This window comes from Bos indicus x Bos taurus, chromosome 6 (assembly GCF_003369695.1).
Source record: "Bos indicus x Bos taurus breed Angus x Brahman F1 hybrid chromosome 6, Bos_hybrid_MaternalHap_v2.0, whole genome shotgun sequence".
In the NCBI taxonomy this organism is placed as follows: domain Eukaryota; kingdom Metazoa; phylum Chordata; class Mammalia; order Artiodactyla; family Bovidae; genus Bos; species Bos indicus x Bos taurus.
In genome coordinates, this window is record NC_040081.1 from 2,686,117 (window position 1) to 2,758,205 (window position 72,089).

The following is a 72,089-nucleotide window of genomic DNA, read 5'->3' on the forward strand; positions in this document are numbered from 1 at the left end:
AGAGGCTCTTTAGTTCTTCTTCACTTTCTACCATAAGGGTGGTGTCATCTGCATATCTGAGGTTATTGGTATTTCTCCCAGCAATCTTGATTCCAGCTTGTGCTTCATCCAGCCTGGCATTTTGCATGATGTACTCTGCATATAAATTAAATAAACAAGGTGACAAAATACAGTCTTACCGTACTCCTTTCCTAATTTGGAACCAGTCTATTGTTCCATGTCCAGTTCTAATTGTTGCTTCTTGACCTGTATACACCTTTCTCAGGAGACAGATAAGGTGCTCTTGAATTCCCATCTCTAAGAATTTTCCACAATTTGTTGTGATCCACAGTCAAAGGCTTTGGCCTAGTCAATAAAGGAGGAGTAGATGTTTTTCTGGAACTCTCTTGCTTTTTCAATGATCCAACAGATGTTGGCAATTTGATCTCTGGTTCCTCTGCCTTTTCTAAATCCAATTTGAACATCTGAAGTTCTCAGTTCATGTACTATTGAAGTCTGGCTTGGAGAATTTTGAGCATTACTTTGTTAATGTGTGAGATGAGTACAACTGTTTGAACATTCTTTGGCATAGCCTTTCTTTGGGATTGGAATGAAAACTGACCTTTTCCAGTACTGTGGCCACTGCTGAGTTTTCCAAATTTGCTGGCATATTGATTGCAGCACTTTTACAGCATCATCTTTTAGTATTTGAAATAGCTCAACTGGAATTCCATCACCTCCACTAGCTTTGTTCATAGTGATGCTTCCTAAGGTCCACTTGACTTCAAACTCTAGGATGTCTGACTCTAGGTGAGTGATCACACCATGATGGTTTTCTGGGTCATTAAGCTCTTTTTTGTACAGTTCTTCTGTGTATTCTTGCCACCTCTTCAAATATTTTCTGCTTCTCTTATGTCCATACCATTTCTGTCCTTTATTGTGCCCATCTTTGTATGAAATGTTCCTTGGTACCTCTAAACTTTTTGAAGAGATCTCTAGTCTTTCCCATTCTATTGTTTTCCTCTCTTTCCACTGATCACTGAGGAAGGCTTTCTTATCTCTCCTTGCTATTCTTTGGAACTCTGCATTCTGAGGGATATATCTTTCCTTTTCTCCTTTGCTTTTCACTTCTCTTCTTTTCTCAGCTATTTGTAAGGCCTCCTCAGACAACCATTTTGCCTTTTTTGCAGATCCAGAATTACAATTCTCTGCTGATCCTGATCCATCTTTGGTGAAGAACTATCAGTCATTTCTTTCAGATCAACATCAATATGATATCTACTTTCTTTGATTCCTGGTTCTCTTTAAAATTCCAGTTCATTTGCCATGCTCATTGTAAAGCCTTCTTTACTCTCTATTGTTTTCTGTTTAGTATTACTTTGGTTTATCTGTCTTCTGTAGTGCATGCCTGTGCTACAATACAGTTCTCTACTAAAATACTTATCCCTTGTTTTCAACTTGTCTTTTCTACTAAAGTGTTAGCTAGTTAAGGGCAGGGCCTGTGTTTAAATCACCTTTCTATTTGCCCAGTTCATGATGTAAGCATGGGCACACTAGTAAGTAAATGATCACTGAGTGAACAAATAGGTGTCTGGATTGTTCCTAAACCTAGGCTTCTGGTCTTGACCTTTCTATTCAATTCCCCTCAAAGGACTATGGGTATTTTTCAATTGTCCAGTTTTTCCTCAAATTCAATATCACAAACTCATTATCTTGTTCCAAGTCCTTCATGTTTATTAGTAATGCCAACTTCTTGCCAGTTTTCTCAGTTAGACAGTTTAGAGTACTTTGATTCTTCTGATGCTTGGGATTTCCTTTACTCTATTTCATTGACTGTATCGTTCATTAAGACTTTCAACACTCAATTCCTGGAAAAACTCAAGACTTTTTTGGCTAACTGGAGGATCCCTCTGACCCAAATTTGTTCTCTGCTTAAAATTATACTGCATAGATCCTCAAGATCATTGTCACTGAAGCATCATTTTATTCATATCCATGTATTAGTCTATTTTTCATGGAATTTTGTGCACTAAACATGTATATGACACATGCCATTCTTTTGTATAAAACCTTAATTAAAAATATTCATATGAACTAAATGAGATACTTGAGTCTTGACTGTCTGGATCACAACAAACTGTGTAAAATTCTTAAAGAGATGGGAGTGCCAGACCACATTACTTGCCTCATGAGAAACCTGCATGCAGCTAAAGAAGCATCAGTTAGAACCAGACATGGAACAATGGCCTGGTTCAAAATTGGGAAAGGAGAACTTCAAGGCTGTATATTGTCACCCTGCTTATTTAACTGACATGCAGAGCACATCATGCAAAATGCCTGGCTGGATGAATCACAAGCTGGAATCAAGATTGCCAGGAGAAATATCAAGAACCTCAGATATGCAGATGACACCACCCTAAATGGCAGAAAGCAAAGAGGAACTAAAGAGCCTCTTGATGAAGGTGAAAGAGGAGAGTGAAAAAGCTGGCTTAAGAGTCAGCATTCAAAAAACTAAGATCATGGCACCCAGTTCTATCACTTCATAGCAAATAAATGGGGAAAAATCGGAAACAGCAACAGATTTTATTTTATTGGGCTCCAAAATCACTGCAGATGGTGACTACAGCCATGAAATTAAAAGATGCTTATTCCTTGGAAGAAAAGCTATGAGGAAACTTGACAGCATATTAAAAAGCAGAGACATCAATCACTCTGCCCACAAAGGTCCATATAGTCAAAGCTATGGTTTTTCCAGTAGTCATGTATGGATGTGAGAGTTGGACCATAAAAGAAGGCTGAGAGGGGAAGAATTGATAGCTTTTGAACTCTGGTGCTGGAGAAGACTCTTGAGAGTCTCTAGGACTGCCAGGAGATCAAACCAGTCAATCCTAAAGGAAATCAACCCAGAATTTTCATTGGAAGGACTGATGCTGAAGCTGAAGCTTCAATACTCTGGCTACCTGATGTGAAGAGCTGACTTACTGGAAAAGACCCTGATGCTGGCAAAGACTAAGTGCAGAGGAGAAAGGGGAGACAGTGATGACATGATTTAAGGATGGTATCACTGACTCAATGGACATGAGTTTGAGCAAACTCCAGAAGATAGTGAAGGACAGGGAAGCCTGGCCTGCTGGAGTCTATGTGGTTGCAAAGAGCTTAGGCACGACTGAGCAACTGAACAACAACAAAATTGAGATAGTATTTTTACCTCCATTTTATAGATAAGGAAAATGAAATTTAGTTATGTCAGACTTTCCTTCCCAAATCAGTTACACCAACATGGCAATGGTAGAGCTAAGATTCAAGCACAGGTCAATTCAGCTGGACATACTGAGCTTAATTTGTGCTTAATCACTGTTTTAGCAAGTAGTACCTCAACTTTAAATTCCTGCTTCTACTTGGAAGACTTCTACGATACATCATGTCAGTCTTTAACTTTCTATCACTGCTGAACTAGCAAATTCTATTCCACATTTCAAATATCTCTATCTCCTGTGCATTGACCTTTTTATTTCAACTAAATGGTAAACTCCTTAAAACTAGCGACAATGTATTACTCTTGTAATTTCTATGAAGGTCTGGCACTGTGGACGGCACATAATGAAACTGCGTGAATACTGATAGTGTCTTAGGCAGTCCTTGGCACATACGCACGCTTACTAAATGGTCACAATGATTACTATTTATTATTATCTGAGGGGCTAAAGCCTCAAACTGAAGTTCTAACAGGAAAACAAGAAAATTCTTACCTCTTCTTCAATCCTAAGAACTTCTTGCTTGCCTCCCTTAAGACCTAGAATAATGGTTTCTCAGGCCATTACTCATTTCACCCCCATTCCACCCTTTCTACGAAAGTGTCAACTAAAACACCAACAGGCAGCAACATGTTTCCCCCACGATTAGCGCTCTTTAAGTTGGGAGCGCTTTGGAGAAAACGAACAAACAAAAATATGAGTTGTAATTTTGGGGATGGATGGTCATTGTGTTTGTTGCCTGTCCACTGCTGTTGGTTCAAAGTGCTGGTTCAAAGCTTCCTGACTCAAGTTTCCAATCTGCAGGGCCTCGCCCCATCAGGCGTCTTCCAGTCCTGCCATCCCTCCTTCCCATCTCAGCCTCCGTGTAACTGCCCCAGATCTAGCAGCGGGAATGTCTCTCCATCTGGCCTCTCACAATGAGCAGCGTTTCCCAGGACGCAGGGAAATCAGCGGCTTTAGGACCGCTCGGCTCCGCGTGCAAAGGCCTCCGGATCGCCCCGCCCCAGGGATCGCCGTTGCGTCCCGTTACGTCACACGCTTCCCGGAAGTGCCGCTGCGTTTGCAGCGGGGGCGCGTCTCCGGACGGCCCCGCGTGTGGTTATCGGAGCGGCGCGTGAAGCGGGCCTGTGCTTCGTTTCCGCGGCCGCTGTCGGCGAGGTGGTGAGCCTCCCGGCGCGAGCGTCCTAAGTTTGCGCCATGGAGGTGGTGGAGGCCTCCGCCGCTCAGCTGCAGACACTGAAATTCGGTGGCGCCGGCGTCGGAATTGGCCAGGAGGTGGCCGCGCCGGCCCCGGGCCCCGCTCCGGTCGCAGCGCCGCCGGCAGACCAGGGGGCCCCGGAGTCTGCGGGCGAACCGTCGCCTCAACTCCTGCCGCCGTCGCTCCCGGGGCCGCCTCTGGAAGGGAGCGGCCTGGAGACGTCGGACTCGGACTCCGACTCAGATTCGGACTCGGACAGGTCGTGCCCCCGGCGGCCGGGCACGTGGGGATGGCTCTGGTAGCGGGAGGCCGGGGCCAAGGAGGCAGGAGGGCGCAGGAGCCGGGGCGCGTCCCTTGCCGCGTCTGCAGTGTCCCCGGGAGGGAGCAAGGCTGTCGGGGCCCCACCTCTAAGGCTGGCGGTCCGAGAGCCCTCTGTGGACAGTTTGTCGTTTGCAGTTAGAACGTAGAAAACCTGAGAGTGGGGGCTTATTCCGGTGACCACTCGACGTGGTATGGCCTTGGGGGTTATAATTTAAGGTTTGTGGCAAATCTTTTTCTCAAGTTTAGTGTGTACTCTTGCTGGTTGAACCAGATAAATGGGGCATCAGATAAAGGATTTTTGTTTCTTTTCAGATTGACTCCTGACAGTTTTGGTAGTAGAATTTCTCTGGTGATGAATTTTTCAGGAAAGTGATTCAACTATTACTACGTGCTTTGCGTAGCTTTTGAGGCTTCTCCAGCCCTACCTCCTGTCTTTTATATAGGAAAGTTCTGTGGTGGGAGGAGAGTTCACTGAACCACGCTGAATCTTGTCTGCAAGTGTATGAGTGTGTTTTATGCCATGCTGTGTCGGTGAACAATATACACACGATGCTTGCCTTACATTCTGGTGAGAGGGACGAAAAATGAAGTAAAAAAAAAAAAAGTGAGTTGTTGAAAATTACAAGGAAGGACCAAGCAAGGCACTTGTTGTAGAACCCAACCAGGTAGGACCCTCAGGCCATGTTAATTTTCATTCTAACTGCTAGAGAAATTTGAAGAATTTTAAGCAGATGATTTTCATGCTCAAGTTAGCATTTTAATGGTTTACTCTGTGGAGAAGGAACTGAACTGTGTGTTCAAGAGTGAAAGCAGAGTGGTTGGCTTAGTGTGAAAGCAATGGGAAAGACGTTGTATTAGTCCACCGTGTGACGGTGTTTGGATTGAATATTTTGAAACTTTCCCGATTTGGATCGCCAATAGATGTGGCCTATGAAGAGGGGCATCAAACTGGGTGTATGGCGGTGCTGTTTACGGAGATGGGGAGAAACCTTTCTGGGATGGGGGCTGTAAACCAATAGGAATGTTAAATTTAGACAGTTAATTTGAGGTTTCACTGTCAACAAATTGAAGATGTCAGGGAAGCAGTAGGAGGACAATTCAGGTATGGAAATGTAAATTTGAACATCAGATTACAGGTAAAACTTACTTTAAACTTTTTTTTGGATATGTATTTTTAAATTTATTTACTTTTAATTGAAGGACAATTGCTTTAAAATGTTGTGTTGGCTGGTTTCCGCGGTACATTGACGTGAATCAGTCACAGGTATACGTTTGTCCCCTCCCTCTTGAACCTCCCTCCCACCCTATCCCACCCTACTTCAAACATTTTATTGTGGACATTTTCGGACTCAGAGTAATATAATGACTGTACACATAGCCATCACCAAGTTTCACAGTTTCCATTATTTCCTAGCTTTATTTAGTTATTTTTGGCTGTGTTGTGCATGCATGGCTTTCCTCTAGTTAGGCGAGGTTGGGGCGGGGGGCGCTGCTTGATTGTGGTAGGTGGGCTTCTCATTGTGGTGGCCTCCTTGTGGAGCGTGGACTCTAGGTGTGCAAACTAAGTAGTTGTGGTACACTGGGCTTAGTTGCTCCACAGCATGTGGAATCCTCCTGGACAGGGGATTGAACTCATGTCCCCTTCATTGGCAGGTGGATTCCCCATCACTGGAGCACCAGGGAAGTCCCCTTAACTTTGTTTTACCTAACATTTCTAACTTGATAGTTTTAAAACAAGTGTCAGACAGCATGCCACCTTTCCTGTAAATTCTTTACTGTGCATTTCTGATAAAATATTTTTTACATAACAACCATGTCATTATCAGCTGTAGTAGAATGAACCCTAATTCCTTAACATCAGCTAGTAGCACTCTATATTTAGATTTTTCTAGTGGAATAGGAGTCATGTTTACCAATTTCATCATTGACTGAGCATGCAATACTTTGATACAGTTCCAAGGTTTCTACCTCTAGTGACTGGATTCAGGACTAAACAGTGAAATACAAGAGAAACTGAAAGAGAAAAACAGAATTAGTAGGGAGAATGCACTGTTTTTAACTTGTGAGTTTGTAGGTCATTAATTTGGCAGCTATTAAGAGTTTAGGGGTGGAGCTTAGGGATATCAAGACTGAAAATTTAGCAGTTATCTGCACATTGGTAATGATTGAACTCATTGGAGGTTATACATGGAAAGAGTACCGGAGAGAAGAGATGAGTATGGGACTTGTAGAAACAGCACATAAAAGGAGCTGAAGGGGGTACCAGTGAACAGTTCAAGCTAAGAGGATAGTTTTTGGCTCTGAGAATTGTTGTGGAAGTCAAGGGCTAAAGGGGTTTTCAGAGAGCGGAGTGTTCAGCATGGATGGTAACTTGGAAAAGTTTCCAAATTGAAGACTGAGAAGCAAGTCTCTTTGCTTAATTGATCTGATCCTTGGTGACTAATAAGACAGGTGCCTGGCCCAGAATTCTCTTTGGTCAGTGATTTGTCACGTGCTTCAGACTGATGCATCACATAAGAGACAGTTGTAAAAAGAGGGTTTGGGTTAGAGCAGGGTTTGTGATCAGTTGATTAGAGTGCTTTCCAAACACTATAGTCAATTTCAAAATGCTAGCCTTTGAATTATACCAGCAATGATAAACATCTAGTAACGCAGATATTTTCTAGTTGAATAATCATATTTTAATACCATTGTAATAATGCTTTTGTATCGTTTTCAACTTTTTCTTCTCTATAGTGAAACAGATTCCGATAGTTCAAGCTCCTCCTCTTCCTCATCATCGTCTTCATCGTCTTCCTCTCGTATGTCCCTTCCTCCAGTTCTGTCAGATGGAGAAGATGACTTACTAGTTGAGAAGGAAAATAAGAATTTTCCTCTTAAAACAAAAGATGAGTTACTTCTTAGTGTAAGTACTTAGATTTGTTACTAAACTTAATTTATATGTTCTGAAATATTTTATGATACTGTTATCATTTCATTTGGCCTGTATCTGCTCCATGAATTTGAAGACCACTCTCAACTTTTACTGGTCATACTTGTGCCATGCCTTGGCTTTCTTAAGTGAAAGAAAGAATTGATTCTGAATAATTTTTCAGGTTTGTTTCTAATGCTAACTTTTGATAATGTGCTGGGCATCTAGTTTAGCTTGCTGCCTTTCATTCTTATCTTCCCTAAAGATTGTAAGATGTACAATTGTTTTTTTGGAAGGGGTCCAAAACTCAGAGAAACTTTAGTTCAGTAGCAGTTGAAACTGTTTTTTTAATCAATTGCATTTGGAGAAATAGAAAGTAAAATTAGATCGGTTGCACTTTTGAGGATTTCTGTTTACTGGAAGTTTTTGGAGCGTTATCATTATTACAGTTGGAGAAAACTTGTTTATTGTGGATAGATATTTATTGGCATTTGAATGCATGGTTATTTCCTCTTAGACTGTATGCTGTTCCTAGGAGGTTAATGATAGTCTTGTTGAAGCCTTATGGTATAAGAGGAAAGTCTTCTTAGAATTTCACAGTATGGGCTGTATTGCCATATGGTTTTTTTTTTTTTACAACTCCCACGTGTACTTTTAATTATTGTTAATGTTTTTAAGAAATTTAGTGGTCCCTAATTATAGTTATAAAACGCTTAAACCAGTGAAGTAGTAAAGCAAAATTTGAGAGAAATTTTTAAAGCCTAGAGACATTCAGGAACCTTTTCATGACCATACTGGATCAATTATTTCCTTTTTCTCTACTTGTAATAAGGAATTTTCTATCTCAGTTATGCCTTGTGTATTGAGGGAACCCTGGAATTTGTGTGTGAATTCATCAGTGATTTATGTTTTCATACTGCCGACCTTAATCTCAGTGGTTTTTTACACAGAGGCTCTCCCAACTTATGATTATTTTCTGAAGTTATTGGCAGATTTGTTTGGTCTTGTCCCTGTATCTTAATCACTTTTCTACTTAAATCTCTCTTAGAATATAAGAATCAACAAATAAAGGATCATAGTACTTTGGTGTGTACACGTGTTTCATTTTCTTATTTATCCTACTGGATCTGAAATTCTTCCCTTGGGAATTCTTGAAATTTAATGCAAAATCTTAGTCAATTTATTTAGGTATTTTTCTGGATAGAGTGCCCATATTTTCATCAGAAAGTCAAAAAGAGTCTGTGTCCACATTTTTGAAGACTGGTTCATAGCTGATCTTTGTGGCTCATGTAGTGCCCAGCAGAGTGCTTTTCAGATATCGGGCTGTCAGTCAAGAGTAATACGTGACTTGTGGAATGGGTGAGTGAGTGGGCATGTGACATTCACTCATGTTTAAACTATTACAACACGCCTGCCATGTGCCAGAAACAAGACCCATCTGGTTTCTATTCTAAATACACCTACTGGAGAGGCAGACAGTAAATGACGGGGAGAAGTGCTGGAAGTGCTGTTGAATTGTGTGAATGTATGCTTAGCTCATATCAAAATTCCTTTTTTTGCTGGGGAAAATATATTAGTTTTTAAAACTTGAAATAGTGAGAGGGTGTCTTCCTTTTTGTGCTAGTTCTGAAGGATCTTTGGGAAGGATGGAAGGGGCAATCGTAGCCTTTTTTTTTCTTTTAAATTTTGAATTCTTAACTAGCTCCTCATACTATTTTATATTCTTAGGATTAGAAAGCAAATGTACTAGAAGTTCCTACTCCTACATATGGTTTTGGAGATATGTAGAGGAATGAGTTCCCTGGTCTGCTGTAAATCTTTTAGGGCTGTAGAAGAGTATATGAGGACTCTTTTGGGACTTGCGCTCTCAAGGTCAAGGGAAGAGAATGACTTGGCCCTGAATTTCAAGAATGGTGTGGCTTCAAGTACTCATTGTCTTTAGGATCTACTCTTTGTTATTAAGAAGATGTTTCTGCACGTGGCTGGTGGCTGGGCCTCTGATACTCCTGAATGAACGTCATGGACAGAACTTGGATTGGTTTACTGGGAGCCTGGTTCATGGGTCTGAACAAATAATTGAAGCTAGTGAGATGGGTATTCTGATTGCCTGGACATGAATTGCATGGTCACTCGTATACTCTCATGTGGAGAGTGTATAGGAAAGTGTAAATGAGAGAAAGCGAATGGGAGAGTGTGAGGGTGGGAGTGTATGTGATAAGTGACAGAAAGGGAGTGCGAAAGGGTGTGAATTTTGAAGAGTATGGGTAGTATCAGCCACATACAAACCACAAGGGATGTGTTCATGGGAAGGGGAGGCTTAGAACATGGCAGCTGTTGTTCAGTCAGTGATAACATTTATCTTCTGTGGAGGGAACGAGGGAAATACGTGGAAGCAGTTAATCACATATGACATAGGTTGGACTCTTGGAGCTGCAACAGAGACCAGATTACATTAGGAGAAGGAGATTTACTGTAAACTTCCTTGGCTAGGAAAGCCACTGGGAACCAAGGTAGCTATTGAGGATGGCTGTGCTGTTTCTTTTATGTGCTTCCTGGCATTCTCAAAGCTCTGAGTGTCATTTTATTTGCTGACTCACTTCTGTTTGCCTGTAGATTCAATCATTTTACCTCTAGCTTGCACTTGGGTTTCTTGTTCCTGGCTCTGTAGAAAATTTGATATGTTCTCCTCTCACTTTCTCCATGAACTGGCTATTCATGCCATATTCTTTGCTGACTTTTGAGACAGTCCTATTACTTAGCTTTGAATTTGTCTTTTTTCAGATGACAGTTCATGCTTCCTGGGACGAGCCCCCTCCTTTGTTACATAAAGTAGCTCTACTGCTGCTGCTAAGTCGCTTTAGTCGTGTCCGATTCTGTGGGACCCCATAGACTGCAGCCCACCAGGCTCCGCCATCTCTGGGATTCTCCAGGCAAGAACGCTGGAGTGGGTTGCCATTTCCTTCTCCAGTGCATGAAAGTGAAAAGTAGCTCTAGCTGGTATTGAATGTGCCTTTGTAGGTCTACTGGTGTGTATCTTCTCAGGCAGCAGGGCTGTGCAGTGGAACTGTTTGCTGTGTGTAGTCTTCTGATTTCCTAATGAAATTCTGAAGAAAACCAGTGAAATCTCCTGTGTTGTCTTTGCAAAAAGGTGTGCATAAATTCAAATGGATCAAATATTTAGTACCAGTTTCAGAGTTTGTGATACATCTGTGAGATCTTTAGAACAAAGACCAGCTTTACTGGTGTTATGGCCTGACTCTTCATAAAGTTTCTTATATTCTGGACTGTTTCCTATTGTTGAGGCATTTGTTGTCGTTCAGATGCTAAGTCACGTCCCACTCTTTGTGACCTGTGGACTGTAGCACGCTAGGCTTCCTTGTCCTTCTCTATCTCCCAGAATTTGCTCAAATTCATAGTTGGTGATGTTATCTAACCATCTCATCCTCTTTTGCCCGCTTCTCCTCCTGCCCTCAGTCTTTCCCAGCATCAGGGTCTTTTTCAGTGAGCCAGCTCTTCTCATCAGGTGGCCAAAATATTGGAGCTTCAGCATCAGTCCTTCCGGTGAATATTCAGGGTTGATTTTCTTTAGGATTCACTGTTTTCATCTCCTTGGCGTCTTAAGAGACTTTGAAGAGTTCTGCAGAATCACAGTTCGAAACCATCAAATAATTCTTTGCCGCTCAGTCTTCCTTATGGTCCAACTCTCACATCCATACATGACTACTGGAAAAACCATAGCTTTGACTATATGGACCTTTGTCAGTGAAGTGATGTCTCTGCTTTTTAATATGCTGTGGAGGTTCCTCATAGCTTTTATTCCAAGGAACAAGCGTCTTTTAGCTGCACTCATCATTTGCAGTGATTTTGGAACCCCGCAAAATAAAATTTGTCATTGTTTCCAGTTTTTCCCTATTTGCCATGAAGTGAGGGGATCAGATGCCATGATCTTTGGTTTTTGAATACTGAGATTTAAGCCAGCTTTTTCACTCTCCTTTTTCATTCATCAAGAGGCTCTTTAATTCCTCTTTGCTTTCTGCCATTAAAGTGGTATCATCTGCATATCTGAGGTTGTTAATATTTCTCCAGGCAATCTTAATTCCAGCTTGTGATTCATCCAGCCTATATTTCACATAATGTAAGTAGGGTGACACCATACAAACTTGACATACTACTTTCCCAATATTGAACCAGTCTGTTGTTCCATGTTTGGTTCTAACTGTTGTTTCTTGATCTATATACAGTTTTCTCAGGAGACAAGTAAGTTGGTCTGGTATTCCTATCTCTTTTAAGAATTTTCCAGTTTGTTGTGATCCACACAGTCCAAGGCTTTAGCGTAGTCAGTGAAGCAGAAATATATTTTTTTCTCATATTCCCTTGCTTTTTCCATGATCCAAGGAATGTTGGCAATTTGGTGTTTGATTCCTCTGCCTTTTCTAAAACCAGGTTGTACATCTGAAAGTTCTCAAGTACTGTTGAAGCCTAGCTTGAAGGATTTGGAGCGTTATCTTACTAGCATGTGAAATGGGCACAACTGGTACTTTGAATGTTCTTTGGCATTGCCTTTCTTTGAAATTGAAATGGAAACTGACCATTTCCAGTCCTGGGGTCACTGCTAAGTTTTCCAAATTTGTTGACATACTGAGTGTAGCATTTTAACAGTATCATCTTTTAGGATTTTAAATAGCTCAATTGGGATTCCATAACCTCCAGTAGCTTTGTAGTGATGCTTCCTAAGGCCCACTTGACTTCACACTCCCAAGTGTCTGGCTCTAGGTGATTGACCACACCATCGTGGTTATCCAGGTCATTAAGACCCTTGTGTATAGTTCTTCTATGTATTCTTGCCACTTCTTTTTAATATCTTCTGCTTCTCTTAGGTCTGTACTGTTTTTGTCCTTTCTTGTGCCCATGTTTGCATGAAATGTTCTCTTTTTATCTCCAAATTTCCTGAAGAGATTGATAGTCTTTCCCATTCTGTTGTTTTCTTCTTTGTTTTCATTGTTCATTTAAAAAGGCTTTCTTATCTCTCCTTACTGTGCTCTGGAACTCTGCATTCGGTGGGGTATATCTTTCCTCATCTCACATCTCTTCTTTTCTCAGCTATTTTTAAGTCCTCCTCAGACAACCATTTTGCCTTTATTTATCTTGAGGATGAGTTTGGTTACCACCTCCTGTACAATATTATGAACCTAGTTTGCCCATAATTCTCCAGGCACTCTGTCTACCAGAGCTAATCCCTTGAATCTATTTGTCACCTCCACTGTATAATCATACAGGATTTGATGATTTAGGTCATATCTGAATGGTCTAGTGGTTTTCCCTACTTTCTTCAATTTAAGCCTGAATTTTTCAATAAAGAGGTCATGATCTGAGCCACACTGAGCTCCAGGTCTTGTTTTGCTGGCTGTATAGAGCTTCTCCATCTTCGGCTGTGAAGAGTGTAATCAGTCTCATGTCAGTATTGACCATGTAATGATGTCCATGTGTAGAGTCGTCTTTTGTGTTGTTGGAAGTGAGTATTTGCTATGACCAGTGTGTTCTCTTGGCAAAACTCTGTTACCTTTTGTTTAGGCATGCTGAGCTTAACTTTTACCTCTTTAGTCTGTTTGTTAAGCAGGAATGTTGCCTTCCTGGATCTAACTTTTTAAATCGTTTCTATTGTTGGACAGTTAGATCCTGATGATCTACCTACTAACTATTGCAGATCTATATTTGTAAGTATGTGGGAACTAAAGTGAAGTGACCTCAAGATTGTCCTTTTGGAGTTAAACAGAGCTGCAGCGGTCCTTTGGGATGACAAGATGTTGTTATAACCTGATTTAAAAAAGTTGAGAGGAAGAGGAGGAAAGAGGGATTGGTCAGCCATAGACACATTGGAAAGGAGAGTAGTTGTAATCATCTCTTTACTTAGTGCAGGAATGCAGTATAGGACTTAAAGTTAACCAAGGGGAATCATTCTTTTAAAACATAAACACTTGAAAGCGGAGAAGATTTATATATAATCTATACAATAAATGTAAAGCAGCACACATATTACAGTTTTGGAACTACATTTAAACCACATAGGGTTTATGAAGTGTTTCAATGAATTGGAAAATTAGATTCTTTTTGAAGAATTTTCTCTCAGTTCTCAGTTGAGAATGTCCTCAACTCTTCTTTCAAATAAATTAGATGTGATGAAGATTTAGAATCATAAGGACATTTATAGGATTGTGACATTTCTAAGTCTTAATCAGAAGTTAATTGTATAAATTAGTGCCCATTGTTTTCTCTTCTGAAAACCTGAAGTTACATATTTAAAAATTATGATTGCAGTGTTTATGGGGATAAAACATGAATAATACTGCATTAGAGATAATGTGTATTTATGTGTGTAATATAGCATGACCAAGAAAAACATTTAAGTACTTGTAGGTAACTCTTGGTAAATTTACTTTCATAATTTAGAGACTGCCTATATTATATATTATATGGAGTATACAGTAGGCAATATAATTATGCAGTGTAATTAGGTTGGCACTTTGTGTAGTTGTAATTAGGGTGAGTACAGTTTTTCTGATTGTGACAGTGAAGACCCGTATCATGAAACTTCCTAATGTGAGGATCTGGAAATACCTAGGCCACCTGAAGTGATCAGAAGTTACAGTGGATTATTTCAGTTTTTTTTACTTCTCACAGTCTTGAAATTGTCTTGCACCTTGTTCTACTCTTAATATCGTTGATTGACTACGGTGTTTTCAGGGCCTAACTTGATTTAAAAGTTTTGTCCTAAAAGTGTAGACCTTATTTAGCTTCAGCTTTTGTTGAGTCTAGTATATGTGGAATTATCATATCGTACCTTAAGACTGTTGATGACACTTTTTAATATTATTCTCAAAATGCCTGATATTTAAATGGCTTATATACTTGAAAGGAGGTAGGTTTTCAGTAATATTTGGTGCTTTTTAAAAACAGTGCTCACATTTTTTTAAAAATTAAAATTTTGTACTGCATTGCACAGTTACTTCAGTAAGCTTCTATGAAGCACAACTGATCCTGGATAAATACTAATTTATTCAGTAGAGTACCCATATGTGTCTTCTGTATATACATGTATATGATCATTATTACAGAAAAACATTCTATTAGGTTCCCTGACCCCTGTAGATTTTAATGAGTGAGTTGTGGCTGTTTTAGAGGATAAAGACCAATGTCTGTAAAGAAGACTCCAGCTTGGCTGGAGACACAGTTGGCTGCCACGTGCAGTCCTCTGCTCCTGGCTAACAGGAGAGAGTGGTGGGATAGTTTTGTTCCACTTTCCTCAGTTTTTAAAGTTCTCCCCAAACTGGCATCAAATGGGTTAGTTGCCATTTGGAATGTTTGATTTCTTTCTCACTATTTGCTGCCCTTTTTCTGTGTTTGTGAGTGAAAACCCAAAACAAGGTTCTTTAGATAATTTTACCTGAAAAGATCATGAATTACTGATTTTTCCCCCTCCCCCAGTGATAAGCCTTCCTTGAGCTAGGGAAGTCAGGGCCATTGTAAGATATTGTTGTTTTTTCAGAGGGCCATTTCTGACTGATTAGCTCCTTCCATTTTTCTGATGAAAGTCTTAGACACCATTTTTTGACTGGCGTATCTACAGTTTAATTTTTAATAGGATGAATTTTAATGTTAGATGCTACACATTTGAATATTTTGTTTAACTGAGCAATGATAGACTGTTGTTGATCTTTCACAGTTACTTGAGATGTGGTTGGGACCTTGCATTTCTTTAATGCCATAGCTGAAGAGCATAACATCTGTTCTTCAGAATCAGAGTAACTTTATTCAAGTCTGTTATGTAATTTCTGTATTAATATTCTGTCTTTTTGATTGCATGCTGTTAAACATTTTTAAAAATTGTACTATTAATCACTTGTATGAATTGTTGAGAACTTTTTTTTTTTTTGCTTAGTTTCTCACTACTTATAGATAGATAAGAAAACTGATAACCCAAAAATGACTTTCCTGATGCAGTGAGTGAGGAAGAGCAGATTCAGATCTGGCATCAGATGGAGTCTAGTCAGCTCTGTTTTTCAGTTCCTGCTTAGGACTTTTTCACAGCACTGGAATTTGATCATTTGAACTTCCCGATTATTTGGTTTTTGAGTAATGAGCATAATTTGTAATGGTGAAAGATGATTCTGTCATCTAATTTAAGCTTTCCTACATTATTGTAAGAAACCCTCTGTTGCCCTTTAATAAAGCCTTTGATTTGGATCTGTAGATGCGCCAGAAGTAGAGGATTGGATTTCATTAGTATGTTGACTTTTAGCATTTTGCTGAATGCTATGCCTATTTTTGGTGACTCAGTGGTAGAGAATCTGCCTGCCAATGCAGGAGATGTGGATTCAGTCCCTGGGTCAGGAAAATCCCCCAGAGTGGGAAATGGCAACCCACTCCAGCATTCTTGCCTGGAAAATCCCATGGACAGTGGAATCTGGTGGCTTAGAGTCCATGGGGTCACAAAGAGTCAGACACAACTTAGCAACTAAGCACGCATGAAAGCATAGATATTTATATTTAGCTGCAGATTGTATATATCCAAAATAAGTTGTTAGTTTCTTTTTAATTTTGGAAAGTAGCAAATAACAATAATGATAAAGATTGATCACACACCTTCATTTCCCAGGTATTCAGGTTAACGTCAAGACCTAATATGGTGCATACTGTTAGAATGTGGTCCTAAAATTATACTTGTATTAATGGCTAAAAATAGATGGTCCGCTTATACTTGGGTATATATTTAGTAATGGAGGGCTCTTTGGATGTATGAGAGTGTAAAGCAGTGCTATCCAGCCAGTCCTCCTGCAGTGATGGACATGTCCTATTATATTAACCCTGTCTTTATACCACAGCAACAGAACACTTGAATGTGGCTAGTGCTCCTGAAGACTGCATTGTAAATTTTATTTAATTTTAATTAATTAAATTTAAATAATCAAATTAATTAACATCTTGTATTAGATAAGCAGAGTAGGAGTCTTTCCTACTCACTCATTAATCTTTCTATGAGGGTCATAGGTAAACCAGGCTCATGTTTGAATCTTCCTAACTAGCTGTAAATAGGTTTCTAACTTTTTGTTTTCATGAGACTCGGTTTTGTTTATATGATAAAGGGCCTGGATTTCCCTCATCATGTCTGCCCTCAGCCTTTTGGTTTGTCGTTGTTACGTGTCTCATCTCTGACTCTATATACTCTCCACTGGCAAGGCACTAGTGTCATTTACTGTGTGTTTTGGTCCCTTTCTTTTGTTCTTTGTCACTGGAGTGTGCTTCTCCTCGTCTCTATCACACATACACATCCTTTCTCCACTTGTGGAAAACAAAGTTTTGGTTTTTATTTGAAGGAGGTTATGAGACTAAGCAGATTGAATTTTGTACCAGGGCAACTGCTGTATTAGTTACTCTCCTGGCTACAATAATACTTGCTGCTGCAAACCTGAGGTATCTGTGTGTCAGTTCTGTGCAGTGAAGCTTAATTGGAAGCCACCCTTTTTTACTTTCTTTTTGAGAAGGCTGGGTTGAGATCCTTTTCATTCCTTGAGGATTCTCTCTTGAATTTTAAGAATTGTAGTTTCATTATCTGATTCGTGCTTTGCCTGAAAAACTCCAATTTAAATTTTTTGTTTGTTTATTTGTTTTTAGCTTGGGTTGTTGAGCTAAGTCAATTCATGTAATAAATATATACTAAATACCTTTGTGATATATACTAAATATCATTTAGTATATACTATTTACTTTGTGATAGTCATTGTTCTTACCATAGTAAGAAGCAAGGCAGACCTCGTCCTAGTTTTTGTTGGATTTGTTGTCTAGTTTGGGACATAGATTTTAAGCCGGTAAAAGAATAGTATATTAGACATTAATATATTCACAAGAAAACAAAACCACAGGTTAATTTGATAAAGACTGACTAGGCTTGGTGGTGGTGCAGTTCTTCAGCTTAATGGTTAGGGAAGTTAACATAACTTGAGACATCTATCTACATGTTGAGACAGGATTTTATGTTGACGGTGTGACATTGCAGTCCGAGAAGCTTTCCATTTGAACCTTCTAAAATTATGCCTTCAAACCTGTCAAAAATCTTCATGGAAAGCACATCCCTTGGATGAATTGTTGAGGGAGTTTGGGAGATTTTTGCCCCCTTTATCTTTTATCCCTTGTTTCCTAGCATGCTTATTTGAAAAGGACAAATATCTCTTTTCTCCATTGATTCCATTTCCAGAATATCTGCCATTTCCAAAGCAAATATACTGGTTGGCTTAACTAGACTTTCAAAAGCAAATTCCAAAACAGGCTGTTAACCTGGAATTGTAATAGGCTGATTCCATTTATCTCTTAAGTTATATGTACTATACATACCTTTTGTGTTTTGTAGAGCATTTGTGATAAGAGACTTCATGCATATCGCTCTTATAGGTAGAGTCTTTTACCATCAAGAAGCAGTTGAATGCCTTCATTGGCCTTCTGTAGGAATCACAGAAAACTGTATATATTTCCACATTTCAGAGTCCTGGGGTCAGTGAGCTGGAATTAGAAGTATTATATCTGTATTCTAAGTTTGGTTCTATGTGAGATCAGAAATCCTTCCCATTAGTAGGCAAAACTTGCTGTTTTATTAATACATAGGTTGAAAATGGGGTAGTAACAGTTCAGGGAGCCTGCCAGCCTGTATTTTGAACACAGGTGTAAGTCCCCACCTCCCTGCAAATAGTCTGGCTTTATTTACCTTGCCTTGTCTCTTATGCTGGCTGTCTCACAGACATCCTTGAAGCAGGATGTCAGGACTCTGTCAGACCCTGTATAGTTTGACATGCTCAACTCAGAGTGATTTATGTGATAATAATCTCAAAAGATGATGAAAAGGCATTTGGTAAAGTTTAACAGTCATCATGTCTCACTTAAAAAAGAGACACAAAAATAGGAATATATGTATACCTTTCTTAACCTTATTAAAAAAAAAATCCCAATCAAAATTCATTCTTATGCTTGACATTTGAAACATTCCTGATAGAGATACAAGCCCACAATCATCACACTTGCTTGACATTTGTATTGTAGTCATACCAACCATAGTTATTTGAACAGTTCAAAATACAATGTGCTAATATTGAAAAGTAGGAGAACTTATTTTTTTGAAAATATGATAATAGAGTGACTACACAAGAAAAGCACTAGACATGAATTTCAGCATGATATTGTGTTCATGTAATTTTATTTTTTGATAAGAGTACTTTATTTATTATTAATTTTTTAATTGAAGGATAATTGCTTTACAGAATTTTGTTGTTTTCTGTCAAGCATCAGCATGAATCACCCATAGTTATACATATGTCCCCTCCCTCTTGAACCTCCCTTTCATCTCCCTCCCCATCCCACCCCTCTAGGTTGATACAGAGCCCCTATTTGAGTTCCCTGAGACAGAATGCAAAGTCCCATTGGCAGTTTTACATATGCTAATGTAAGTTTCCATGTTACTCTCTCCATCATACATATAATTTTAAAAGTGAAACTAAAGTAAGGAAGGAGAAGGCAATGGCAACCCACTCCAGTACTCTTGCCTGGAAAATCCCATGGATGGAGAAGCCTGGTAGGCTGCAGTCCATGGGGTCGCTAAGAGTCAGGCACAACTGAGCGATTTCACTTTCACTTTTCACTTACATGCATTGAAGAAGGAAATGGCAACCCACTCCAGTGTTCTTGCGTGGAGAATCCCAGGGACGGTGGAGCCTGGTGGGCTGCGGTCTATGGGGTCAGACAGAGTCAGACACGATTGAAGCGACTTAGCAGCAGCAGCAAAGTAAGGACAGCAACAATGTTTCAAACGTGATCTTGTTATAGAGGTCTTCATAAATGTGATACGGGGTTAAAATCAGAAAAAAGGAAAAGATTGATATATTTGGGAGATAAGGGAATGGATATTTGCTGTATAGTTGATAACGGGCAAATGTTCTTAAAGACCCCAAATTTTCTTACAAACTGATAAAAAGATAAACCTTTCAGAAGAACTATATGTAAAGTATACAAACAATTCATAAATACATTCAGATAGCCAGGAATCATGTTGTCCTGATTAATGAAGAAATTTGGATTTAAGGCAGGATACTATTTTGGACCTATTGGGTGGGCTTTAAAGTTTGCTCCTGAGTGATGACATCGATAATAGGAAAATCTCTTCATACATCATTCATGGAAGTGTGCATTGATGCAGCCTTTTTGAAAGGAGATTTAGCAGTATTTGTCAAAATTAAAAATGTTTATACCTTTGGATCTAGCAGTTTCACTTAGAAGAATTTATCATGAGAGTTACACAAACGTATGTATTAAAGAATGTTCATTGTATCATTTTGTGTAATAATAAAAATTAAAGCTGTGCAGATTATTATTATATAGGATGATTGGTATACTAAGTTATAGTCCATTTATATAGTGGAACACCATAAGAGTTTAAATAAAATACATACTTATTTTTGATGTAGAAAGACGTGCAAGATATAACATGAAAAAGATAGCTTATATTACAATATGGATATTTTATTTGAATGAGACATATTAAAGTTAAATGTAAACTTTGTGTCTGCCTAGTAAACATATTTGAAAATCTGTTAACAGCTGTCTATGGAGAGGAATTGGAACAAGGTTGAAAGGAATAGGATAGGGGAGATTTTTGCTTTTTTTTTATTTTGCTTTTTATTTTTTAAATTTATTTGCTGTTCATGTTTTAAATATTTTTGTATTCTTCTGTACTACTGAAGTTTTTATTAAAAAAAAAAAAGGAACATATGTAACTTCTATATTTAAAGTTAAAAACGATGAAAACAGTATCAGAGTTTTGGTTTGGATCAAAACGTAATTATATTGCATGGGCCTTTATTCCTCCTTATAGAAAATACAAATTAAGGAGCCTTCCATTTTGTAGTCAAAATAGCATATATTTATTGAGAATAGCATTGATTTGTGTCTTAAGTGTTACTGGCATGTGATCTGCCCTCCTACCTGGTTCGGAGGTTTCCATAAAAGATCTCATAGCATTTCTGCTTTTCTTCCTTTCCTCTATCTACAAACTCTTAGCTTTATTTAACCAGCAGACTTTGTTACAGTCTAAAAGTAATGAAAGATTTTGCTCTATACCTTACTGTAATTTGGTGAAATAGCAAGCAGTTTTCATCCTTGTGTGGTTGCATTGCTGTTGTTCGGTCGCTGAGTTGTGTCTGACTCTTTCTGACCCCATGGACTGCTGCATGCCAGACTTCCCTGTCCTTCACCATCTCCCAGAGTTTGCTCAGACTCATGTCAGTTGAGTCGGTGATGCCATCCAACCATCTCATCCTCTGTCATCCCCTTCTCTTGCCTTCAGTCTTTCCCAGCATCAGGGTCTTTTCTAATGAGTCGGCTCTTCCAGTCAGGTGGCCAGAGTATTGGATCTTCAGCATCAGTCCTTCCAATGAATATTCAGGATTGATTTCCATTAGGATTGACTGGTTTGATATCCTTGCAGTCCAAGAGACTCCCAAGAGTCTTCTCCAACACAATTCTAAAGCATCAGTTTGTCAGAGCTCAGCCTTCTTCATGGTCCAACTCTCACATCCATACATGACTACTGGAAAAACCATAACTTTGAGTAGACGGACCTTTGTTGACAGAGTAGTGTCTCTACTTTTTAATATGCTGTCTAGGTTTTTCATAGTTTTTCTCCCAAGAATTAAGTGTCTTTTAATTTAATGGCAGCAATCACCACAGCAGGGATTTGGGAGCCCGAGAAAATAAAGTCTCTTACTGTTTCCATTGTTTCCCCATTTGCCATGAGGTGTTAGGACCAGATGCCATGATCTTTGTTTTTTGAATGTTGAGTTTTAAGTCAGCCTTTTCACAATCCTCTTTTTACTTTCATCAGGAGGCTCTGTAGTTCTTCATTTTCTGCCATGAGGGTGGTGTCATCTGCGTATCTGTGGTTATTGATATTTCTCCCATCAATCTTGATTCCAGCTTGTGCTTCCTTCATCCAGCCTGGCATTTCGCATGATGTACTCTGCATATAAGTTAAATAAGCAAGGTGAAAACATACAGCCTTCATGTACTTCTTTCCCAATTTGGAATCAGTCTGTTGTCCCGTGTTGGGTTCTAACTGTTGCTTCTTGACCTGTATATGTGTTTCTTATATATGGGTCTTGTATTTCCATCTCTTTAAGAATTTTCCACAGTTTGTTGTGATCCACACAGTCAAAGGGTTTTATGTAGTCAATAAAGCAGAAGTAGATATTTTTCTGGAATTCTCTTGCTTTTTCTATGATCCAGTGGATTTTAGCAGTTGATCTCTGGTTCCTGTGCCTTTTCTAAATCCAGCTTGAACATCTGAAAGTTCTCAGTATATGTACTGTTGTTGCTTGGCTTGGAAAATTCTGAGCATTACTTTGCCAGCATGTGAAATGAGTGTAGTTCGTTATGCAGTGGTTTGAGGATTCCTTGGCATTGCCTTTCTTTGGAATTAGAATGAAAACTTAACTTTTCCAGTCCTGTGGCCACTGCTGAGTTTTCCAAATTTGCTGACATATTGAGTGCAGCACTTCTGCAGCATCATCTTTCAGGATTTGGAATAGCTCAGCGGTAATTCCATCACCTCCACTAGCTTTGTACGTAGTGATGCTTCCTGAGGCCCATTTGACTTCACATTCCAGGATGTCTTGCTGTAGGTGAGTAATCACACCATTGTGATTATCTGGACCATGAAGATCTTTTTTGTACAGTTCTTCTGTGTATTCTTCCCACCTCTTCTTAATATCTTCTGCTTCTGTTAGGTCCATACCATTTCTGTCCTTTATTGAGCCCATCTTTGCGTGAAATGTTTCCTTGGTATCTCTGATTTTCTTGAAGAGATCTCTAGTCTTTCCCATTCTGTTCTTTTTCTCTATTTCTTGGCATTGATGGCTGAGGAAGGCTTTCTTATCTCTCCCTGCTATTCTTTGGAACTCTGCATTCAGATGTTTATATCTTTCCTTTTCTCCTCTGCTTTTTGCTTATCTTCTTTTCACAGCTATTTGTAAGGCCTCTCCAGACAGCCATTTTGCTTTTTTGCATTTCTTTTCCATGGAGATGGTCTTGATCCCTGTCTCCTGTACAATGTCAAGAACCTCCGTCCATAGTTCATCAGGCACTCTATCTATCAGATCTAGTCCCTTAAATCTATTTCTCACTTCCACTGTATAATCATAAGGGATTTGACTTAGGTCATACTTAAATGGTCTAGTGGATTTCTCCACTTTCTTCAGTTTAAGTCTGAATTCTGCAATAAGGAGTTCATGATCTGAGCCACAGTCAGCTCCCAGTCTTGTTTTTGCTAAAAGCCTGGACTGGAGATCCTGTAGAGGAAAATGAGTATCTGAGATACACTCATCTAAAATGCTCTGTATGATTTAGGTTTTCCTGTCTTTTTTAACAGTTCTCCAAAAGTCATTTTTTCTCTCCCAGACTTAACCCTGGTATACCATTAGTAGGCTCTTTGCACTTTCCTTGAAGCCCTTCTTAGGGAAAAACTTTACTTGGGAGAGTCAGTTGTGATCATTTGACAAAGGTGAACAGAAAGCTCTTTTTATTTAATTTAAAACCTAAGGTCTGCTTTCTTAGATTTTTCTTCAGTATCCTTTCCACTTCAATATCTAGTTTCTGTACAACTGACAAACAGCACCTGGGTCAGAATGTAAAGAAATTTGGTTTTAACCTAGACAGGGAAGAAGATAATCAGGTAACAGCTTCACAGCTTCTTGAGCTGAAACTTACTACATCATTTCAAGGAATTATGTATTTTGTCTTGAAGAGACCAGAAATTCATCTTTCTTTCACACAGCCTCAGAAAAGTTAGCTGTTCCTCTGTTAAATTGTTTAGTCATAGTCAAATTAATTAACTAACCACATTAAGACAGATCAGAGAACTCTTCTGTGGAGAAATCAGAGCCAATAGAATTAATTCTCTTCAAATGGAATGTCTCTGGGAGTTATTTTATATTGTCTCTTTTAGGATGGTCTCTTGTTCAAGTCGATTGGAAAAATCTAGAGTGGTATTTAGGTCTGCATTATCGGTTAGGGTGTAGATACTAGATCTCTTGAATCACTTAGGTGGGGAGATGTTGGAGAGGGGAGAAATGTTCAGACACTAGAAAGGATGAGATCCAAGAGATGAAAAATACTTAATGTTACATCTCAGAAACAGAAACAGCATACTACATGGAAGCCATCTTTTAAAAAAAAAAAAAAAATTAAGTCCTTGAAGCTGGTGGAAGATTACTGCTTTTTTGTATTACAGGAACTACCTTCTGTTGAAGAACTCACTATTGTTCTGCCTGAAGATATTGAATTAAAGCCTCTTGGAATGGTTTCAAGTATTATTGAACAATTAGGTATGTATATATTTTTATTAATAATTATAATTTATATGCAAGCATATACTAATAATCAAAGACTTATGGTTAGGGAATTTTCTCCAAAATATATAATAATACTTCATTTTATAGCTCTTAGGTTTGAACAGATATATTCTGTTTTTACTTACACCAAGTGAAAGTGAAGTTGCTCAGTTGTGTCCTACTCTTTGTGACCCCATAGACTGTAGCCTACCAGGCTCCTCTGTCCATGGGATTTTCCAGGCAATAGTACTGAAGTGGATTGCCTTTTCCTTCTCCAGGGGATCTTCCCAACCCAGGGCTCGAACCCAGGTCTCCCGCATTGTAGACAGACGCTTTATCATCTGAGTCACCAGGGAAGTAGTACATAAATACAATGTCTTTTTAAAAATTTAAAGTGTGCTTTTACTGACATAGAAATTTCTCCAAAATTTATTTGAATGATACATGTGTTTTCTGTTGCTGTTAAGTTGCTACAAATTTAGTGGTTTAAAACAACACATTTATTACTTTATAGTACTGTGGGCTGGAAGTGTGATGGGTCCCACTGGCTAAAGTCAAGGGGTCCTTCAGGCCCAAGTTGCTCTCTGGAGGCTCTGAGGGATAATGCATTTCTTGACCTTTTCCAGTATCTGAAGGTCTCTCACATTCCTTTGCTCATGGCCCCCTCCCTTCATTTTCAAAATCCATAATGTAGCTTCTCTGTGACCTTCTCTATCATCACATCCCCCTCTGATGGATCACCATAGACTGGGAAGATTCTCTGTTCCTAAGGACTCCTTAGATTGGGTCTACCCACTGTTAACCGGGGTAATTTTGTACTGCAACGTGCTTAGCCTTATTCTTATCAGCAAAGTCTGTCTTCTTAATATAAAATATCATTCACAGGTTCAGGGATTTGTGTGTGTGGATATCTTTTTTTGTGGGTAGAGAGCTGTTACTCTGCCTACTGCCTTTGATTTTATCTTACAAACAAGTAAATTAGAAAGTTCTGTGATTTAATACTGACATTAATGCCATGAAATATGAACCCATTGGAGTATATGAGAACTAAATTTTACCGATTTCTTTTAGCCCTAAGATATGATGTCAGTACAGGAGAGACTTTGAAATTAATGTTGCTACTGTTAACTCTAGTAAGCAACACCAAAAAATAGGACTGCAAGTTGACAAAGACATAGGATTTTTGAACTGAGAAAAAGGCCTAAATGGTCCACCAGTCCATAGTTTATGACTTAAGGGACATAGAAGAATTTGAGTCACTTGCTCCTATGATCTGTTGTATAATCAATCAGTGGTAGAAATGAAAATTTATGTTTTGATCTTTTTATTTATTTATTTTTAACATCAAAAACATTTTGTACTGGGGTATAGCTAGTTAACAGTGTTCTAGTACTTTCAGGTGAACAGGGAAGGGACTCAGCCATTCATATACCTGTATCCATTCTCCCCCAAACCCCACTCCCACCCAGGCTGCCACATAACATTGAGCAGAGTTCCATGTGCTCTACAGTAGATCTTTGTTATCCATTTTAAATATAGCAGTATGTACATGACCTTCCCAAAGTCCCTAACAATCCCTTCTCCCCAGGCAATCAGAAGTTCGTTTTCTAAGTCTGTAAGTCTCTTTCTGTTTTATAAGTAAGTTTATTTGTATCATTTCTTTATAAATTTCTCATATAAGGGATGTCATATGCTATTTCTCCTTCTCTGTCTGACTTCACTCAGTATGACACTCTCTAGGTCCATCCAAGTTGCTGCAGATGACATTATTTGATTCTTTTTAATGGTTGAGTAATATTCCATTGAATATATGTACCACATCTTTATCCATTCCTCTGTGACTGAACATTTAGGTTGCTTCCATGTCTTGGCTTTTGTAAACAGTGCTGCAGTGAACACTGGGATGCATGCATCTTTTTGGGCCATGTTTTTCTCTGGATATATGCCCAGGAGTGGAATTGCAGGGTCATTGAAACCATGATTAAAAACCTTTCAACAAACAAAAGTCCAGGACATGACAGCTTCACAGGTGAATTTTATCAAACATTAAGAGAAGAGTTAAAACACCTATCCTTCTGAAACTGTTGTTTTCATCTTTTCTTTAAATTGTCTTATCACTATTTTAAAAAATAAGTCTTACTTACAATTTGGCAGTTTATTAATGAAAATTCCAATTAAATGAAACCTTTTTATAAAAATCATAATTACTAAAACTTTACAGGATTCTTGAGTCATTACATTTACTACCTTATGGTATTTAATAATATGCAAAAATAAATCAGAGAGGTAATTGCTTGATTATATAGTATGAGTCAGCTGTTTATTGGACTTGATGTGTATAGAAAAAGTTTAGGTCATAATGTTCATTCTCAAGGGAAAGAAAAGTAAATTATGTAATACATGTGAAAGAATGCTTTTAAAAGATACTATTTTGACTAACACATCCTAATAGACTAACAAAATTCTCAACCTGCTGGGAATAAAGATTAATGAATCAAACAGAGCATGTGCTGCTATTGAACATGCTTGTTACACACTCTGTTTTGAAACTTGAAACATGTAACATTATTTAGACCTTTTACAAAAAAGAAAATAACATTAAATATCAGTCAGCTAGGTTGTGGTGATAGTTCTGTGTGGGTTTCACCATACGACCATGTTAAAATCTCTTATGTACTCTTTTCTTCAGTTCACAGTCTCAGTCGTGTCTGACTCTCTGTGACCTCATGGACTGCAGCATGCCAGGCGCCCCTGTCCATCACCAACTGTTGGAGCTTACTCAAACCCATGTCCATTGAGTTGGTGTTGCCATCCAACCGTCTCATCCTCTGTTGTCCCCTTCTCCTCCTGCCCTCAATCTTTCCCAGCATCAGGGTCTTTTCCAGTGAGTCAGTTCTTCGCATGAGGTGGCCAAAGTATTGGAGTGTCAGCTTCAACATCAGTCCTTTCAATGAACATCCAGGACTGATTTCCTTTAGGATGGACTGGTTGGATCTCCTTGCAGTCCAAGGGACTCTCAAGAGTCTTCTCGAACAACACAGTTCAGAAGCATCAGTTCTTCGGCACTCAGCTTTCTTCAAGTCCAACTCTCACATCCATACATGACCACTGGAAAAACCATAGCCTTGACTAGACAGACCTTTGTTGGTAAAGTAATGTCTCTGCTTTTGAATATGCTGTCTAGGATGGTCATAACTTTTCTTCCAAGGAGTAAGTGTCTTTTAATTTAATGGCTGCAGTCACCATCTGCAGTGATTTTTGGAGCCCTCCAAAATAAAGTCTATCACTGTTTCCATTGTTTCCCCATCTATTTGCCATGAAGTGATGGGACCAGATGCCATGATCTTCGTTTTCTGAATGTTGAGCTTTAAGCCAACTTTTTCTCTCTCTTACTTTCATCAAGAGGCTCTTCTTCGCTTTCTGCCATAAGTGTGATGTGATCTGCCTAGCCAAGGTTATTGATATTTCTCCCGGCAATCTTGATTCCAGCTTGTGCTCCATCCAGCCCAACATTTCTCATGATGTACTCTGCATATAAGTAAAATAAGCAGAGTGGCAATATAAAGCCTTGATGTACTTTTCTGATTTGGAACCAGTCTGTTGTTCCATGTCCAGTTCTAACTGTTGCTTCTTGACCTGCATACAGATTTCTCAGAAGACAGGTCGGTGGTCTGGTATTCCCATCTCTAAGAATTTTCCAGTTTTTTGTGATCCACACAGTCAAAGGCTTTTATGTGGTCAATAAAGCAGAAGATGTTTTTCTGCAATTCTCTTTCTTTTTCGATGATCCAGCAGATGTTGCCAATTTGATCTCTGGTTCCTCTGCCTTTTCCAAACCAGCTTGAACATCTGGAAGTTCATGGTTCATGTTGTGTTGAAGCCTGGCTTCGGGACTTTTGAGCATTACTTTGCTAGTGTGTGAGATGAGTGCAATTGTGTGGTAGTGTGAATATTCTTTGGAATTGCCGTTCTTTTGGATTGGAATGAAACTTACCTTCTCCAGTCCTGTGGCCCCTGCTGAGTTGTCCAAATTTGCTGGCATATTGAGTGCAGCACTTTCACAGCATCATTTTTAAGGATTTGAAATAGCTCAAATGGAGTTCCATCACCTCCGCTAGCTTTGTTCATAGTGATGCTTCCTAAGGCCCATTTAACTTCACCTTCCAGGATGTCTAGCTCTAGGTGAGTGTTCACACCATCATAGTTATCTGGGTCATGAAGAATTTTTTGTACAGTTCTTCTGTGTATTCTTGCCACCTCGTCTTTGTATCTTCTGCTTCTGTTAGGTCCATACCATTTCTGTAGTTTATTGTTCCCATCTTTGCATGAAATGTTCCCCTGTTATCTCCTGTTTTCTTCAAGAGATGTCTAGCCTTTCCCATTTTATTGTTTTCCTCTATTTCTTTGCATTGATCACTGAGAAAGGCTTTCTTATCTCTCCTTGCTATTCTTTGGAACTCTGCATTCAAATGGGTATATCTTTCCTTTTCTCCTTTGCCTTTCGCGTCTTTTATTTTCTCAGCTATTTGTAAGCCTCTTTGGACAACCATTTTGCCTTTTTGCATTTCTTTTTTTGGGGTTGGTCTTGATCATTGCGTCCTGTGCAATGTCACGAACCTCCATCCATAGTTCTTCAGGCACTCTTACCTTTCTATCAAATGTGAGGGTTTTGAATTAGTTAGTTTTTAATTTTCATGTAATTTGACCCTGGGAAATTCTGTCATTATTCAGTATTATTATCAGTCTTTGTTGTCTTTATTCCAAAAGCAGATCTAGCTCAAAAATTGTTGCCCGTTCCTTAGTGCATGTTCCAACTTAGAACTAGTAAATCTTGAAATTAATTGGGATACAATTGAAATACTTGAAGGGATTTTATTTTTTTAATTTTTATTTATTTATTTTTTAATATATTTTATTTTATTTTTTAACTTTACAATATTGTATTGGTTTTGCCATATATCAACATGAATCCTCCACATGTATACACGTGTTCCCCATCGTGAACCCTCCTCCCGCTTCCCTCCCCGTAGCATCCCTCTGGGTCATCCCAGTGCACCAGCCCCAAGCATCCAGTATCATACACCAAACCTGTACTGGCGACTCGTTTCATATATGATATTATACATGTTTTTCAATGCCATTCTCCCAAATCATCCCACCCTTTCCCTCTCCCACAGAGTCCAAAAGACTGTTCTATACATCAGTGTCTGTTTTGCTGTCTCGTATACAGGGTTATTATTACTATCTTTCTAAATTCCATATATGTGCGTTAGTATACTGTATTGGTGTTTTTCTTTCTGGCTTACTTCACTCTGGATAATAGGCTCCAGTTTCATCCACCTCATTAGAACTGATTCAAATGTATTCTTTTTAATGGCTGAAGTAATACTCCATTGTATATATGTACCACAGCTTTCTTATCCATTCATCTGCTGATGGACATCTAGGTTGCTTCCATGTCCTGGCTATTGTAAACAGTGCTGTGATGAACATTGGGGTACACGTGTCTCTTTCCCTTCTGGTTTCCTTATTAGTGTGTATGCCCAGCAGTGGGATTGCTGGGTCATACGGCAGTTCTATTTCCAGTTTTTTAAGGAATCTCCACACTGTTCTCCGTAGTGGCTATACTAGTTTGCATTCCCACCAACAGTGTAAGAGGGTTCTCTTTTCTCCACATCCTCTCCAGCATTTATTGCTTGTAGACTTTTGGATCGCAGCCATTCTGACTGGTGTGAAATGGTACCTCATTGTGGTTTTGATTTTCATTTCTCTGATAATGAGTGATGTTGAGCATCTTTTCATGTGTTTGTTAGCCATCTATATGTTTTCTTTGGAGAAATGTCTAGTTCTTTGGCCCATTTTTTGATTGGGTCATTTATTGTTCTGGAATTGAGCTGTAGGAGTTGCTTGTATATTTTTGAGACTAGTTGTTTGTCAGTTGCTTCATTTGCTATTATTTTCTCCCATTCTGAAGGCTGTCTTTTCACCTTGCTTATAGTTTCCTTTGTTGTGCAGAAGCTTTTAAGTTTAATTAGGTCCCATTTGTTTATTTTTGCTTTTATTTCCAATATTCTGGGAGGTGGGTCATAGAGGATCCTACTGTGATGTATGTCAGAGAGTGTTTTGCCTGTGTTCTCCTCTAGGAGTTTTATAGTTTCTAGTCTTAGGTTTAGATCTTTAATCCACATTGAGTTTATTTTTGTGTATGGTGTTAGAAAGTGTTCTAGTTTCATTCTTTTACAAGTGGTTGACCAGTTTTCCCAGCACCACTTGTTAAAGAGATTGTCTTTAATCCATTGTATATTCTTGCCTCCTTTGTCAAAGATAAGGTGTCCATATGTGCGTGGATTTATCTCTGGGCTTTCTATTTTGTTCCATTGATCTATATTTCTGTCTTTGTGCCAGTACTATACTGTTTTGATGACTGTGGCTTTGTAGTAGAGCCTGAAGTCAGGCAGATTGATTCCTCCAGTTCCATTCTTCTTTCTCAACACTGCTTTGGCTATTCTTGTATTTCCATACAAATTGTGAAATTACTTGTTCTAGCTCTGTGAAGAATACTGTTGGTAGCTTGATAGGGGTTGCATTGAATCTATAAATTGCTTTGGGTAGTATACTCATTTTCACTATATTGATTCTTCTAATCCATGAACATGGTATATTTCTCATCTGTTAGTGTCCTCTTTCATTTCTTTCACCAGTGTTTTATAGTTTCCTATATATAGGTCTTTAGTTTCTTTAGGTAGATATATTCCTAAGTATTTTATTCTTTTTGTTGCAATGGTGAATGGAATTGTTTCCTTAATTTCTCTTTCCATTTTCTCATTATTAGTGTATAGGAATGCAAGGGATTTCTGTTCCCTTAATTTCTCTTTCTGTTTTCTCATTATTAGTGTATTGGAATGCAAGGGATTTCTGTATGTTAATTTTATATCCTGCAACTTTACTATATTCATTGATTAGTTCTAGTAATTTTCTGGTGGATTCTTTAGGGTTTTCTATGTAGAGGATCATGTCATCTGCAAACAGTGAGAGTTTTACTTCTTCTTTTCCAATTTGGATTTTTTTATTTCTTTTTCTGTTCTGATTGCTGTGGCTAAAATTTCCAAAACTATGTTGAATAGTAATGGTGAAAGTGGGCACCCTTGTCTTGTTCCTGATTTTAGGGGAAATGCTTTCAGTTTTTCACCTTTGAGGATAATGTTTGCTGTGGGTTTGTCATATATAGCTTTTATTATGTTGAGGTATGTTCCTACTATTCCTGCTTTCTGGAGAGTTTTTATCATAAATGGGTATTGAATTTTGTCAAAGGCTTTCTCTGCATCTATTGAGATCATCATATGGCTTTTATTTTTCAGTTTGTTAATGTGGTGTATTACATTGATTGATTTGCAAATATTGAAGAATCCTTGCATCCCTGGGATAAAGCCTACTTGGTCATGGTGTATGATCTTTTTAATGTATTGTTGGATTCTGATTGCTAGAATTTTGTTAAGGATTTTTGCATCTATGTTCATCAGTAATATTGGCCTGTAGTTTTCTTTATTTGTGACATCTTTGTCAGGTTTTGGTACTAGGGTGATGGTGGCCTCATAGAATGAGTTTGGAAGTTTACCTTCCTCTGCAATTTTCTGGAAGAGTTTGAGTAGGCTAGGTGTTAGCTCTTCCCTAAATTTTTGGTAGAATTCAGCTGTGAAGCTGTCTGAACATGGGCTTTGTTTGCTGGAAGATTTCTGATTACAGTTTCAATTTCCGTGAAATTGTGAAATCAGTTGTGATTTCCATGCTGTTAAGATTTTCTCTTTCTTCCTGGTCCAGTTTTGGAAAGTTGTACTTTTCTAAGAATTAGTCCATTTCTTCCACGTTGTTCAATTTATTAGCATATAATTGCTGATAGTAGTTTCTTATGATCCTTTGTATTTCTGTGTTGTCTGTTGTGATCTCTCCATTTTCATTTCTAATTTCATTGATTTGATTTTCCTCCCTTTGTTTCTTGATGAGTCTGGCTAATGGTTTGTCAATTTTATTTATCCTTTCAAAGAACGAGCTTTTGGCTTTGTTGATTTTTGCTATGGTCTCTTTTGTTTCTTTTGCATTTATTTATGCCCTAATTTTTAAGATTTCTTTCCTTCTACTAACCCAGTGGTTCTTCATTTCTTCCTTTTCTGGTTGCTTTAGGTGTAGAGTTAGGTTATTTATTTGACTTTTTTCTTGTTTCTTGAGGTATGCCTGTATTGCTATGAACTTTCCCCTTAGGACTGCTTTTACAGTGTCCCACGGGTTTTGGGATGTTGTATTTTCATATTCATTTGTTTCTATGCAAATTTTGATTTCTTTTTTGATTTCTTCTGTGATTTGTTGGTTATTCAGCAGCGTGTTGTTCAGCCTCCATATGTTGGAAATTTTAATAGTTTTTCTCATGTAATTGAGATCTAATCTTCCTGCATTGTGGTCAGAAAAGATGCTTGGAATGATTTCAGTTTTTTTGAATTTACCAAGGCTAGGTTTATGGCCTAGGATGTGATCTATCCTGGAGAAGGTTCCATGTGCGCTTGAGAAAAAGGTGAAATTCATTGTTTTGGGGTGAAATGTCCTATAGATATCAATTAGTCTAACTGGTCTATTGTATCATTTAAAGTTTGTGTTTCCTTGTTGATTTTCTGTTTAGTTGATCTGTCCATAGGTGTGAGTGGGGTATTAAAGTCTCCCACTATTATTGTGTTATTGTTAATTTCCCCTTCCATACTTGTTAGCATTTATTTGTCTTACATATTGCGGTGCTCCTATGTTGGGTGCATATGTATTTATGATTGTTATATCTTCTTCTTGGATTGATCCTTTGATCATTATGTAGTGACCTTTTTGTCTCTTTTCACAGCCTTTCTTTTAAAGTCTATTTTATCTGATATGAGTATTACTACTCCTGCTTTTTTTTGGTCTATTTTCATTGAAAATCTTTTTCCAGCCCTTCACTTTCAGTCTGTATGTGTCCCCTGTTTTGAGGTGGGTCTCCTGTAGACAACGTATATAGGGGTCTTGTTTTTGTATCCATTCAGCCAGTCTTTGTCTTTTGGTTGGGGCATTCAACCCATTTACGTTTAAGGTAATTATTGATAAGTATGATCCCGTTGCCATTTACTTATTGTTTTGGGTTTGAGTTTATACACCCTTTTTGTGTTTCCTGTCTAGAGAATATCCTTTAGTATTTGTTGGAGAGCTGGTTTGGTGGTGCTGAATTCTCTCAGCTTTTGCTTGTCTGTAAAGCTTTTGATTTCTCCTTCATATTTGAATGAGATCCTTGCTGGGTACAGTAATCTGGACTGTAGATTATTTTCTTTCATCACTTTAAGTATGTCTTGCCCTTCCCTCCTGGCTTGAAGAGTTTCTTTTTTTTTTTTTAATTTTATTTTATTTTTATACTTTACATAATTGTATTAGTTTTGCCAAATATCAAAATGAATCCGCCACAGGTATACATGTGTTTCTATTGAAAGATCAGCTGTTATCCTTATAGGAATTCCCTTGTGTGATATTTGTTGTTTTTCCCTTGCTGGTTTTAATATTTGTTCTTTGTGTTTGATCTTTGTTAATTTGATTAATATGTGTCTTGGGGTGTTTCGCCTTGGGTTTATCCTATTTGGGACTCTCGGGGAGTCTTGGACTTGGGTGATTATTTCCTTCCCCATTTTAGGGAAGTTTTCAACTATTATCTCCTCAAGTATTTTCTCATGGTCTTTCTATTTGTATTCTTCTGGGACCCCTATGATTCGAATGTTGTAGCGTTTAATATTGTCCTGGAGAATTGTCCTCATTTCTTTTAATTCGTTTTTCTTTTTTCTTCTCTAATTCATTTATTTCTACCATTCTATCTTCTAATTCACTAATCCTATCTTCTGCCTCTGTTATTTTACTATTTGTTGCCTCCAGAGTGTTTTTGATCTCATTTATTGCATTATTCATTATGTATTTTATTTCTTCTAGGTCCTTGTTAAACCTTTCTTGCGTCTTCTCAATCCTTGTCTCCAGGCTATTTATCTATGATTCCATTTTGATTTCAAGATTTTGGATCATTTTCACTATCATTATTTGGAATTCTTTATCAGGTAGATTCCCTATCTCTTCCTCTTTTGTTTGGTTTGGTGGGCATTTTTCCTGTTCCTTTACCTGCTGGGTATTCCTCTGTCTCTTCGTCTTGTTTATATTGCTGAGTTTGGGGTGTCCTTTCTGTATTTTGGCAATTTGTGGAGTTCTCTTTATTGTGGAGTTTCCTTGCTGTGTGTGGGTTTGTACAGGTGGCTTGTCAAGGTTTCTTGATTAGGGAAGCTTGTGTCGGTGTTCTGGTGGGTGGAGCTGGATTTCTTCTCTCTGGAGTGCAATGAAGCGTCGAGTAATGAGTTATGAGATGTCAGTGGTTTTGTAGTAACTTTGGGCAGCCTGTATATTGGAGCTCAGGGCTGTGTTCCTGAGTTGCTGGAGAATTTGCGTGGTATGTCTTGCTCTGGAACTTGTTGGCCCTTGGGTGGTGCTTGGTTTTGGTGTAGGTATGGAGGTGTTTGATGAGCTCCTGTCAATTAATGTTCCCTGGAGTCAGAAGTTCCCTGGAGTCAGGGTTTGGACTTAAGCCTCCTGCTTCCGGTTTTCAGTCTTATTTTTACAGTAGTCTCAAAACTTCTCCTTCTATACAGTACCATTGATAAAACATCTAGGTTAAAGATGAACAGTTTCTCCACAGTGAGGAACACCCAGAAAGGTTCACAGAGTTACATGGAGAAGAGAAGAGGGAGGAGGGAGTTAGAGGTGACCCCAACGAGGTGAGGTGGAATCAATAGAGGAGAGAGCGGGCTAGCCAGTAATCACTTCCTTATGTGCACTCCACAGGTGGACTACTCTGAGATGTTCACGGAGTTATACAGAGAATAGAGGAGGGAGGAAGGAGACAGAGGTGGCCAGGAGGATAAAAGGGGGAATGAAAAGGAGAGAGACAGATCCAGCCAGAAATCAGTTCTCTAAGTGTTCTCCACCGTTTGGAACACACAGAAATTCACAGAGTTGGGTAGAGCAGAGAGGGGTTAGGCAGGACACACAGGCAACCTGGTGGAGAAAAAGGAGAGTCCAGAGGGGGAGAGAGCAGTCAAGCCAGTAATCTCGCTCCCAAGTAAAAATGGGTACTGAAGATTGGGTTCTTAAAGTTACAAAATTGATAACAAATACCAAAAAGCAAATTAAAATCTACAGTAGAGTGTGAAATTTCAAAGATACAATGTTAAAGAAAAGAAGAAAAAGAGAACAAAAAAAAAAAACAGTCACAAAAATTATAAAGAAAATATAGGTACAAAATTGATAACAAATACCAAAAAACAAAAATTAAAAATCTAGAGTAGAGTTTGGAATTTCAAAAATACAATGTTAAAGAAAAGAAGAAAAAAATTTAATAAAAGAAAGAGAAAAAAAAAGTCACAAAAATTATAAAAAAATATAGGTACAAAATTGATAACAAATACCAAAAAGCAGAAATTAAAAATCTAGAGTATAGTGTGGTATTTCAGAAATACAATGTTAAAGAAAAGAAAAAGAGAAAAAAAAGTCACAAAATTATTAAAAAAAATATAGGTACAAAATTGATAACAAATACCAAAAAGCAAAAATTAAAAATCTAGAGTAGAGTTTGCAATTTCAAAAATACAATGTTAAAGAAAAGAAAAAAATTAATAAAAGAAAAAAAAAACAAAGTCACAAAAATTATAAAAAATATATATATGAAGTTTGCTTTTAAAAAAATAGAGACTTTTTTTTTTTTTTTTTGCAAAGTAATAGTAGGTTCAGTTCAGTCACTCAGTCGTGTCCGACTCTTTGCGACCCCATGAATCGCAGCACACCAGGCCTCCCTGTCCATCATCAACTCCTGGACTTCACTCACACTGACGCCCATCGAGTCAGCGATGCCATCCAGCCATCTCATCCTCTGTCGTCCCCTTCTCCTCCTGCCCCCAATCCCTCCCAGCATCAGAGTCTTTTCCAATGAGTCAACTCTTCGCATGAGGAGGCCAAAGTACTGGAGTTTCAGCTTTAGCATAAAAGTGAAAATTAAAGGAGTAATAGAGGACTTAAAATTTTTTAAAAAATTAAAAAAAAAAAAAAGAATGATTGTAAAAATAATAAAAATATATCTAGGACTTTCTCTGGTGGTGTTGTGGGTATTGTGGGGTCAGTTCATTTTCGGCTAGTTCCTTGGTCCGGCTTATATTTCTCAAGATCTATAGATCCCTTCGTATGTAGTCGGTACTAATGACAGGGTTTTAATCTGTTGCACCTGTTGCTTCCAAGGTGGTTCCCTCTGTTTTAGCTTCTGTTTGCTGGTTTCTTCAGTGTCTGATTTCTGCCCTGACACAAAGGGGGCGATGGTGGACACTTTTTTTTTTTTTTTTTTCAGGCTCACTTGTTCAGTCGCGCTGTGAGGAGGGAGGGACACTGCAAACAAATAACACTGGCGTGTGCTCGCAGTGCCTCAGCCACACTGGGCCTGCCCCCGCTCATGGCGCATGTACCCTCCCTGCCTACACTGCCCAGGCTCTAGGTTGCTCCTCTGGGAACCATCCAAGGCCGGCCCTGGGCTGCATGCACCTCCCAGGTCTAAGCCGCTCAGGTTCAGGCACTCGGGTAGTCCTCAGAGGCGCAGACTCAGTTGAGCCTGCATTTTGTGCCCTTCCCAGGTCCGAGCAGCTCAGGTGATGAGGTGTTTTGGCCAGCGCCTTCGCTGCGACTTATCACCTTTCCATCCCTGCCGCTCGGTTTTCTGGGTATACAACCGGCACACCTTCTCAGGCGGATGTTGACCGTTCAGAACCCCACGAAGTCTTAGTTAGCAAAGAAGCCTGCTTACAGTTTTGTAGATAATGTCTCTCTCGGGCTGCGATTGCCCCCTTCCAGCTCTGGCTGCCTGTCACCGGAGGGGGATGGTCTGCAGCCGGCTGTCTCTGTTCAGTCCTTTGTTCTATGCGCGGGCCTGGCAGTGTCTTAGGTTAAGGCTGGCTTTTCGCGTGATAGTTATCCCACAGTCTGATTTGCTAGCCCAAGTTAGTTTGCTCAGATAGTGCTCCGGGCATTCAGGCCAGATCCTTACATTAAGCGATGCAGCCCATGCCTCCCTGTCCAGCTCCCGCTTGCTAGTGGCAGATGCAGGCGTCTCTGCTGCTTCTCCGCTGGGGGAGTTACCGTTGGGCTTGTAATCTGTGGGTTTTAATTGTTTGTTTATTTTTCCTCCCTGTTAGGTTGCCGTCTGTGCTTCCAAATCTCTCAACAGACTCGGCAGTGAGAGTGTTTCCTGGTGTTTGGAAACTTTTCTCTTTTTAAGACTCCCTTCCCGGGACGGAGCTCCGTCCCTCCCTTTTGTCCCTTTTTTTGTCTTTATATTTTTTCCTACCTCCTTTCGAAGACAGTGGGCTGCTTTTTTGGGTGTCTGATGTCCTCTGCCAGCATTCAGAAATTATTTTATGGAATTTACTTGGTTTTTAAATGTTCTTTTGATGAATTTGTCGGGGAGAAAGTGGTCTCCCCGTCCTGTTCCTTCACCATCTTCTGAAGGGATTTTAATAATCAACTAATATTTCATATTCCAAGTGGAGATGGCATTATCTGTATGGTGTGATGGAGTATTTTTGTTGTAGCTCTAATTTTCTAAGAATCTAGTGTGTATGTGTATCTGTGTGAATGTATATGTGTGTTTGTTTTCGTTTTGCTGTTGTATATTGTTAGTTTGACATTGTGGCACTTAACAAGAACAGGAGAATGTGCTAGACTGGGGGGATAAGCTTTTTGTCTTTTTATTTATTTTATTTATTTATTTTAATTGGAGGGTAATTACTTTACAATATTGTAGTGGTTTTTGCCATGCATGTACATGAATCAGCCATGGGTGTACATGTGTCCCCTGTCCTGAATCCCCCTCCCGCCTCCCTCCCCATCCCATCCCTCAGGGTCGTCCCAGTGCACCTAGGAGTCACATTACTGGGAACTCTATCTTTCTTTCTTCATCTGTTCAGAGGAAAATATTTTTGTGAATTCTTTAACTTTTTCATATATTGGTATGTAATCAGTACTTTTCAGAAAAGGATTTCTAGGGTGAGAAACAAGACTAATTTCTTCTAAAACAGGAAGTTATGTGACTAAATGTGATTATTATTTTTTGGATAAAAATTGCTTGAGAAAATGTACACAGCTTGACTTTGTTGACTTTTGACTAATGGGTAATTCCAGCTTTCTGTGAGATTTTGTACTTTAATCTTTTTTCCGAGAATTTTAGCTTTCATATAAAAGAAAATAATGTAGAATATATTTCCTTATGCTACTTGTTTATCCAGGAGGAATGGTTACCAAGGTATATTATCCCACCTTAAATTTCATTTTAAATTATGTGGAGATTAAAGCCTTCTTTAAAGATTCTGATTTGAATTCTGCATTATCTTCTGATTAAATCTTGAAATAATCTATTTTGTTTCATTTTCAGTAATAATTGAATCTATGACTAACGTACCTCCAGTTAATGAGGAGACTGTAATTTTTAAAACTGATCGACAGGCAGCAGGAAAGGTTTGTAAAACAATACTCAATTCCTACTAATTACCCTGTTTCTTTGTTGATTGGATTTTCTGACTTTAGTATCTTAAGTTTATTAGTTAAGTATGTGAGCAATTTAGAGCTCTCAAATTTTAGTACATTCCTGATTTTCTTCAGTAATTTGTGTTTGTCTGTAAATTGGTTTAATTTGTTGTTGTTTTTGTATAGAATTTTTTTCCTGACATTTGTCAGGTTCTTTGCCAGGCAGTGGGTCTGTATTTTGAATAAGACACAGTTCTTCCAGGTACTCAGTTGGGTGCAGGAAACTTTCCAATGCATAATAGTTCATAAACCTTTTTGCTTTTTGTGGCCCTTTGAATAGTGGCTCTTGAAACTTTTTAGACTTTGACTTCCTCACTTGGAAGCTGAGAGTGGAATCTTTTCAAGTGGAAAAAGTTTTAGGTGACACCAGTAAAGTGTCACTGTAAGCACTTTCTGGAGAATTGTGAATATGTACTTTAGTACTGTTATAAGATTAGGTCCCTTTTAACATCCTTACATGCAGGGAACAACCCTGCATGATGGATGGCTGCATTTTACCCAATAGATATATAATTCTGAGTGGTCATCGGAGGACAGAAAATCTTCCAAGATGAAGAATATAAATATCAACCAAGTATTCTCTTTCTGGCAGCAGGGGCAGAGTTTTATTCACCTCGGGATATTCCACTGTGTATAGTTCGAGTCCTTTGTGGATTATATGGGCTAAGTAAATAAGTATTGAGTTGATAACAGACAATTAAGAAACCAGATGTTGTCTCTGGAGAAAACTTATTGGGCTTTACTTTTTCCTAGATAAGTGACAGTTGATATCTTTTTTATTTTAAGAAATAGAATTAATTCGTGTTTAATCCGAAAAAAAGCATTTATTTTGAATTATATTATTAGAGCAACTCACATAATTTTCCCTTTTCTGTGCCTTTTCCTGCTGTTCCATTCTGACAGATTAGAAAGGGATTTGGCTTTTATGAGGGCCATGCCACCCTGCACTGCCTACTTTTTAGGTTGACAGACTAATTTACCAAAATAAATGAGTCTCTTAGAACTGCAAAGCAATCAGTGACAGAATTAATTGGAGTCCAGAGCTAATACTTTTTGGCAATTTTTGAAAAAGTTTGTGAAGAGAAGAAAGACTTTAATACCTGAAGGGTGGTGTTGACTTTTCTCTTTCAAATACCTAGGCTTAATACTTTTGTTTCAAGTATGGGTCTCAGTACTTTTGGTTCAGAGGAAGAAGTACTGAAATACAGAATAAACCCTATTTACTGCTGGTACCTTTGTAAGGGCCTAGAGAGAGTCTAGGGGCTTAGCCTGGGAAGCTGTTGAGAGAGAGGAATGGAGGTGAGTGGAGATGGCTGGGGAGGGGAGTTCTTGAGCACAGGGATGCTGCTGTACCTCTTGGGGAGACCAGGGAGAAGAGGCTAGGGAAACGTACTTCCTGCTTTTCTGACTGAATTAAAACTGATTATTTCCATGATTTCCTTTTATTTATGACATTCTTCCTTTTCCCTCTCCTTTTCAGTAACAGTAATAATCAGCTACAGTGTCAGATATCTTCGGTATCTTTTTAAATTCACTGAAACTGTAAGGAAATAGAATTATCCTGATTTATTCAGAAATCACAATAGCTAAAAAGGAGCAAAGTGCAATTTATAACGCAGGTGGTCTAATTTTTTTTTGCCCCCGTCCCATCTCCTTCCTTGTTTCCCACTGATTTAAAGGAGGGCAACTTCAGATTTGAAATTCTGCCTTTTGCACTTTAATCCTAGAAACGATTAGTTCCTGTTGATAATTAATGAATGAATTCCATTTTTAATGTTGAATTCTTATATTAGGGAATTTTTAAAACATTAACAACTTATGCCACCTATAAGTTGGATTTCTTGATCATTGTCTCTACCTTTAGTTTTGAATATTTGTTCGAGTGTTTGTTGTTTTTATTGTTTTTTTGTTTTACTTTTTAACAAATGAGGACTTTTCAGTCAATCAGCAACTGAGGATGTAATAAAATAGGTACTTTTAATGCAGTTGATTTAAATTATTATTTGGAATGTTATTTAATAATTTGCATCAAGAGTTTTAGTAGTAATCATACTTTTGGCTTTGATAGTTCCATCCCTTATGAACTAGTTTTCAGGAATTCTGAAGTACAGAGATTTACAGATAAAGGTGTTCATTATGGCATCATTTCTGAACAAATTGGGAGCTTGTCTCAATATTCTACAATATAAGATAGGTTAAATTCTGCTAGATCTATAAAGGAGTGTTAAATAGCCACAGAAATTATATATTATGAAAAATATATTTAACATGAAAAAAACTAAAACTTTAGGCTTTAAAAGGGAGCAGTAGATCAGTGGAACAGGATAGAAAGCCGGAAAATAAGCTCATGCACTTATGATCAATTAATTTACAATGAAAGAGGCAAGAATAGGCAATGAAGAAAAGACAGTCTCTTTAGTAGGTGGAAAATCTGGACAGCTATATGTAAAGATTGAAATTAGAACATTCTCTAATACCATGTTGCTCAAGTAAAGTCAGAATGGGTTGAAGACCTAAATACAAGACAGGATATGATCAAACTTTTAAAGGAAAACATGGGCAGAACCCTTTTTGACATAAATCACAGCAGTGTTTTTTTTAGCTCTGTCTCCTAGAGTAATGGAAGGAAAGACAAAAATAAACAAACAGGACCTGATCAAACTTAAAAGCTTTTACACATTAAAGAAAACCATAGACAAAACAAAAAGCCTGTAGACTGAAAGAAAATATTTGCAATTTATGCTACCAATGGGATTAATTTCCAAAATACACAAATAGCTCATACAAGTCAATATCAAACAACCCAATCAAAAATGAGCAGAAGACCTAAATAGACATTTTTCTAAAGACATACAGATGGCTAAGAGGCACATGAAAAGATACTCAATATCTCTAATTATTGGAGAAATTCAGGTCAACATATACACAATGGATTACTCAGCTATTAAAAAGAAAGCATTTGAATCAGTTTTAATGAGGTGGATGAAACTGGAGCCTATTATACAGAGTGAAGTAAGTCAGAAAGACACCAATATAGTATATTAACGCATATATGTGGGATTTAGAAAGATGGGAATGATGACCCTATATACGAGACAACAAAAGAGATACAGATGTAAAGAACAGACTTTTGGACTCTGTGGGAGAAGGCGAGAGTGGGATGATTTGAGAGAATAGCATTGAAACATATATATTATCATAAGTGAAACAGATCGCCAGCCCAGGTTCAATGTGTGAGACAGGGTGCTCAGGGCTGGTGCACTGGGATGACACTGAGGGATGGGATAGGGAGGGAGATGGAAGGGGGGTTCAGGATGGGGAACACATGTACACCCGTGGCTGATTCATGTGACCGTACAGCAAAAACCTCCACAATATTGTGAAATAAGTAGCCTCCAATTAAAAAAAAAATCAAAACAAAAAAACTATAGTGAAGTATTACCTCATACCAGTCAGAATGGCCATCACTAGAAAGTCTGTAGATAATAAACCCTGGTGAGGGTGTGGAGTAAAAGGAACTCTCTTTCACTGTTGGTGGGAATGTAAATTGGTGCAGCCACTATGGACGGTGGTATGGAGGTTCCTTAAAAATCTGTAGAGTTAGTGTATGATCCGGCAGTCTTATTTCTGAGTGTATATCCAGAGAAAACTATAATTTGGAAAGGTACATGTATGCCAGAGTTCATAGCAGCACTATTTCCAGTGGCCAACACGTGGAAGCCACGTACATGTCCATTGATAGATGACTGGAATCTGAAAAATCACACACATGCAGTATTGTTTCTGTTTTATGTTTTGTTTTTTTGGTCAAGAGGCTTGTGGGATCTTAATTTCCCAAGCAGGGATTCAACCTGCACCCTCTATATTGGAAAGTGAAGGCTTAACCACTGGACTGCCAGGGAAGTCCCAATAGTATGAACTTTTGAAGTCCTTATTTTACTGTCGAAGGAGAACTTTATGTTTCTTCTCTTTTATAGATATTTGAGATATTTGGACCTGTTGCACATCCATTTTATGTATTACGGTTTAATTCTTCAGAGCATATTGAAAATAAAGGTATTAAAATAAAGGACACTATGTATTTTGCTCCATCAATGAAAGACTTCACCCAGTATATATTCACAGAGAAGCTTAAACAGTAAGTACTTTATTGGCATGTTACCTCTTTGCTTATCTGGTGTTTGTGTTTTAGGAGTAATTCTTAGTGATGTAGTTTCTTGCAGTTATGCTGATATCTGTGTTCCCAAGAGCTCATTTGTCTTCCTGGTAACATCTCTGAAAGCTACAGTTGTTATCAGGTTTTACAAGGTAGAGATCATTTGTATTTTTTGACCAAAATGACAGGATCAACTGGTAAGAGCACATTTGGGCCATATACATTTTCTGAATTTTAATTCATTATCTTTTCCATTATATACTTTCGTGCATATATGTGCTACAACTTTTCCATCGTAAAGAAAGATTTCTTTGGATTGCATCCATAAGCTTCATTATTTAATGCAACTTTATAATTCTTAAAAAGAAAAAAGAAAATGAGTAAATTTTAGGTTGCTTATAAATTGTGAATTTATAGAAGAACATATTTGTGTGTTATGTATCAAGCTGCAATTAACAGAGTTGACTTAACAAGCAAACCAGCGATCTCCATTCTGTCTGTAAATGTGCTGTATGATACCCTGTGGTATGTATCTGGTGATATTTCTTGTTTCCACTGATGAGCTATATATTTGTCAGGTATAAATTTGTTGCCAGATGTTAGCTGTAGAGCTATTTTTATCAGATTTGTTATTATAATTACATAATTTTTGCACAAGCCAGTGGCATATGAATTAAAGTAGAATAACTTTTTCTGTAAATATAAATTGAATGCTTTGGAAGGATGTAATAAATATGAACCAATAAAATGTTGCCCACTTAGGAGTGGAGAAAAATACAGCAAAGGATTGGGGAAGAGATCTTAAATCTGAAAAGATTTTGTACTCAGTTTGACACAAAAGTCCCTTTGAACTCTAACTGTGTTTCAGTTGGAAACTTGAAATACAGGTGAAGCATTAGGAGTGTTGTTTTTGCAGAAGATATCGTGAGTAGTAACTTGGGTGCTTGTCAAACCATGATACCAGTCCCATCTGGGAGAAGGCCTCTTTACCACTTACATACTAAATCCAGTCTGAGTTTTAATATTTGGAAATCTCTGAAATGAGATGAATATTTTGTTCCTGATAATTTGTTAAACTCATGTTTAAGAAAACACAGAAGTACCTACAGGAACTTAAGTTGTTCTTCAGGCTATGTAAGGTTAATTTTTCTAAATAACCATTAACGTGAAAGGTGAATTAAATATAGCAAAGTTATAAAAATTTTAATATGCTTTAAAATCATGCCTTAAATAGCATTTTGTTCTGTTTGAATATTAAGTTGTTGCTTTGGATATTCCATATATTAGCTTTAAAGGGGTAAACTATTTTAGCTTAAAATAGATAGGATGAAGAGATTTTTCTGAAGGTGTTTTTAGATAGATTTAGAAGCAGTCTTTGTTCTGATTTGCAAGAACAAGATTTTTTGTCTTTTTTTGCAAAGAAAGAATAAGAAACTAAAGAATCTGGAAATTGAGCACACTCTGCAGAAGCCCCCGCTGATGAAGTCCATTCTGTTCTAGACTGCATTTTTTCTGTTGGTCAAGGGAACTCCTTTCCTTTGAGGTGGAGAAGTTGAACTTATCTCCAGCTTGCCTGCCTTTAGTTGGGTTAATTTAATCTTAGCTTCCCATGAACTTACTCTTGTTAAAGGTGCTGTTGGAAATCTTGCTTGTTCTTTTGTTTAGTAGTTTTTGATTTTCTGTGGTAATGCCCCAGTTGGGGAACTTTTCCCATTTCTGCCTTTAGAAGATTTCATTCTTAGGTCACTTCAGGCCGTGAGATGGTATCCATGCAAAAAGGAGCCCTGGAGCTATGATAAATGCATGGGTAGAAGATAATAATTAAAAATGGAAAAAGTCATTGATAAGGCTTTATGTATAACAACAGAATTCCAAATTAAAACAGTAGAGTAGACTCAGAAAAAAAGATTTCATGTTGTGTGAGCTCACTGACATCTGTAAATTGATTTTAACGGATTAATGGATTAATTAATTCCTGAGAGTTTCATTTATTTTTGAGATTTGGTGTCAAGCAATGAGGACAACATCTACTCCTAATACTTTGTAATATTTTAATGTAATTGAATAACAAATACTGTCAAACTGTGAAATCAGGATCAAACAGATACAATTAAAAATGAGCTGTCAGAAATTATAATAGATCTACATGCTTTTGTTGGTCATAGAATATAAAACTTTTCACCAAGAAGAGTTAGTGTCCTATCGGATCTTCACAGCTCCTCCTCCCCAAACTCTAGATGCCTTTGTCTCACCCTCTGCTCTGAGAGTCACTCTTGGAACAAGCCTTGCTTACTCATGGAGGATCACTGATAATTCTCAGGTGAATTGAGGAAGAAGCATTTCATGTTATGATCTCTGTTGTTGAACCTGTAAAGTCTTACATAAGGAAATACCTCATATTCCCTTTTCGTGTCCTTGGCACCTGAACGTCTGATGGTGGTCTTGGATAGGTATTTACTGAAGGAGGTTTATGAGCTGAGCTCAGGTATTACGAGAGTATCAGTCAGAGTCAGAGCACCTGGAGCTGCTGAAGAATTGCAGAACCACTTTGCCCTGCACAGCGTGGTGTCGACTTCTCATTCTGATTCTCCACTCCTAATATATATGTGTGCTTTTCCCACATTTTCTTAAATAAAGAACAGAGAAATGAACCTTTATTCTTTTCTCTTATTGTCTTATATATTGCAAATTAAGATTGAGCTTAGGTCTTTTGCTTTTTTATTTTCCATGCTATTAGGTTATAAGCACTTAACAGAATCTTAATAAGTACTTTGACCCTTTGACCTTTGTTTGTTCCCCTAGGGATAGGGGATCAGATGCATCGTGGAAGAATGATCAAGAACCACCACCAGAGGTAAGTGTCTTTTCACACAGTATTTGAGAAAGGAAGACAGGACTCAGTCTTATACATCCCTCATTCCTGACCTGAAGGATGTCCTCGAAACTGCTCACTAGTCACACTGCCTTCTGCCAGCCCGCGTGCTCTCCCCTCCCTCTGACGCCTTTTATACCTCACAATTAGAGATTGTGGTCATTTCAGAAAAAAATATTTTCAATCACATTTTAATTATTATCAGATTATCATTTTCCTTATAGTGTCCTGTTTTTATCAATTTTGTTGATACCTGGTAAAGGCAAAATTATCATTTAAAATATTTTTTTTTAGTTTAGTATATTCACCACATGGGACATGAAGATGTTTATTGATGGTACTTTTAATAAGCTACTTTTCTTTTGGAGGTAGAAAATAATTACAGTCTGCCTACTTCTCCATTTTTTACAGGATACTCACCTTCCTAAAAAGAGTGTTCTTTTTCTTGTCAGCAATAATAATTTACATTTCAAAGTAGCTTGATATATATGGTCTTTATTAAAACATGAAAATTACAGCAATGAGTATATACGTTCTTAAAAATAGCATGAATTTATACTTTTGCATTTTTATAAAACAAAAATACAATTATAAGAGTTTTTTAATGTGCTCATAAGTTCTGATGAAGTTTCTCAGTTTTGTAAATTCTTGATATTTATAGATTTAACTTTGGTCATTGTAGATTCTCAAGCAGTGCTAAAGGTTCATGATCTGTATTAATTTGTGATTTTGCTGACGCTGTGTGAGTCAGTGGATGCCCACTTAGAGGATTACGCAATCAGAAGCAGTCCTATTTTAGCATTCACATTGCCACGGCATTATGCCTTCTGATTTGTGTCATGTGTACATGTATTAACTTTCAGGGTCACTTAAATAAGTGCTTTATTCTCTTTACCTCTGATAATGTACCATTGGATTGGTAAATGCATATGACATAAATCTATTTTTTTCGTGTAAGGCCTTGGATTTCAGTGATGATGAAAAGGAAAAAGAAGCCAAACAGAGGAAAAAATCTCAGATTCAAGGTCGGAAAAAATTCAGATCTGAATTTAATGAACCTGGTGAGTTAAATGTAGAAAATGTGCATACATGTTAAGTCTCTTCTGTTGTGTCCGACTTTTGCGACCCCAGGGCCTGGAATCTGTTAGGCTCCTCTGTACGTAGAATTCTCCAGGAAAGAATACTGGAGTGGGTTGCCGTGCCCTCCTCAGCATTCAGTTCAGTCTAGTCACTCAATCGTGTCTGAAGCAAAATCACAAATCACAAATTAGCAACCCCATGGACTGCAGCACACCAGGCTTCCCTGTCCATCACCAACTCTGAGTTTACTCAAACTCTTCTCCATTGAGTTGGTGATGCCATCCAACCTCTGTCATCCCCTTCTCTTCTTGCCTTCAATCTTTCCCAGCCTTAGGGTCTTTTCCAGTGAGTCAGTTTTTCCCATCAGGTGGCCAAAGTATTGGAGTTTCAGCTTTAGCTTCAGTCTTTCCAATGAATATGCAGGACTGATCTTTAGGTTGGATCTCCTTGCAGTCCAAGGGACTCTCAAGAGTCTTCTCCAATACCACAGCTCAAAAGCATCAATTCTTCAGTGCTCACCTTTCTTTATAGTCCAACTCTCACATCCATACGTGACTGCTGGAAAAACCATAGCCTTGACTAGACAGACCTTTGTTGGCAAAGGGATGTCTCTGCTTTTTAATATATGTCTCTGCTTTTTAATATGCTGTCTAGGTTGGTCATAGCTTTTCTTCCAAGGAGCAAGCATCTTTTAACTTCATGGTTGCAGTCACCATATGCAGTGATTTTGGAGCCCCAAAAAATAAAGTGTCACTGTTTCCACAGTTTTCCCATCTATTTGCCATGAAGTGATGGTACCGGATGCCATGATCTTAGTTTTCTGAATGTTGGGCTTTAAGCCAACTTTTTCACTCTCCTCTTTCACTTTCATCAAGAGGCTCTTTAGTTCTTTTCTTTCTGCCACAAGGGTGGTGTCATCTGCATATCTGAGTTTATTGATATTTCTCCCTGCAATCTTGATTCCAGCTTGTGCTTCGTCCAGTCCAGCGTTTTTCATGAGGTACTTTGCATATAAGTTAAATAAGCATGGTGACAGTATACAACCTTGATGTATGCCTTTCCCTATTTGGAACCAGTCTGTTGTTCCATGTCCAGTTTTAACTGTTGCTTCTTGACAGGTCAGGTGGTCTGGTATTCCCATCTCTTAAAGAATTTTCCACAGTTTGTTGTGATCCACACAGTCAAAGGCTTTGGCATAGTCAATAAAGCAGAAGTAGATATTTTTCTGGAACTCTTTTGCTTTTTCGATGATCCACTGGATGTTGGCAATTTGATCTGTTTCCTCTGTCTTTTCTAAATCCAGTTTCAACATCTGGAAGTTCATGGTTCACGTACTGTTGAAGCCTGGCTTTGAGAATTTTGAGCATTATTTTGCTAACGTGTGAAATGAGTGCAGTTCTGTGGTAGTTTGAGCATTCTTTGGCACTCCTAAGTGTAGTATATAGTATTTTTAATCTTCATTTACATCTGTATAAATTGCTCAGTAAGAAAACTGAGGGAGCTATCTAGGGGTTTTCTTGTACTTTCTGGCATCTGCCAGTATTGGAGGCATCGCACAGCATGGGGTGGGGTGTGGTAGGAGAGGCACAAGGGACACTCGGGTAGTTTTCAAGCTTGGGGGTGTAAAAAATGGCCCCTTGGGATAAAAAGTAAAAGAATCATTTGTGCTTATCAGTCCTTTTTTTTTTTTTTTCAAGAAACCTGTTTGCTTCCATTTTTAGAATTAAATGATATAGTGCTTAAGCTAAAATCAAGGTGTTTTGTTAGCTTTTAACACCAGTGCAGTCACAGAAGAAGGTCCTCATGTTGCCTTGTTATATCCACACCCATTTCCTTTCTTCTTCCGTTTCCTCAACTCCCGACAGGCACTCATCTGTGTGCCATTTCTGTGATATATTTTGTCCTGTCAAGAATGGTTCATATAAATTATCAGTTGGGTTTTGTTACTGAGCATATTTTTCTGGAAATCATCTAGATTGTTGTATGTATAATAAGTATGTTTTCATTCCAGGGTGGTGGTCTGTAGTATGAGTATACCACAGGTGGTTTAACCATTCATCCATTTAAGGGCATTTGTGTTGTTTACAGTTTTGGGTTTTATGAATAAAGCTGCTTTATACATTTGTGCACAGATTTTTATGTGAACACAAATGTTCACATTTCTCTGGGATAAATGTCCAAGAGTACAGTTGGGTTATATAATACAGTTGACAAGTGAACAACTTTGGGGTAAGGGGCACTGACATCCCCCTCCCTTCCATGCAGTTGAAAATCTGTATGACTTAAAGTTGGCCCTCTGTACCCATGGTTATACATCCGTGGATTCAGCCAAGCATGGATTGTATAGTATGTTTTTATTGAGAAAAATCTGCTTAAAGGTGGACCTATGTAGTTCAAACCTGTGTTATTTAAGGGCCCACTGTAGTTCCATGTTTAGTTTCTTGAGAGTCTTTCATATTGTTTTTCCTGTGGCTTTACCACTTTACATTCTTATCCCTAGTGTATGAGTTGCCCAGTTTGTCTGCATTCTCACAAGCATTTGTCATTGTCATCATTTTTTATTTTAGCCATTCTAATCAGTATGTGAATGATACGTAGTTGTGATTTTAACTTGGATTTTCCTAATGGCTAGTGATACTGACCAGCTTTCCATGTGTTCATTTGCTATCTATATCCCTTCAATGCTTTTTTGTTCATATTGTGCCCATTTTCTAATTGTATTTCTGCTTTACTCTTGAGTTATGAGAGTTTATATTTAATTGCTAATATTTCTTTAGCTTGAGTTTTCATCATTATAAAGGAGCTTTGCAGAATGAAATTTTTTTGTTTTGATGAAGCCCAATTTATCTGCTTTACTTTGATGGAGTCTGAGAATTCCTTTCCTAGACTTACATTCCAAAGATTTTCTCTTTTTTATTTCCTAAAAGTTTTCATAATTATTTTTAGCCATTTTAATTCCTTTGCCTTTCCATATGACTTTTGAAATAAACTTCCCTATATTGACAGAAAGTCTTACTTGGATTTTGATAGAAATTGGATTGAACCTGTGTATTGGTTTGGGGAGAATTGACGTCTTAACTGGATTGAGTCTTCTGTTCCACAAACATGGTATACATCTCCATTAATTTAGATTTTTTAAAAATTTCTTTCACCAGCATTATGTAGTTTACAGAATGTAAGTTCTGTACATCTTTTAATATATATACACCTGAGTATTTCAATTTGGGGGAAATCATTGTAACTGCTATTGCATTAATTTGTGTTCATGTGTTCATTTCTAGAATATAGAAATAATTATTGTTCGTATGTTTAGCTTGTGTCTTGTGGCTTTGCTGAACTCATTAGTTCTAGGAGTTTTTCTCCTGAGATTTCAATGTAGACAGTTATGTCAGTGGCAAATAGAAATAGTGTTTGTCTTTTCCCTCCCAATCTGTATGCTTTTTTAGCTCTCTTTCAGTTCTGAATTGACTGTAATATCTGGCACTATATTCAGTACGTATGTTTTATTCCTGATCATAGAAGGAAACATTCAGTATTTCACCATTAAGTATAATATTAGTATAGGGTTACTGTAGGTGTTCTTTATCAAGTTGAGGAAGCTTCTGTTTAGTCTTCTGTCTAGTCGTCCTAAACATTTTTTCAGAAATCACGAATAATAATTTTGACAATTATTTTTCTGCATTGATTGATAATATCACAAGACTCCTTCATTAACTTGTTAATAAAGTAGATTACATTGGTTTTAGAATATTGAATGAGCATCACTGGAATAAACCAGTTAACCATGGCGTGTAATTCTTTGTAAATATTGCTGAATTTTGCTTATATTTTGATAAAGATTTTTATGTTTATATTCATGAGAGGTATTGGTCTAGTTTTCTTTCAGACTATTTTTAACTGGTTTTATTGTCAGCAGAGTAGTTTCATAAAAATGAATTGAGATTTTCTGTTTTTGGTATACTTGAAAACATTATGTAGACTTGCTGTTAATTTTTTATATTTGGTAAAAAAAATCTCCAGTGAACCACTTCAGACTGGAGATAGCTTTTTGGGGAGACTTAATTACAAATTCAGTTTACTTAATAGTTTACTTACTTTTCCATGTTGGATAGGTTATAGTAGCTTTTATTTTTCAAGGAGTTGGTCCATTTCATCTAATTTGTCAAATTATGTATGTAGAGTTGGTTTGCAAGATTGTCTTCATTTTGATGTCTTTGATATTCATCATTTGTGGCTTGTATTTTTTCAGTTTTGCTTAGAAGATAGCAAATTATATTGATCTTTCACAGAGCCAATTCTTTGTTATTGATTTTTATTTATTATTTTTCTATTAGCATTTGCATTCTTTTAACTCTTTATCATTAACTTTCTACTGCTTGCTTTGAGTTTATTTTGTTTTGGTTTTTATAGATTCTTAAGGTGGGAGTTCGGAGAAGGCAATGGCACCCCACTCCAGTACTCTTGCCTGGAAAATCCCATGGATAGAGGAGCCTAGTGGGCTACAGTCCATGGGGTCGCTGAGAGTCGGACCCGAATGAGTGACTTCACTTTCACTGTTAGTTGCTTGGTCATGTCCAACTCTGCAATTCCAATGACTGTAGCCCACCAGGCTCCCCTCCCTCCAGGCCTTTCCTATTGTCTTTAATTGCACAGAATTGGTAGGTGACCCTTTTATCATAAAATGTCCCTATTCTGAAGCCTGTTTTATCTGATCTTATTATAATTAGTTATATTGCATATTGTAGCTTGTTCCATTCTCTTACATTCAACGTGACTATCACTTGAAATAAGCTTTTTACATACTATAGTTGTTTTCTAATCCACTCTGCCAACTACTGTGTTTTGATTGGTATATTTAGACCATTTATATTTAATGTAATTATTGATATGTTTGGGCTTAAATCTGCTCTTTTCTGTATTCTTTCTAATTTTTATTTCTCTGTTGTCTTTCTTCTGCCTTCCTGTGGTTATAAATTGTTTTACAATTCTGTTTGCATTTATCTGCAGTGTTGATTGTATGAGTATAGCTTTTTCAATGGTTCGTTTAGGTCTTTAATTATCACAATCTACTGTTGTTGTTTTACAACTAGAGTGCAATCTATGACTGTGAATTTTAAATCATTATAACTAGGCTCTAACACAACTTTATTAGTCAAAATTGCAACTGTTAAAATGAACACATTTTTCCCAACTAGAAGAAACAAGTTTGTTTATGCCTGTAACATAAAAATCTGTCCTTTGGGATTCAACAAACTCTTGGAAAGCATTTTCTGCCTTGAGCTGTGGAAGCATTTTCTGTGCAAAAAGTTGTCGAGCTACTTGAAGAAGTGGTCCTCAGTTGGCGAGAGCTTTTGTGAATATGGTAGATGAGGCAAAACTTCATAGCCCAATTCATTCAACTTTTGAAGTGTTGGTTGTGTGACGTGTGGTTGGGCATTGTCGTGGAAAAAGATTGAGCCCTTTCTATTGACCAGTGCTGGCTGCAAGTGTTGCGGTTTTCAGTGCATCAGTTCGATTTGTTGAGCATACTTCTCAGATGTAATGGTTTCACTGAGATTCAGAAAGCTGTAGTGGATCAGACCGACAGCTGACCACCAAACAGTGACCATGACCTTTTTTTGGTGCAGATTTGGCTTTGGGAAGTGCTTTGGAGCTTCTTGGTCCAGCCACTGAGCTGATCATTGCCAGCTGTTGTGTAAAATCCACTTTTCATCGCATGTCACAATCTGACTGAGAAATGGTTTGTTGTTGCTGCATAGAATTAAAGAAGATAACACTTCAGAACAATGACTTTTTTTTTTTCAGTCAACTCATGAGGCAGCCACTTACTGAGCTTTTTCATCTTTCCAGTTTGCTTCAAATGGCAAATGACCATAAAACGGTTGATACTGAGTTCTTTAGCAACTTCTTATACAGTTGTTAAGAGGATCAGCTTTGATGATCCTCAATCATTGTCAGCTTCCAATACCCAGCCACTGCACTCTTCATCTTCAAGCCTCCTTTGCAAAACTCCTTGAACCACCACTGCACTGTCCATTAGTAGTTGCTGGGTCAAATGCATTGCTGATGTTGTGAGTTGTCTCTACTGCTTTATGACCCATTTTGATCTCGAAGAATAAAATTGCTTGTATTTGCTTTTTGTCAAACATCATTTCTCCAGTCTAAAATAAATATAAAATAAACAGCAAATAATAAGTCATTAGGGAAAAAACATAAAGTGAGAAATATGCATTTAATGATGTGTAACATAACCACATTTATTTAAGAATGTATTCCAATGTGAAATGGCAAAAGTTCAACAATGCAAAACCACAGTCACCTTTGCACCAACCTAATACGTTGTTTTGTTCTTTCGGGGAAAGGAAGGAGGTTGCATTATTACTGTTTACGTCCAGGTGAGTATAAGAGTTAAGCTTTTCTTTTTAGCTTCAGTTGACATCTGAGCCTGGGGCTGTCTCATTACTCCTGGGCACAGGCAGGCCTCCTCTTGTGTCTGCTGAATGTAAGAGTGCCTCATTACTGCTCCTGACACTATTGGGACTGGCCTTGTTATGCTGGGCAGTGATGAATGTCTTGACTGTCCTGGGTTTTCTCTGACTCCACTGCAAGTGCAGGAAGTGGAGGAAGGCTTTTAGGGAGTTATTGCCAGTAGAGACAAAAGTCTATGTTCCCCATGTGATCTGCATTGTCATTGAGGGGACGTGCTGACTGGCTCCCTGCTCAGCCTCTTTGACCACCTTTGAACATGTGAGTGGAAGTGGTGTCCAGTTTTCTGTGTGGTATTTGGCTGAAATCAAGTGGTTATTGTCTCAAAGTTTTATCTTGATAAACTTTCCTTCTCCTGATCCTCTGACCTTTAGGATTCATTTAAAGTTGATCATTGTAAGCCTTACAAAATTATAACGACTGTAAGATATACTGGAAGTTAAGGCATTCCTGAAATTTTAAACACTGTATTTTGATGTATGAAAATTAATTTTAATTTTGTCTTTGTGCTCTTTCCTTCAAAGGTGAAGATTTTGCAGAAGTACATCACAATTGGAATGTTCATAGCTCTGCTTCAGAGCATTCCAAAGGATATCATAACAGAGAATTCACAAGAGGATTTTCCCAGGGTAGATATCCTCAATCTTGCCCTAGCAGGCCCCCACCTCCACAGTTTTATAACGCAGAACACATGGTCCCTCAGGACCCTTCAGGATTTGCGCCACAGAGACAGGATAGCCCCATGATGCCACAGTATCCCTTCCCTCCTCCAGGGTTTGACATGCATAACTTCTCCCTCCCTCCCCCCCCACCCCCACCGCCTGCCTCTGCAAACATGGGCTGGGCTGCCCCTGCTGTGGCCCCTCACCCGATAATCCCCCTGCCCTACTCCCTAGCCCCACCTCCGCCCCCGCCACCCCTGCCTCTGCCCTCCTCTTCTGGAGATGGTAATTCTGCTCATTTTGGACCTTACTATTAGGTTGATCTGATCTGATACATTCCTGAGAAATGTGGACTTTTATGTACACACATGCGTATATATGTGGAAGCATTTTTTAAAAAGAGATTATAGAGCTAGATTTTTAAAGCATTGTAAATTAAAAAATAGTTCCTTCAGTTTTAGGTTGATATGTATTGTAACCTTTATGAAAATTTAATGTTAAACTTGTGGCGGGGAATCCAATTATGTAATATTTAATTAATTCTTTGAACCTTGCCTAATTAAATAGTATGCCTCAATTTAATAATCTGGGGCACCTTTCATCATGGATTAAAATATATTGACCATACTGATTATCTTCTTGGTATATCTGAAAATAAAATGTTAAGTCCTATTGAAAGCCTTTAAAATAAACTATTTTTATAAATATATTTTAAAAATTGACTCTGGTTGTAAATGCAGTTTACCAATACATTAAAATGTACCTTTTTTTTTTTTTTTTTAAAAGCAGGTGAAAATACAGAGAAGAAAAGCATTATTATGTCTTGGCAGAAGTCATGTGTATAATTAAAGTTAATATTTATTTATTTTGCATTGACAGGCTTTCCATTATCTGTGCAGATTTCCATTATTCAGGCATGATCCAGTAAACTTTACTGTTTAACTGCTTAAAGAGACACAAAGAGTATTCACAGTAAAATGCATTATTCATTCACAGTAATGTGCATTTACCAACAGCAAGGAGACTTGTGTGTCCATATGGATTTCCCAGATTCTTGGATGCCTGGCACAGATTAAGTGCTTAAAAAAAAACCTATTAAATGACAGACTGAATGTAGACTTTTAATTAAATAACCAGTGAATGTTATTTTACATGATTATGTACTCATGAAACATAAGTGTAAGGAAATCTTAGAATTTTAGAGATAGAAGAGGCTTTAAAAGTAGCCTAGAGTAGTCCTAATTTAATAACCTTGGAGCGGCCTAAGGACTCCAGAGAAGTCAAGTCACTAAGGTTGCCAGTGAGGCAGCAAGAAGATAAACTGAATTCTGATCTTCAGACCTGTACTTAATATTAAATTGGTGTTTTCCAATCTTTCATTCCTTGGCAGTCTTAGAAAATAATACTTGTTTGCTGGTTAGGGTAACCGGGTAATTTATCACAAGCATGTGGATTCTAGTTGCAGGTCCCCATTTTCTTCCCCCTCCCCCCGCCACCCCCAAAGGCTGAGGAGACTCTATTCAGGTTCTTGGGTCTTGAGATGAGAGGTTCTTGCTTTGGTGGTAACACTGGCTTAAACATGTGTTGTATTTCATGTTTCTTTTTTGAAATGATATTTATTGCAGTTTCTGTTTAGGAGTTGCCTTTATAGATCACAGCACAGTCTTACAGCATAGTAAAACACAGTCTTCTTTTGGTTGATGAAATATTTTAAGAGTTACATGAGGCTATATCTAAAAGCACTGAGGAAACCCCAAAACAGAAATTGTGAGATGTTGCCATTCAGTTGCAACAAGTTAGTGAGCTGTTATAATCCTCAAGGTATGTAAAAAATCTTTAGACCTCTGTTCAAAAGTAGACTGTAGATATTGACAATATCTATTTAATACCTGAAGAAACTTAGAGCTGAGTGATACCATTTGACTGCTGCCTTCAATTAAGCTGCTACCTTAGGTACTTAGGTCCAACTTGCCTTCCTCCCTATACTTATTTCAAGGCCTTTGAAACTTCAGAAATGACCTAAGCTTTGAATGATTTATTAAAAGTGCACATTCTTGAGTTTTATCCTAAGATTCAAATTTAGTAGATCTGAGATAAGATCTAGGAAACCACTTTTAACAGGTACCCCCAGGTGATGAATTTCAGGATTTATTCTTGGTCTGTGTGGATTTCAGGGTACATGTCTATTGCAACTTCTACACCCTTCCCTCTGGGACTGAAGGGAGTTGTTTAGGGTGGTAGTGAGGCTGTGGAGGGAGTTGGGGAAGAAGAGAGAAATAAAACTGGCTGCCTGAATTGTTCATGACAACTCACTCACTTGGTTCTGTTATATATATATTTTTTTAGCTGTACACATCTTTGGAGTTTAAGAGGAGGAACCCAAGTTTGGAAAAAATATTATAATTTTCATCACCTTAATCTTAGAGTGCTGTTTTTAAAATCATATGGTCTTAGATCCTTAAATTACTAGCCAATATAAATACTTAGAATATTCTTCACATGCCATTTGTCATCTGAAATAGGCTATTCTTTAAGCCTTTTTTCTACAATGAAATAGATAGTCATTCACATTATAGCATACAGATAATGCTTCTGCATGTCTGTGTGTGTTGGTTGCTCAGTCTTGTCTGACTCTGCAACACATGGGCAGTAGCCCGCCAGGCGCCTCTGTCCATGGGATTTTCCAGGCAAGAATACTGGAGTGGGTTGCCATTTCCTTCTCCAGGGGATTTTCCTGACCCAGGGATTGAACCCGAATCTCCTGCATTGCAGGCAGATTCTTTACCATCTGAGCCATCAGGGAAGCCTTTTGCATGTCTTGTTATAAATAATGATAAAATGAAATAAAAATTATAGCCTAAGCTAATACGTTTATTTTATTAGATGAGTGTCTTTCTCCTTTTCCTTTCTTTAATGGAAAAGATAGTGAAGTCCTTGGTAATTGGATGACTTGTCCTCATGTTAGGAATAAAGACTGAAAGAACTGGGTTGAGACTCTAGTGTAGACCTAGAATAGGAGGTGCAGTACAGAACTTTGCAAAATACATTTCAGAAGCCTTATGGTTAAGTCATAAAGTTAAGTTCTAAAATGCACCCATCCTGCTGTGTAACTGAATGATTAGTAGGGCCTAGTTGTCATACCAGTTGGATGCACTGGCAGAGCCTGTGTACAGGGGTCTCACCTTTGCGAACGTTGAAGACTGCAAGATGCTTGTTCTTCCCTCTTTCCTTTCCCCTCCTCCTACCCATTCATTCTGACTTGTTACTCCCCACCCTCAACCCCCGCCTCGTCTTGTGCTACTTTCTCCTTGCTTGTTTAGAGTTGGTGAAACTCAAGTACATTAAAATTTCAAGACATAGGAAAAGGGTAGAGGGATTTCCCTGGAGGTCCAGTCGTTAAGACTTTGCCTTCCAGTGCTGGGGGTGTGGGTTCAGTCCCTGTTCAGAGAGCTGAGATCCCACAAACCCGCAGCCAAAAAGCTAAGAACATAACACAGCGATATAACAAATTCAGTAAAGACTTCAGTTAATAATGAATAGAATCTTGAGTTCCAGTCTATAATTTAATACTATTTGATTTTAAAAAAATGCATTTAAAATCCCCATATGCTAAAAATCTTAGTGTTTCTTAAGAACAAGTTTCCTTAAAGATTTGGGGAGGGAGAAAATCTTGGACATAATGTATCATTTAGATATATTCTATTGCAGCAATCATTGGCATTTGCTTTCAGTACTATGAATTTAAACATTTTAAGATGATATGATTAACTGGTTTAATGATCCCATTGTTGAGATATGATTCTTTTTCCATCTTTGCTACCAGGGAAACCCAAGGGAAAGTAAGTATGTTGTTAAACACTAGGTCTTTTTAAGAAAGGAATTAAAAACTAGATGAATGTTCTGCAGAGTCAGTTTGTATGTTCTTACAATATGTGTTCATAAAATCTTTCTGACATTGCCTATTTGATTCCAATGAATAAACTCTCAGGTCTATAAAAAAAAAAAATAGACAATAGAATGAATGCAAGCTGGAAAATAAAATGATTATGAGAAATTGTCCAGTTATGTTGCAGGTACTCTATGATTTAATACTGTCTGTATTTATGACAGTACATTCAGGGTAAAAGCAACAGCAGTACACATTTGTGTCCTTTTCTGCAGATAAATTGCCCTTATTCCAAAAGCCTTACTCATCAATCTGACCCAGCCAGATCCTAAATTTATGTAGCAATTATGTTCCAGAAAACCATGGAAACATTTACTATACTGTTCTGAAATTAAAGTTGAGAAATACCTTCTTAATACCACCTATCAGGCCAAAGTACTTGTTTTGAACTACTAGCAGCGATAAAATTTTCTCTCATCTTTGACTCTGCACTCCAGACATGTACAATTACTTAGTGTTCTGGAAATGAGGTACACAATTGTGTATCAAATGGTAAAATAATGAAAATGAATGAAAATGAAAACAATGAAAAGTTTCTTCTGCACATTCAATAAAGAAGTATACTTAATTATATTTTATATGTATACTTGCAAATATATGCATTTGAAAGTTAGTGCAAAAGCCTGATTATTATGCATATTTTAGTTCAGTACCTTTTATTTCTACTCATAAGGTTGATGAAATGGGAATAAATGTTACATTGACTTATTTTGTAGTTAGTTGCACTGTAACATCCCCCAGAAAGAGCAAACTGATGTGATAGGGTAAAAGCTTTTTATTTACATTGAAAATACAAGGGCTAAACATTGTTTCTAACACAAAGTGAAAATGAAAGTGAAGTTGCTCAGTCGTGTCTGACTCTTTGCAATCCATGGATTGTAGCCTACCAGGCTCCTTGGTCCATGGAATTTTCCAGGCAAGAGTACTGGAATGGGTTGCCATTTCTTTTTCCAGGACCCAGGGATCGAACCTGGGTTTCCCGCATTGCAGGCAGAGGTTTTACCATCTGAGCCACGAGGGAAGACTAACACAAAATATGGCCCAAATACTGGGACAGATACAAAGGAATGAAACTTTTTAGCAGAGAATCCCTATCAAAACGTGATGTATAGATGGTGGTGATCTGTAATGTTTAGATGATAGAAGTGAACTAATGTGTTCTCAGTATCCATAGCCACTGGCAGAACCATTGCTGCAGCTCTTGAAACCTTTCACGTGTGCTCCTGTGACACACGGGAGGGTGTTCTTCCCCATTGCACCACTCTCCAAATGTCTGCTTGACCATGCATCCTGCAGTGCTTTGTGTCAGGACATGGCAGTGTCAGCCTCGGGTGTGCCAGCTGTCTTAGTGGCTGATGCATTCAAAGCAAATGATTAATTTTATTTAATAGCAGTTTGGTTTTTGACCAACTGTAATTCCTGGTTGTTGTTCAGTCGCTAAGTCGTGTCCAACTCTGCAACCCCATGGACTGCAGCACACCAGGCTTCCCTGTCTGTTATTTCCCAAAGTTTGCTCAAACTCATGTTCATTAAGTTGGTGGTGCTGTCTAACCATCTTATCTTCTGTTGACCGCTTCTCCTGCCCTCAGTCTTCCACAGCATCAGGGTCTTTTCCTGTGAGTTGGCTCTTTGCATCAGGTGACCAGAACATTGGAGCATCAGTCCTTCCAATGAGTATTCAGGGTTGATTTCCTTTATGATTGACTGATTTGATCTCCTTGCTGTCTAAGGAACTCTCAAGAGTCTTTTCCAGCACCATAGTTCAAAAGTATCAATTCTTTGGCGCTCAGTCCTTATGGTTCAACTCTCACATCCATACATGACTACTGGAAAAAACCATAGCTTTGACTGTACAGACCTTTGTCAACAAAGTGATGTCTCTGCTTTTTAATAATTCCTGGTACTTTATTGCCAGTATCATAATTTCAAAATAAATCCTGTCCAGCAAAATTAGGGGTTTAAAATACAAGGGCAGAAGAAAATAATCTATAGGCATTAACTAATATGTTCAGATACTTTTTGAAATCTATGAAATTGCCTACAAAATTCATTTGGTTCAATCTAATATATGGACTCTAGAATGTGTTACTTCCCACATTTATTTTTCTCCAGTGAGCATCTCCCTGTCCCATATCCTACAGGACACATTTTAGAAACACTGTCACAGACATTTACTGGGGAAGCTCATGATGGAGCACATTTCTCAGATACACCTGGTCTTGCTAAGACAGTTTATTGGAGTTACAGCTGATCCTGGAGTCTGGCAGTAATGTTAAATACTTTGTATTAGGCTAGGAAACCACTATTTAATATAGACTCTTTGGTTCTTAACCTGTTCTCACCCCCTGTCCCCCACAGTGTACTGCTGCTGCTGAGTCACTTCAGTCGTGTCTGACTCTGTGCGACCCCATAGATGACAGCCCACCAGGCTCCCCCATCCCTGGGATTCTCCAGGCAAGAGCACTGGAGTGGGTTGCCATTTCCTTCTCCAATGTATGAAAGTGAAAAGTGAAAGTGAAGTCACTCAGTTGTGTCCAACTCTTAACGATCCCATGGACGGCAGCCTACCAGGCTCCTCCATCCATGAGATTTTCCAGGCAAGAGTACTGGAGTGGGTTGCCATTGCCTTCTCTGGCCACAGTGTACTAGAACCCAGTAAAAGCCTGGGACATTTACATTTTTCTAGAAAAGAAGCTTTCCTCTCTTTTTTTAAATTAATCTTTTTATTGAAGGATAATTGCTTTACAGAATTTTGTTGTTTTCTGTCAAACCTCAACATGAATCAGCCATAGGTACACATATATCCCCTCCCTTTTGAAACCCCTTCCCATCTCCCTCCCCATCCCACCCCACTGGATTGATACAGAGCCCCTGTTTGAGTTTCCTAAGCCATACAGCAAATTCCCCTTGGCTCTCTATTTTATATATGGTAATGTAAGTTTGCATGTTACTCTCTCCATACATCTCACCCTCTCCTCCCCCCTCCGCATGTCCATAAGTCTATTCTCTATGTCTGTTTCTCCATTGCTGCCCTGTTAATAAATTCTTCAGTACCATTTTTATATATTTTGTATATATGTGTTAGAATATGGTATTTATCTTTCTCTTTCTGATTCACATCACTCTGTATAATAGGTTCTAGGTTCATCCACCTCATTAGAAGTGCCTCAAAGGCATTCCTTTTTATGGTTGGGTATTATTCCATTGTGTATATGTACCACAAATTCTTTATCCTTTCATCTGTTGATGGACATCTAGGTTGCTTCCATGTTCTAGCTATTGCAAATAGTGCTGTAATGAACAATGGGATACATGTGTCTTTTTCAATTTTGGTTTCCTCAGGGTATATGCCTAAGAGTAGTATTGCTGGGTCATATGGTAGTTTTATTCCTAGTTTTTTAAGGAGTATCCATACCATCTTCCATAATAGCTTTATTAATTTACATTCACACCAACAGTGCAAGATCATTTCCTTTTCTCCACAGCCTCTCCAGCATCAATCATTGTAGACTTTTTGATGATGGCTAATCTGACTGGTGTGAGGTGATATCTCATACTTTTGATTTGCATTTCTCTAATAATGATGAATGTTGAGCATCTTTTCATGTGTTTGTTAGCCACCTGTATGTCTTCTTTGGAGAAATGTCTGTTTAGGTCTTTTTCCCACTTGTTGATTTGGTTGTTTGTTTTTCTGGTAGTGAGTTGTATGAGCTGCTTATATATTTTGTAAATTAATCCTTTGTCAGTTGTTTCATTTGCTATTATTTTCTCCCATTCTGAGGGTTGTCTTTTCACCTCGCTTGTAGTTTGCTTTGCTGTGCAGAAGCTTTTAAGCTTAATCAGACCCTACTTGTTTACTTTTGTTTTTATTTCTGTTACTCTAGGAGGTGGGTCAAAGAAGATCTTGCTTTGATTTATATCATCAAGTGTTCTGCCTGTGTTCTCCTCTAGGAGTTTTATAGTTTCTGGTCTTACATTTAGGTCTTTAATCTATTTTGAGTTTGTCTTTGTGTATGTTGTTAGGAAGTGTTCTAATTTCATTCTTTTACATGGAGCTGTCCAGTTTTCCCAGCACCATTTATTGAAGAGGCTGTCTTTGCCCCATTGTATATTCTTGCCTCCTTTGTCAAAAATAAGGTGCCCATAGGTTTATTTCTGGGCTTTCTATCTTGTTCCATTGGTCCATATTTCTGTTTTTGTGCCAGTACCATACTGTCTTGATGACTGTGAAAGTGAAAGTGAAGTCACTCAGTCGTGTCTGACTCTTTGCGACCCGTGGACTGTAGCCCACCAAGCTCTTCTGTCCATGGGGTTCTCCAGGCAAGAATACTGGAGTAGGTTGTCATTTCCTTCTCCATGATGACTGTAGTTTTGTAGTATAATCTGAAGTCAAGAAGGTTGATTCCTCCAGCTCCATTCTTTCTCAAGACTGCTTTGGCTATTCAAGATCTTTTGTGTTTCCATATGAATTGTGGAATTTTTTTGTTCTAGTTCTGTGAAAAATGTCATTGTTAATTTGATAGGGATCACATTGAATCTATAGATTGCATTTGGTAGTATAGTCATTTTCACCAGGAACATGGAATATCTGTCCATCTGTTTATATCTTTGATTTATTTCATTCAGTTCAGTTCAGTTCAGTCACTCAGTCATGTCCGACTCTTTGCGACCCCATGAATCGCAGCACGCCAGGCGTCCCTGTCCATTACCAACTCCCAGAGATCACTCAGACTCACATCCATCGAGTCAGTGATGCCATCCAGCCATCTCATCCTCTGTCGACCCCTTTTCCTCCTGCCCCCAATCCTTCCCAGCATCAGAGTCTTTTCCAATGAGTCAGCTCTTCGCATGAGGTGGCCAAAGTACTGGACTCTCAGCTTTAGTATCATTCCTTCCAAAGAAATCCCAGGGCTGATCTCCTTCAGAATGGACTGGTTGGATCTCCTTGCAGTCCAAGGGACTCTCAAGAGTCTTCTCCAACACCACAGTTCAAAAGCATCAATTCTTTGGTGCTCAGCCTTCTTCACAGTCCAACTCTCACATCCATACGTGACCACAGGAAAAACCATAACCTTGACTAGATGGACCTTTGTTGGCAAAGTAATGTCTCTGCTTTTGAATATGCTATCTAGGTTGGTCATAACTTTTCTTCCAAGGAGTAAGCGTCTTTTAATTTCATGGCTGCAGTCAACATCTGCAGTGATTTTGGAGCCCCCAAAAATAAAGTCTGACACTGTTTCCACTGTTTCCCCATCTATTTCTCATGAAGTAATGGACCAGATGCCATAATCTTCGTTTTCTGAATGTTGAGCTTTTGTACAGTTACTTTGTCTCTTTAGGTAAGTTTATTCCTAGATATTTTATTCTTTTTGTTGCAATGGTGAATGGAATTGATTCCTTAATTTCTCTTTCTGATTTTTCATTGTTAGTATATAGAAATGCAAGTGATTTCTGTGTATTGATTTTGCATCCTGCGACTTGGTTAAATTCACTGATTAGCTCTAGTAATTTTTCTGATACTATCTTTAGGGTTTTCTACATACAGTATCATGTCATCTGCAAAAAGTGAGAGCTTTGCTTCTTCTTTTCCAATCTGGATTCCTTTTATTTCTTTTTCTTCTCTGATTGCTGTAGCTAGGACTTCCAGAACTATATTGAATAATAGTGGTGAAAGTGAACACCCTTGTCTTGTTCCTGATCTTAGGGGGAATGCTTTCAGTTTTTCACCATTGAGAATAATGTTTGCTATAGGCTTATAGATAGCCTTTACTATGTTGAGGTAGATTCCTTCTATGCCCATTTTTTGAAGTGTTTTAATCATAAATGGGTGCTGAATTTTGTGAAAGGCTTTTTTGCATTTATTGAGATTATCATATGGTTTTTATCTTTTCAGTTTGTTAATAAGCTGTATCGCATTGATTGATTTGCGTATATTGAAGAATCCTTGCATCTCTGGAATAAATCCAACTTGATCATGGTGTATGAGGTTTTTGATGTGTTGCTGAATTCTGTTAGCTAAAATTTTTTTGGGGATTTTTGCATCTATGTTCATTAGAGATATTAGCCTGTAATTTTCTTTTTTTGTGTTGTCTTTGTTTGATTTTGGTATCAGGGTGCTGGTGGCCTCATAGAATGAGTTTGGAAGTGTTCCTTCCTTGGCAAATTTTTGAAAGAGTTTGCGAAAGATAGGCATTAGCTCTTCTCTAAATGTTTGATAGAATTCTCCTGTGAAGCCATCTGGTCCTGGACTTTTGTTTTTTGGGAGATTTTTGATCACAGCTTCAATTTCACTGCTTATAATTGGGTTGTTCATAATTTCTATATCTTCCTGGTTCAGTCTTGGAAGATTGGGCTTTTCTAAGAATCTGTCCATTTATTCCAGGTTATCCATTTTATTGCCATATAGTTGTTCTTAATATTCTCTTATAAACCTTTGTATTTCTGCATTGTCTGTTTTAACCTCTCCTTTTTCATTTTTAATTTTGCTGATTTGATTCTTCTTTTTTTTCTTTGATGAATCAGGCTAAAGGTTTGTCAATTTTGTTTATCTTCTCAAAGAACCAGCTTTTAGTTTTACTAATCTTTACTATTGTTTCTTTCATTTCTTTTTCATTTATTTCTGCTTGGACCTTTAAGACTTCTTTCCTTCTACTAACTTTGGAGTTTTTTTCCTTCTTTTTCCAGTTGTTTTAGATGTAAAGCTAGGCTGTCTATTTGATTTTTCTTGTTTCTTGAGGTAGGATTGTATTGCTATGAACTATGCTCTTAGAACTGCTTTTGCTGCATCCCGTAGGTTTTGTGTTGTGTTTTTATTGTCATTTTTTTCTAGAAATTTTTAAATTTCCCTTTTGATTTCTTCAGTAACCTGTTGATTATTTAGAAAAGTGTTGTTTAATCTCCATGTGTTTGTGTTTCTTACATTTTTTTCCCTTGTAGTTGATATCTAGTCTCATAGTGTTGTGGTTGGAGAAGATGCTTGATATGATTCAGTTTTCTTAAATTTACTGAGGTTTGATTTGTGACTCAAGATGTGGGCTATCCTGGAGAATGTTCCATGTGCACTTGAGAAGAAGGTGTATTCTTCTGTATTTGGATGGAATGTCCTGAAGATATCAATGAGATCTCTTGCTATCAATGAGATCTCATCTAATGTATCATTTAAGACTTGTGTTTCCTTATTAATTTTCTTTTTTGATGATCTGTCCATTGGTGTGAGTGGGGTGTTAAAGTCTCCTACTATTATTTTGTTACTGTCAATTTCTCCTTTTATGTCTGTTAGTGTTTGTCTTTGGAGAAGGCAATGGCAACCCACTCCAGTACTCTTGTCTGGAAAATCCCATGGATGGAGGAGCCTGGTAGGCTGCGGTCCATGGGATCACTAAGAGTTGGACACGACTGAGTGACTTCACTTTCACTTTTCACTTTCATGCATTGGAGAAGGAAATGGCAACCCACTCCAGTGTTCTTACATGAAGAATCCCAGGGATGGGGGAGCCTGGTGGGCTGCTGTCTATGGAGTCTCACAGAGTTGGACACAACTCAAGCGACTTAGCAGCAGCAGCAGCAGTGTTTCTCTTATGTATTGAGGTGCTCCTATGTTGGGTGCATAGATATTTACAATTGTTATGTCTTCCTCTTGGATTTATCCCTAGATCATTATGTAGTGTCCTGCCTTATCTGTTGTAATATTCTTTATTTTAAGGTCTATTTTGTCTGATATGAGAATTGCTACTCCCAGCATTCTTTTGCTTCCCATTTGCATGGAATATATTTTTCCATCCTCTCACCTTCAGCCTATATGTGTCTTATTTTTGTATCCATTCAGCCACTCTGTGTCTTTTGGTTGGAAAAATTAATCTAATTATATTTAAAGAAATTATTGATATATATGTTCCTATTGCCATTTTCTTAATTGTTTGGGGTTGATTTTGTAGATCTTTTTTCTTCTTTTGTATTCCTTGACTATATAAGTCCCTTTAACATTTGTTGTAATGCGAGTTTGGTGGTACTGAGTTCGATTTTGCTTGTCTGAAAAGCTTTTGGTTTCTTTATCAATTTTGAATGAGACTCTTGCTGGGTACAGTTACCTTGGTTTTAGCTTTTTCCCTTTCAGTACTTTAAATATATCCTGCTATTCCCTTCTGGCCTGCAGAGTTTCTTCTGAAAGATCCACTGTTAAACGTATGGGGTTTCCCTTGTATGTTACTTGTTGTTTTTCCCTTGCTGCTTTTCATATTCTTTCTTTGTGTTTAGTCTTTGTTAGTTTGATTAGTATGTGTCTTAGTGTGTTTTTCCTTCGGTTTATCTTGTATGAGACTCTGCACCTCTTGGACTTGATTGACTATTTACTTTTCCATGTTGGGGATATTTTCAACAACTATAATCTCTTCAAAAATTTTTTCATACCCTTTCTTTTTCTCTTCTTCTTCTGGGACCCCTATCATTCGAATGTTGGTGTGTTTGACCTTGTCCCAGAGGTCTCTGAGACTCTCCTCAGTTCTTTTCATTCTTTTTACTTTTTTCTGCTCTTCAGAAGTTATTTCCACCATTTTATCTTCCAGCTCACCAATTCGTTCTTCTGCTTCAGATATTCTGCTATTGATTCCTTCCAGAGTAGTTTTTAATTTCAGTAATTGTGTTGTTTGCTTTGTTAATTGATTCTTGCATTTTCTCCATTTTGTTTTCAAGGCTTTTGATCATCTTTACTATCATTATTCTGAATTCTTTTTTAGGTAGTTTGCCTAGATCCTCTTTTTTTTTTTTTTTGACTTCTGTGTTTCTAATTTGTTCCTTCATTTGTGTAGTATTTCTCTGCCTTTTCATTATTATTATTATTTAACTTACTGTGTTTGAGGTCACCTTTTCCCAGGCTTCAAGGTTGAATTCTTTCTTCCTTTTAATTTCCACCCTCTGAAAGTTGGTCCAGTGGTTTTTGTAAGCTTTATATAGGATGAGATTTGTGCTGAGATTTTTTTGTTGGTTTGCTTGTTTTTCCTCTAAAGGGCAAGGCTGAGTGAGGTGCTAATCCTGTCTGCTGATGATTGGGTTTGTATTTTTGTTTTGTTTGTTGCTTAGATGAGGCATCCTGCACAGGATGCTACTGGTGGTTGTGTGATGCTGGGTCTTATTTTCAAGTGGTTTCCTTTGTGTGAGTCCTCACTATTTGATACTCCCTAGGGTTAGTTCTGGAGAAGGCAGTGGCAACCCACTCCAGTATTCTTGCCTGGAAAATCCCACGGACAGAGGAGCCTGGTAGGCTGCAGTCCATGGGGTCGCTAGGAGTCAGACACGACTGACCGACTTCACTTTCACTCTTCACTTTCCTGCATTGGAGAAGGAAATGGCAACCCACTCCAGTGTTCTTGCCTGGAGAATCCCAGGGATGGGGAGCCTGATGGGCTGCCGTCTATGGGGTCGCATAGAGTCCGACACGACTGAAGCAACTTAGCAGCAGCAGCAGCAGCAGGGTTAGTTCTCTGGTAGTTTAAAGTCTTGGAGTCAGTGCTCCCACTCCAAAGGCTCGGGGCTTGATCTCTGATCAGGAACGAAGATTCCACAAGTGGTTTATTATGGCATTAAGTGAGATTAAAACAAATATCCAAAAATGAGAAACCAAAGATGAGCCCCAGACAAATGGTAGTTATAAAATCAGATAAATAATAATTAAAATAATGGAATATACATATACACCCATAAGCAAAGTCAAAACACTCCAACAAAAATAAAGTACAATAGATTGACCCTGTAAACAAAGGAAACCAAAGATTATATCTACCAGTTAAGAACAAAACTAAAGCACAAACTGGAAAACAAAACTAAAGTAAGGTGCCAATTGGGGAATAAAGCAATGAAAATAAAACTAACAAATATGTTGAGCAGAAAGGAATGAAAGAAAAGAAAGAAAAATATATAAATTTAAATAGAGGTAGATAAAGATTTATATACATTGAAGATTAACTGCAAGGGGAAAAGAACAGTAGGAAAAGCAAACAGTAATAAATGTAGAAAAGATAATAGGTTTTAAAAAATTTAAAAAGGGGGGGAAAAAAAAAGACTCCACAGAACTGCAAAAGCCCAAAGTAGAGGCAGAGGTTTATAATAACAATAAAAAAGTGTGACTAAGAAAAAGCTCAAAAGCTTAATAGACTTTGTAGTGCCAATAAAATCGTCAACCACAACAGAGGGAGGGAGAGAAAAGAAAAAAATCCACAAGAATCTACAGAACAAGTGAAACCATAAGAATAATAAATGTTTTTCTTGAGTCACTGCTGTCAGAATCCTTTCCCTCCCTGGGAGTCACAATCCACCTCACCTCCCTAGGATGCCCTCCAACACTGTGCTGATCTCTGGACCTGCTGTGGGGGCAGCTCGGATTCTAATCTGGTCCTACTCCTGTGTGTGCTTGCCTCCAGTGTCCACAGCTCTCAGAACTAGTGCCTTTTCTTTTGTGGGAGCTCTCAATGTCCTTTTATATATTCCATAGACACAGAGTCTGCCTAGTTGATCATGTGGATTTAAGCCTAGTTGATTATGTGGATTTAATCTGCAGCTTGTACAGCTGGTGGGAAGGTTTTGGATCTTCTTTGTTAGCCACACTGCCCCTGGGTTTCAGTTGTTTTATTTCCACCTCTGCATGTGGGTCATCCACTGGGGTTTGCTCCTGAGGCTGCCCTGGAGGACTTGAGTTTGCCTCTGTGCAGGCCAGGTATGGAGGTGGTGCAGCTGCTTGGGTTGCAGGGGTTCTGGCAGTACCAGATATTCAGGTGAATTGGTGGCTAGGGCAATAGGAAATATAGTGCTCTAGAAGGGTATGGGAACCAGTATTGGCCAATACGCTCCAGTATTCTTAACTAGAGAACCCCCCTTACAGAGAAGCCTGGCAGGGCCACAGTCTACAGGGTCACAAAGAGTTGGACATGACCAAAGTGACCCTGTGTGTATAGACAAAAGATGTTTTTTTTTTGCCTGTGGCAGCTGTGCCCCAGTGAGAGTTGAGTGTGAAGGTGGCGCAGCTGCTTGGCTTGCAGGGACCCTGGTAGTGCCAAGTGTATAGCGACACAGCCTGCCTCTACCACAGGAATTACGGCCCTATCTGAGTCTTTTCTTGAGCCTCTTGTAGCTGGCGATCAGAAGGCCTCTTTGTCCAGTCTTTCTCCGTAGCTCTGCCTGTTCAGGCAGTTCTTTCCTTTTGTTTGTAAAGAGAGAAGGGGCTGGAGAGAGTCTCAAGTTTTTCTCCTTTTAGAGCAAGTATATATAACAAATGGTTTTTAGATTTGATAGTTCACAAGTCCTTTAAAAAAAAAATTATGAACTCCCAAAGCTGTATTCACAGTTTACATTGGGAGACATTGAATTACGAAGCTAAAATCTCTATAAAAATGCTTCTGATTTCTTACAGAATTTTTATATCTGCAAAACTGTATCTGTGGATACATTCAAATTAAAGAAACGTTGGCCTCAACAATGTTGGATTTCAAATGGCTTTATAAGCAAAACTTCCAAATAATTGTAGCCAGGGAAAAAGGAAATATTTAATGGTCTTACACATCTAGATAATGTCTTCCCAATGTTTCTGCCCAATGGTGAATTTATGATTTAGACTGAACAGGAAGTCATTCTTACACTAAAAGAAAGGAGAAACATCTATAGCTTAACAAATTTAATTGTCAGTCTCCATTTAAAAAAGCTCTCTCCGGGCATACTGTGATGAGGAGTGATATTTGGGTGTTTGCAAAATCTAAGAACATTCTACAAAGACAAAAAATGCCTGTGCACAAGAACAACAAAACAATAGTTCATGTGGTAACTAAACAGCTGGTGTCTAGAGAAGACAAAGTTTTAATTGATCAAGTAGCTGCTGGCAGAAAACATTACCGTGGAAGTAAAGATTAAGGACTTTGCATTAGGCAATTATTGTAAGTTGACTGGAGAGTTTGCAGGAAAAAAGAGATAAACTCAGGGCTTTAAGTTCTAATCCTTCAACCTGAGTAAGGACCAAGAAAATTGTTCTTATCCTGGTGTAAACAAAGACAAAGCCAACTGCCTTCACAAAGCTATCTCCTGATAACTGCAACACTGGGATTGCTGGAAACCAGACCTAGGACTGATCCTGTGGTTGCCTGAATTTAAAAATACAACACTGTGAATGAACCTCAGAAACATATTGTAGGAACTTTCATGATGGTCCAGTGGTTAAGACTTTGCTTCTAATGCAGAGCGTGTAGATTTGATTCCTGGTCAAGGAGCTAAGATCCTGCATGCCTTGAGGCCAAAAAAAAAAAAAAAAACCAAAACATAAAACAGGAATGGTATCGTAACAAATTCAATAAAGACTTTAGAAAACATTGGCCCATATCTAAAAAATTAAAAAGAAAAACAAAAACGGTAAAGCAAAACTGCCATATACAAAAAGAGTAAAAGTACATTGATTCCACTTAAGAAAAGATGAAAAAGGCAAAGTTAAAACCACCTATTCGAATCTTTAGACTTCAGGGATACAAGTTTTGGTAGCACAGCTATTAAAAATGGGGAAAAAAAAGATAGCAAGAAAATAATTATGAATGTTAGGAAAGTAAATGTCATTTACAGTGAGGAAGGGAATAACTGTTGGGGAAGGGCAAGGGTGGGGGGGCCCTTCTATGTTGCTGGCTATACCTTGTTTATTCCTCCGGATAGAGTTATGTGGGTGATTGCTCTGTGATAATTTATTTGGCTGTACATTTATGTTCTATGAAATTCCAGATGTGTGTATTATTGTTCAAAGTCAAAAGGATTAAACAACCCTGGATGGCTTCACATCCCATTCAGAGAAAAAAGACAAGGTCCTTAAATGACTTGCAAGTCCCTAATGATCTGCCCGCCTCCCTCCCCCCCCCCCCCCCGCCCCCGCCCCTCTTAAATGATTTCTCAGTTCTTCCTTTTTTCTCATTCTGTTCCTGAAGCTGCACATGAATGTGACTGGAGAAAACCAAACTATCATGCTGAAATTCCTCAGTACTACCCCTAAAATGCACCCTTAGAGCTGCCTGGAAATGCACCATATTTCCCAAGACTATTCACCAGTCCCACCTAGGTGGCAATTTTACAACACTCAGTCTCCAAGCCCTCCACTTCCCTCACCCCATATTTCACTGTCCTGGATACCGATTTTGAATGCCTCTGTACTGAGAAAATGGAAAAAATTCTTTGTGGTGGACATACAGATGTATTATCCACATCATCCCTTCAGGAAGAGTCATTGAGACTTCCCCAATGGTCCAGGGACTTAAGACGCCACACTCCCAATATTGAAAGCCCAGTTTTGATACCTGGTCAAGGAACTAGATCCCACATGCTGCAGCTAAGAGTTTGCAACTAAAGATCTCGTATGAAGATCAAATATCCCATGTGGCACAACTAGGACCTGACACAGCAAAGGAAGGAAGGGAAGGAGGGAGGGATGGAGGGAAGAGGGAAGAAAGAAAAGAAAAGTTTTGGGGGAAGTGGGTAGCAGCAGTGTAAAGACAGTTAAGTTCAGTCGCTCAGTCATGTCCGACTCTTTGAGACCCCCATGGACTGCAGCACGCCAGGTCTCCCTGTCCATCACCAACTCCCAGAGCTTATTCAAACTCATGTCCATTGAGTCGGTGATACCATCCAACCATCTCATCCTCTGTCATCCCCTTCTCCTCCTGGTTTCAATCTTTCCCAGCATCAGGGTCTTTACCAATGAGGCAGCTCTTCGCATCAGGTGGCCAAAGTATTGGAGTTTCAGCTTCAACATCAGTCTTTCACCAAGGGACAAATCCAAAGTTGTCTTTGGAGTTGATACGGCTTTGCCAGGCATGCACTGTACTTTGAATTTTCCTGCCAGCCAATCCTGTTCCCTCCCACTTCTCTCTATAGCTGTCGATCCCTCATAAATATTCAGCATTCCAAACTCCAACTGAATTTTCTTCCTGAGAACTGTCTGTGACACAGAGCATCCAGACTCCCATCACCATGTCCATCTACTGCACTTCTTCCTTGCAAAGTCCTATGACTATCTTCTTTAAGTAGAGCTCTTATTTAAAACAATCACATCATTTGTGCTCTGTTGCTTACTCAGACATCACTCTAGCAATTCTCTCCTCTCGCCTCTGACATCATCAATCTTTCCTTATTGAAAAA

At 38.2% G+C, this 72,089-nt stretch overlaps 1 protein-coding gene across 1 annotated transcript; it reads left to right on the top strand.

Annotated features, from left to right (window-relative positions):
- The first annotated feature begins 4,286 nt into the window (after positions 1-4,286).
- On the top strand, positions 4,287-54,713 carry NAF1 (nuclear assembly factor 1 ribonucleoprotein). The gene is made up of 8 exons (XM_027543690.1): positions 4,287-4,690; positions 7,489-7,657; positions 23,985-24,078; positions 38,588-38,670; positions 42,717-42,877; positions 45,698-45,749; positions 46,726-46,828; positions 53,858-54,713. The coding sequence occupies exons 1-8, from the start codon at positions 4,431-4,433 to the stop codon at positions 54,310-54,312; spliced, it is 1,377 nt and encodes a 458-aa protein (XP_027399491.1). The 5' UTR covers positions 4,287-4,430; the 3' UTR covers positions 54,313-54,713.
- Positions 54,714-72,089: the final 17,376 nt, after the last annotated feature.

Coding starts and splice junctions, on each gene's coding strand:
- NAF1 (XM_027543690.1), top strand. CDS start 4,431: ATGGAGGTGGTGGAGGCCTCCGCCGCTCAGCTGCAGACACTGAAATTC. Junction 4,691..7,488: donor TCAGATTCGGACTCGGACAG/GTCGTGCCCCCG, acceptor TCTTCTCTATAG/TGAAACAGATTCCGATAGTT. Junction 7,658..23,984: donor AAGATGAGTTACTTCTTAGT/GTAAGTACTTAG, acceptor TTTGTATTACAG/GAACTACCTTCTGTTGAAGA.